Below are 72,089 nucleotides of genomic sequence, written 5' to 3' on the forward strand. Positions count from 1 at the left end.
TCTGATCTATATTAATAAGTAAATCTGATTATATTGAAATGAGTTTTATTTAGGGCATAAAACCCAACAGTATATATATATATATATTTTAATTGTGGTATATAATTTGGTTAGTATAGTAGACATACATATATATATTAGTAATCTATATTATTATTATTATTATTATTATTATTATTATTATTATTATTATTATTTGTATATATGTTTTGGTGAATGGTATATGTTTTTTTTGTTATACAGTATATAATTTTTTTAAATAATATGTAAGTTCTATTTTCTATTGTACTTTTGTTAACATGATATATAATTTTATTAGCATCATATATATTTTTATTTTTATTTGTTGTTATTATTATATATATTTCTATTGTAAGGTATATATTTTATGTGATATGGTATATAACTTTATTGTATAGTATATAATTTTATTTTAGATAATGCATGTTTAGTTTTTATTTTAGTATACATAAAGGTGATATATAATTTTGTTAATATGATATATATAATTTTTTTAATAATATTATATTATTTTGCTTTATTTTTTATTGTAGGTATATACGTTTTCTTGTATGGTTTATGGTTTTTGTTGTCTATAATATATCATTTATTTAATATGATATTTAGTTTCTATTTTATTATTTATAAATTTTTTGGTATGTATTCATATTTTAATGGTGGTATATATAATTTTGTTAGTATGATATATATATATATATATTTTGAGTATTAATTTAGTATTGTTATAATTTCTTTGTGGTATATAATTTTATTACTACGGTATATTAATTTTCAGTACTATGATATATCTAATATTGCTGTATATATTTAAATGATCTAATATATTTATTTATTTTTGTTACAATATAATAATATGCAATACTAAAAAAATGATGTAACTTAATTTAATTATTATATATATTTTTTAAAAAAATATATGTGATAAATGTATTTTTATAATTTTTATTAGCTAATTTATTAGATTTGGCCATTTTCTTAATTTTTTTAAAAAGTGGACATTTACTAACTTAGTTTTCAAATTTAAGGCCATTTTGCATCTCAACCCTATATATAATTCAAAACTTTAATTAACATAACATCAAAATTGATGAATGAACTTTATACTGTACGACTCAATTAAAATCTCAAAACTTATATTGTTAACTTGTACAGTACGATATGAAATGCGAAAAATAAACTGTAATCACATCGATAATATATGCAATGAAAGGATCGATATACCTCCAGCCATTGATCTTTGAGCTTCAATCCCTACGATAGCTTCGGTATTGGAGTTCGGGCCTCCTCGCTCTCTCAACTCTCTTTAGATGGAATTTGTTGAATGAATTCAGAATGAGTGAGAAGCTCGGGGACCGAGACCCTATATTTATAGGTGAGATACTCTATCAGTATCTGCGCCACATTAATTGTCAGAATATTTTGACAATTAATTCAGGAAATCAAATCAGGTAATGAATATAGAAATCTGACCATATATAGAATATTACATAATTGATTTTGTCCAGATTCAATGAATATAAAATATTCATTTATAAAATTTATTTCCTTAAATAGAAAATCATTTCCTTAAATAGAAATTTCCATAAATAGAAAATTCAATTCCATAATTAAAATATTCTTATATTCTCCCACTTGGTCAGCATTTAAACTAAAACATTCAAACCCAACGTTCCTCATTATATAATAAACATACGAATCATAGTGACATGTCCTCATTATGAGTCGAGTATTATCTTCCATGTATTACAATACATTTACTATATAACAATGTACTTTATGTGGCAATGTACTTAAGTGAATAAACCCTAAACTTTATGTTTATTCAGGTCCTCTGAAATTTTTCTCAAATGTAAAATTAAGATGCGCATAAATATGAGAAAAATCAAAATAAGAGTTTCATTAATAATAACTTTATTTGTACAAATTAAATAAGGGAACCAAGCCCCATGTTCTCTACATGATCCTTGAATTTATGAGGTGGCAAGCCTTTTGTCATAGGATCGGCAATCATCAATTCAGTGCTAATGTGTTGAATGATCACTTTATTTTCTTTAACACGTTCTCTAATAGCTAAGTACTTAATGTCGATGTGCTTGCTTCGACTTCCACTTTTGTTGTTCTTAGCCATGAAAACAGCAGCTGAATTGTCACAAAATATCTTTAGCGGCCTTGCAATGGAATCAACCACTCTAAGGCCTGAAATGAAACTCTTTAGCCATACATCATGTGATGTAGCCTCAAAACAAAAAACGAACTCAGCCTCTATAGTAGAAGTAGCAGTCAAAGTTTGTTTGTTACTCCTCCAGGACACAGCTCCACTAGCAAACATAAACACGTAACCAGATGTAGATTTACGTGAATCAGTACAACCAACAAAATCTGAGTCTGAGTAGCCAACTACTTCTAGATTGTCAGTTCGTTTGAACATCAGTTTGTGATCCTTAGTACCCTGAAGATACCTCATTACTTTCTTTGCAGCTTTCCAGTGGTCTATCCCCGGGTTACTCTGAAATCTTCCTAACATTCAGACAGAATAAGCAATGTCGGGTCTTGTGCACACCTGAGTATACATTAGGCTTCCGACAGCAGAATCATAAGGAATGTTCTTCAATTGTTCTCTTTCAAAATCATTCTTTGGACACTGGCTCAAATTTAATTTATCACCTTTCACAATTGGAGCAACGCTCGGTGAAAAATCTTTCATATGAAATCTTTCCAAAACTCTGTTGATGTAGGCTTCTTGAGATAAACCTAAGATACCTCGGTATCTATCTTTATGAATCTTAATGCCTATGACATAGGATGCTTCACCCATATCTTTTATCTCAAAGTTCTTTGAAAGAAATTGTTTCACTTCACGTAGCAATCCTTTATCGTTGGATGCAAGAAGAATATCGTCCACATATAAAATAAGAAAACAGTTCTTACTCCCACTTTCCTTCAGGTATATGCATTGATCCATGACATTCTCTTCAAATCCAAAGGAAGAGATGACATCATGAAACTTTAAATACCATTAACGAGATGCTTGTTTTAATCCATAGATGGACTTCTTAAGCTTGGATACCAAATCCTGATCTTTACTAGAGGAGAATCCTTCTGGTTGTTTCATGTATACCTCATCCTCTAGATCACCATTTAGAAAAGCAGTTTTTACATCCATCTGCTCCAGCTCTAAATCAAAATGAGCAACTAATTCCAAGATGAGTCTGAGGGAATCTTTCTTTGATACAGGAGAAAAAGTCTCCGTATAGTCAATTCCTTCCTCTTGAGTGAATCCTTTAGCTACAAGTCTCGCTTTGTACCTCTCATTGTTGCCTAATGAGTCTTTCTTAGTTTTATAGACCCATTTACTACCAATGGCTCTCGCCCCATTAGGCAACTTTACAAGTTCCCAGACTCTGTTGCACCTCATAGAATTCATTTCATCATCCATAGCATTGTACCACAATTTTGATTCTATACTGTTCATACCTTGTAAAAACGTTTCTGGATCATGTTCAATTCCAATATTAGATTCTAATAAATACACAACATAGTCTTTGTAAATCTTTGGTTTGACAGGTCTAGTAGATCTTCTTAAGACTTCACCAACAGGCTCTTGGGGAGCAGCAGTTGGTTCAGCAGGTTCAGCAGGTTGTTCAATAGTTGCAGGAAACTCTTGAACATCTTGATCTACTGGATTATCATTACCAACTTGTGGATCTTCAGTGATTGGTAATGGTTGTTCAACATTCGTTTGAACTATAGGAGTGTTAACCATTATCAATCTTGCTTTTGAAGTGGAAGGTTCTGAAGGATCTTTCTCCGGACCTAAGTCCTTTGATTGATCACAGCCACTGATCAAGGCATTCTCAAGAAATTTTGCATTCCTTGATTCCACCATTCTTGTGCTATGAGATGGACAATAAAACTTGTAACCTTTCGACTTTTCAGCGTACCCTATAAAGAATCCGCTTATGGTCCTTGGGTCCAATTTCTTCTCTTGTGGATTATATATTCTGACTTCAGATGGACATCCCCAAATGCATACATGATTCAAACTTGGTTTCCAACCTTTCCATAATTCAAAAGGAGTTTTTGAGACTGCCTTTGTTGGAACTCAGTTTAATATGTACACGGATGTCTTTAAAGCTTCAGTCCACAAGGATTTAGGAAGGTTAGAGTTGCTACTAAGCATACTCCGCACCATGTCCATTAATGTTTGGTTTCTTCTTTCTGCAACACCATTTTTCTCGGGTGTACTGGGCAAGGTGTAATGGGCAACAATCCCATTTTCTTCAAGAAACTTCGCAAATGGACCAGGTGCTTGTCCATCTTCTGTGTATCTACCATAATACTCACCTCCTCTATCTGATCTCACTATCTTAATTTGCTTGTTGCATTGTTTCTCTACTTCAGCTTTAAATATCTTAAAGACATCTAATGCTTCACTTTTACTATGAAGTAAGTTGATATACATGTAGCGTGAGTAATCATCTATGAATGAGATGAAGTATTTCTGACCATGTGAGTCCATGTCTGGACTACATATATCAGTATGTATGATTTCTAATATTTCAGAACTCCTATGGACACTAGTTTTAACAGACTTGGAGGTTTGCTTTCCCTTAATGCAATCCACACAAGTATCAAAGTCAGTAAAATCTAAGGTATTGAGTACCCCATCTTTTACCAACCTTTTAATTCTATCAATGGAGATATGTCCCAATCTCCGGTGCCACAATGTATAGGAATCCTCTTTCATAACACATCTTTTAGTGCCAGCGTGAACATGCATAACATTATTAGTGGTATTATTTTGTAAATTAAGGCAGTAAAGACCATCAGACAAAATACCATTTCCAACACATTTAGATTTATAATATAAATTAAAATATTTGTCTGAAAATGTAAAGGAAAAATCAAAGGGTATAAGTCTTGAAACTGAAATCAAGTTTCTAGAGAAACTTGGTACATAAAAAGTCTTTTCCAAATTTAAAATAAAACCACTACTTAAAACTAAATTGCATGTTCCAATAGCTTCCACATGTGAGCCCATCTTGTTTCCAGATAAGATGCTTTGCTCACTTGCCACTGGCTTCCTTAGATTTTGAATATCCTGCAAGGAATTTGTTATGTAAATTGTTGAACCGGAATCAATCCACCATGTGTTAAGATTAACATTAGCCATAATAGATTCATAACATACTAAGGAAATTAGATTACCTTTTTCATCCATCCATTTCTTGAATTGGCTGCACTCCTTTTTCGCATGTCCCTTTTGTTTACAAAAGAAACATTTGATGGAATCTTTCTTTATGGCAGCCTTGGGAGCCACGGGCTTTTTCCCTTTGTTCTTCTTGAATGGTTTGCGTTTCTTAGGTTGAGTGGTCAGGTGAACACTTTCTCCTTGCTCCTGTAGGAGCCTGGCTTCCTCTTGAACACACATGGTCATCAATTCATTGATAGTCCATTTTTCTTTATGTGTGTTATAGGATATTTTGAAAGGCCCATACTGTGGAGGAAGATTGTGAAGGATGTAATGAACCAGGAAGGTATCAGGAATCATAACGTCGAGTTTCTTCAAATGAGCAGTGATGTCCCTCATTTCAGAAATGTGTTCTCGAACTACTTTAACACCGGTGAGTTTTGTGGACGAGAACTCTTGGATGAGGTTGATGAACAAAGATTTATCTGAAGTGTCAAATTGCTCATCCATCACTTTGATAAAATCTTTCACCTTCTCAGGTGGCTCCACCAATCCACGCATGCCCATAGGAATTCTGGACATAATGACCATGATGCAAAGACGATTGGATTGCTCCCACTTTTCACGCAGTGCAATCTCAGCAGCAGTGCTAGTATCAGTGATAGTAGCTGGTTCATCTTTCCTTATTGCATAGTCCATGTCAGTGCAAGCTAGGTGGAGAAGAACTCGTTCCTTCCAGATTTTGAAGCTATCAATCCTAAGCTCAGGGATTTTCACTTGTGATTTCAGCGTATTTAGAGGTGGATGAAATAGCTCCAAGAATAAGATTACAAATTTAGATGTTAAAAGAAAATTGAGGCTGTAATGAATTCATATTTTACCAATGTAGAAACATGATGAAGATGAAAATTTTATTAAATCTAAAATTGACTGTGGGCTAAATTTTAAATCTAATAAAATTATATGAACTTTATGATAGATTTAATAAAGTATTTGATTTAGAAAAATGGAGGAATAAAATCTATCTTTAATTAAAATTTGTGATAACACTATTAAATCAAATCCTCATAACTCCCTGTGGGGTAAATTAAGAGAATTTAACTTAATATATTATCCTATTTATTATAAAAATATAATAAAATCCCTGTGGGGTAAAAATATTATATCCAAATAATTAATTACAAGTTTTGTCCATTAAGGTGAATTTCAATTAATATATAATTTTATATAATTAAAAATGCTGTGGCTACTCCCTAATTATTTAAAATTATATTTTCACTTAGAGATTAGGTATTGGGCTCTACCTAAAAGTAAATTTCGTTATTAACATAATAGACAATCACTGAGATTAGTGCTCCTAGTGTGGTCGTCCGAAGATCATTAAAAACCGTTCTAGATATGAGCATTTGTCCCAGGTTCATATTTTCTTATGTCAAACCACAAAATTACTTACGTTTTATTCATATTTTATTCATTTTATAAAGTTTTATGAATATTTTATGAATAATTTTATGAAGTTTTATGAAACTTAATGTGCTAAATAAAATACTCAATCTATCTTAATGTTTGAATATTTCTAAATATATCTAGCACTATAAAAGGAATTCATGTATAGCATTTAAATCATACAGATATAAATTAATTGCATTAAACATAAATTTGTCAAATAAATACAAAATAATACAATTAATGTATGATAATTAATTAAATGATAATTCCTTAATATGAAATTAATGGCAGATTTTTTAAAAATAATTTAGACAATAAATTGCATAAATTTGGTAATATATAATTAAATGCACAAATTAGCACAATTTTTACATGCCTAAATAAATCATGTAATAAATTACCAAATTAAACAAATTTCCATTTTCAATTTATACTAGATATATGTATTAAACAAAAATAGAAAATTAACTAAATGCAATTTATTGACTAAATTACCATAAAAATAGGAAAATAATTAATATTCCAAATAAATGAAAATTTATTAAATTCAGAATTTTTCTCTTTTTTTTTTTTTTTTGAAAAAACCACACTTCCAAACGGCATGTCGTTTTTTGCAAAACGCAAAACGACACGTCGTTTTTACAAACTGAAGGGCTGATCTCAAAAATGAAAAACGACATGTCGTTTGAGAAAACGACAGCAGCCACATCCTGAAAAACGACACGTCGTTTTTTCATAAAGGAAAAACGACATGTCGTTTGATCAAACGACAGCAGCAAAATAATTGAAAAACAACATGTCGTTTATGGAAAATGACACGTCGTTTGGGTCGTCTTCTTCAGCCAATCCGGGTCATTTTGACTCGTTTTTCTGCACGTGGGTCCTACAAACCTGACCCAAACCCGATCGGAAAAGACAATTTCGACGACCAAAACACTCCAAATCAGTTCCAAATGAATCTAAATGTAAACATTAAGACATTCATATAGATTTCATGCATCGAAAACACGTGAAACAAAGTCTTTAAAATCACCAAAAATCTTCGGGTCCGAAAATCTTTTTCCAGAAATTTTTTTAGATTTTTTTGTTTTTGAAAATGAGTTTTCATGCTTAGAACAATCTATATTAATATATGAATGTCTTGATTCAGAATGTTTAATGCATATATAAACATATATACATATATATATATACAGAAAAATAAAAAGTACCGTATGTATATATATAGATAAACATGAAATGTATGTATGTACATATTTATATATAGCATTTAAGGATATAAACAATATGTATAATGAATATATGAACATATATATACAACATATTTACGTAATGAAATGAAGAAAAATATATATATGTATAAACTTATATGAATATATATATATGAACTGAATGAAAAAAAAAACGAGTATATATGTATGAAAATATATATGTATATATATAATTGGGATTGAATGAATATGAATATATATATATACGAACAAATATATATATATGAACACTGAATTATATATGTGTATATAAACACTGTATATACGAGTATAGATATATAAATGAAACTCAAACTAAAATCAAGGCCGAGATTAAACCGCTCTGATACCAACTGTTAGACTATAATGTAGTATATGTAATGTAGCATATACAAACGATATGAAATGCGGAAAATAAACTGTAATCATATCGATAATATATGCAATGAAAGCATCGATATACCTCCAGCCATTGATCTTTGAGCTTCAATCCCTGCGATAGCTTCGGTATTGGAGTTCGGGCTTCCTCGCTCTCTCAACTCTCTTTAGATAGAATTTGCTGAATGAATGCAGAATGAGTGAGAAGCTCGGGGATCGAGCCCCTATATTTATAGGTGAGATACTCCATCAGTATCTGCGCCACATTAATTGTCAGAATATTTTGACAATTAATTCAGGAAATCAAATCAAGTAATGAATATAGAAATCTGACCATATATAGAATATTACATAATTGATTTTGTCCAGATTCAATGAATATAAAATATTCATTTATCAAAAAATCAATTATTTATTTATTTCCTTAAAAAGAAAATCATCTCCTTAAATAGAAAATTATTTCCATGAATAGAAAATTCAATTCCATAATTAAAATATTCTTATATTGAAGCCATGTCGCGCGAGGTGATAAAAAAAATTGGCATCTTTGAATCAATCGGCAATTATATATATAATTTAAGAAAATTCTACAATGCACCCCCTTAAAATGGATATATTGATGCACCCCTATCTGTTTTAGCATCCGAAATAATTTTTTGGTTAAATTTTTTCTCATAGTCATGTACGTTATAGTTATTTAAGACATCCTGTAAAATTTTAAGAAATTCGGAAAAGTTTAACACGCCGAAAACTACGTTCAAACAGTGTGTTGCACACGTGACTATTTTATTTTATACGCGTATAATAGACTGTTTAAACATTATTTTCTATATTGTAAATTATTCCGAATTTTTTAAAATTTTGTAGGATATCTTAAATAGATATAACGTACATGAATATGAAAAAAATTAGACTAAAAAATTCTTCTAGATGCCGAAACAAGTTAAGAGTGCATGAGTAGATCCATTTTAAGGGGGTGTATTGTAGAATCACCCTATAATTTATCTCCTTTGCTCGTACAGTAAAGAAAAACAAAACAAATGATTGTACTGAATTGTGATAATCTTATAGCAATATACAGAATATATATACATAATTGTATTCACAAAAAATTACGGCAGCAGAAAAAATCAGAACCCTAATTTTTAAAATTTTCAAATTTCATAAATAAAATCATCAAATCTTCAATTAATTCAACAAACTTGGCTCTGATACCACTTGTTAGAATTTATAAAAGTATAGAACCTTTGCTAAATTAAAGAAGAAGAAGATGATAAAAGATGAGCAGAAGCACTAACCTGAAGCCATTGTTGGAGATTGCAGAGAAGGTTTTGATCTTCCAAGAATACACTATTTTCTTAGGTATTTTCTCTGATGGGGAAGGAGAGAATCCAGAAACCCTAGTATTTCTTGGGAACCACTACCTATTTATAGACTTATCTTAGAATGAGTTTTGGGTATTTATAATTTGGCTCCTCAACAAATTATAAATTAACTTATGATATCTACACATTATTTTCATGACAATTTATTACCCTTTTGATACCCATAACATAATTGGTCACTTAATTTTGTATCACACTTTATAATAGCATATACATTATACATATGTGCCCACATAGGATTTTAATCCAACATTATCCTCATTATGAATTATATTCAGGAGGTTGGAAATTTACACAAATTAGTTAGAAGTTTTACAATCATCAATATCTATATATCTATATATATATAAAGGAGAAGTATGAGACAGTGATGTGGCACTCTAAATTTACTTTAAAGCTATTTTTCTCTTCTCTCTTTAATTCTCTTAACTTTTAATTTTTAATTCTATATATAAAGGAGAAATATGAGGCGGTGATGTGGCACTCTAAATTTACTTTAAAGCTATTTTTCTCTTCTCTCTTTAATTCTCTTATTTTTTTAATTTTTAATTCTATAAAAAATACAAAAATATCTCCATAAAACTCAAATTATATTAATAATAATATAATATTAACCCTAAACATATATATCTATCTATATATATATATAGACTAGAAACAAATATGATCTCAAAACACTACTTAGAAAGAAGCCAAAAATACAAACAATAGACAATGTTGTCTCAACCTTATGATATAATAATATCTATATATATAGACACACATTACCTACACACACATTTTTTCTCCTCTTTATTTCCGAAAAATTATGCATATACATAACACATACCTTCTCTCTTTTTATTTATCATGCAATTACTCTCTCTCTCTCTCTCTCTCTCTCTCTCTCTCTCTCTCTCTCTCTCTCTCTCTCTCACTCTCTCTCTCTCTCTCTCTCTCTCTCTCTCTCTCTATTTTTCACTATATCTCATTAAACATTATATCCCGAGTAGTGATAGATTTGTGGAAATTTCAAATTTTTAGAAGAACTTATTTATACAACTATAATATTATAGTATTTTGTTTCTTTTATTGAGAAAAGTAGTTGTTTTCTTCATTACCTAATCTAACTCTATGGATATATGCTTTGTGCTAATATTATAGTATTTATAAATTATGCCAATTCTATATTTTACGTTTTTTAGAATATATATTTTTTGTGCTAATTATGAAATGGCAATATATATATATAAGCTTATATATTTTTCATATTCTCTTTCAGTGGCATATGTAAGATAGATTTTATATTCACTTACACCGTTTTATTTCCTTATATTTTTTATCTTATTAAATTAACTATGATACGTTTAAGTTACATCAATAAGATAAAATAAGTCCACTTTAATCTTTGAAATTTATCATGAATTATGGTTGACCTCTAACGTTCATACTAAAATTATAGTGAAATATATATTTTACTTGTAAGACTGTGTAGAAACTCAAATGTATCTTGATTTTAAACAAATAATAGATAAAAATTTTGAGCACAAAGCTCAATACAATTTATGTACAATCTTACTTTTCAAGTTTAGCAATAAAATTCAAAAATGAAGAGAAAAAAAAAAGTTTGAGTATAAATTCAGTAAAGTTGTGAAAAATCAAAATTTATGTTGTTAAGATACTTTTAAAAACAGTATCAGTGTTCTTTTTCAAATTAAAACAATAATTTAAATAAATATAAACAATTTTGATAAATAAAAATCAAATTATATTTATATTTAAATTTAAACTATATAAGATATTTTTCAAATATATATAATATTATATATATTTTTTTCTCAAACTGTTGTAACAACTTTAAGATATATATATATATATTTTCACGTATAAATATATTTTCAATTAGTTATGCTTTTAATTTTTTTTTTTTAAATACGTATGCTATTTTCTTATACAAAAGAATAATAATATAGTTTATAAATATATTTCAAATAATGATGTATATGTCCTTTGAATAACAAATATAAATGCTTAAAAAATTAATTATATAAATTTTCAAGGTAAGTAATTAATTAATTTTATAGAGTAATTATAAAAACTCAATTAATTAGTTAGCTAGGTATATAAATCAAGAGATTTTTACACTTGGTGTCCTTTTTTGTCCTTTTTTTACTTTTTTGTCAATGCTGGGTTATTTAAACTTTTATACAAGTTTTATTTTTCAATTTTACATTTTCAAAAGTTTCATAATTACAAATATACCTATCCCTATGCTTATGTCATGGTTTTCTCTCTTCTTACACTCCACCACTTCCATAACTCCTCCTTTCTTTTCTTTTTTTTATTTTTTCTTTTTTATTTTCTGTTTCTCTTTCCTTGGTTCTTCATTACCACAACCCACGATCATCCCGTCCAAAGCCCTAACCCACGATTTTTCAACCTCTCATCTATGTCACTATCTCCATTATTTTCCATAAGCTCTGTAAGTTGTTCCTCCCACATATTGTCTTCTCTTCTTCTATAAATGGCCACCACTAAGTCGGGTTCAAAGTTACTTTCCCCAGCTAAATTTTTTTAAAAAATTTCTAAGAAACCTCCTACAAATTCATCTAAAGTTGATCCTAAGATGAGTTTGAAGCGCATTGCGAAGAAAGGAATGAGTGATGTTGCAGAGCCATCTGGTTCGAAGAAAAGACCTATTCTAAATAAAATTGAGTCTCGTAAGACAAAGAGAGCAAAATCTTCGAAATCTGCCAAGGATGTAAGTTGGGTTATGTTGTTTTTCAATTTTTGTTTAGTTTTTTTCTGGTTGTTGTGTTTTTTCATATGATGTTTTGTGTTTTAAATTTTTCCCCTTCTTGTTTTAGGTTATATCTTATTTTGATTTTGAGGATGAAGTGCATGATGGGGAAGTGAAGCCTAAAGTTAAATCCAAGGTATTGTTACCTTGAATTTTCTCATTATCTTAAGTTTAAAATTTTTAATCACCCTTTGTTTTCTTTTTGTCAATGTTTTACCTGTTTATAATGACGATTTTATGTTTTGTCTCATTTTTTTTTTGTATTTCTTTTATGTCTTTTTTGTTGATGTTGTTTTTGTATTGTTCTTTAGTGTTTTTTGGTTTTTTTTTTTTTTGTGCTATTAAACAGTTTATAGCATTATTAGTTTTCCAGTAACTTATGGCCTTGTTATGAACATTTGTTTAACTGTTTGTTTTCAGTTATTTTTAGGTTGTTTAATTTAATTTCTTAGTTGACAATTACTATTTTAATTTTATTTTCTGCATATTGTTGTTAATATATTGCTTTGAAGTTGCTCATTTTTTAGGATGAGCATATTGGAGTTGTTTTTTAAATGTTATTTTTTGGTTTTTTCCTGGTTGCTTATTTTTTGTTTTGCATTTTAGTTGTTACTTGCAATGTATTTATTTAGTTGTTCAAATTTGTTGCTTATGTTTTTTTTTTTTTTTTGTGTTCCCTCTTTCAGGTCCATGCTAAGAGCTCAGAAAAGTATGAAGACTTTGACTTACCCAAAAAAAAAAATCCTTCTAAGGTGTCTTTTTTTGTGTTTTTTTATAGTACATTTCTGTTTTTCCCTTTTCTATTGTTTCATGTCATTTGTCAGTGATGATAATCATTTTTGTGTTGTCGACTTCTTTTTCTTCTTCCTGGTTGTTTTCAAGCTGTTGTACCATTTCTGCAGCCACAAGCTTTGCGTAGTCAAAATATTCATTTACTCCTGTAGTTTTTTTTGTGTTGTTTTTTGGTTGTTGGATGGTTGTCTCTGATGTCACAGTCCCTGTCTCTAGAAAAAATGTATCATCTTGAATTGTGTGTGCAAATAGTTGTTGCTTGGAAGTTGTTCCTGGGTTGTTTCCAGGTTACTGCAAATCTTCATGTGCTGAGTTGTTGTCATATGCTGCCATCATCATATTTTTATCTGTGAAATCAACTATTAAACAACTATTTTGAAGCATACGTTAGTTAATAAGGATAAATTCAACATTTCTTGTTTGGAGATCCCAAACTACAATTATTTTACTGGAAAACAACTTATAAACAACTGTTTACAGATTCAAATCCTGTAGCATCTAATTATATGCATTAATATTATTTTTTTTGATGCAATTTGTTGTTGTTTTTTTGTTCAGGTTTATAAAATTTCCTGATTATTTCAATTTTTTCCTGTTTTCCTCAATTTATAACACATTCTCAATTATGTAGAATAAAAAAATAGGAAGAGGTTCATGAAGAAATTGTATTACCTTCAATTCTTTCTTTGATTCGATTATGGGTGAGTTTCAATGATTTCTCAATGTCCTTCTCTTCGATTCCTCTCCTTTGAACTCGTTGGGTTTTTGATTGTAGGTTGTTTTTGCATTTTTTGTACAGCAATGGAGGTTGAATACTTTTTTTTTTTCTTATATGGATTTTTCGGATTTTGATTGGTTTTTCGTTGAGATCTACATCTTGTTCAGATCTGATTTCCTTGGTTTTTGAAAAAAAAAATGGTGGAGATTTGGTTATTTGGGGTTTCTTGGCTGGGTCACGAAGAAGGAGGTCTCTCCTCCGTTTTTTGTGGCTGGCTGGTATTTTTGTAAATAGAAAGTTTTGTTTTCTATTTATGTTTATTTTTCCTTTTTAGGTTATAAATGTAAATTGCTTCCCTTTTTAATTTATTATAGAAAAAATCCCATAAATCAATAAGTTATACATTTTCAAAAGTTAAACTTAAATATTTAAAGGTTGCAAAATTTGAAATATTATTTCAACAATCACTATCAAATTAAAACATAATTCACAAAAGTATATTTTCAAAATATAAATATTAATTAGTAATATACATGATCTATATTATTTTCAAAAATGTACATGAAGATTTTTTAGTTAATTAATATTTATAAAAATTTAATATAATAAAAAATAAAGAAGTTTAATATTATAAATTTAAATTCAGTTTAAGATAAATGTTAAAATGCAATTTCAACAATCAATATCAAATTGAAACATAAAAAATGTATATTTTTAAAATATAAATATTAGTTAGTTATATACATGGTATAGATATTATTTTCAGAATTATACATCAAGATTTTTTTTAATTAATTAATATTTATGAAAATTTAATATAGTAAAAAAAAGTTTAATATTATAAATTTAAATTTAGTTTAAGATAAATGATACACATGTTTTTAAACTATAGATATTTTAACAAATAAAATATTATTTTTATGAAAATCCAAACCTATATAACTATGCTAAAAAACAATAGAAATATGTTTTTTATTTATATATGTAGTTTTTTATAATTAAATAATTATTATTTCATTTTTTTTTTAAGTTTTGAAATTAGTTAATAAAAATTTTATTGACAATGTAATCAATTAATACGTGTTAGTTTAGTCAAATATAATAAGATTGGAAACATCAACAACACTGTATCCAATGTTAAGATAGATTAATTAATGTAATCAGATTATCCCTTTTGCTAATACTGGTTTAGGCATAGAACTTTCCTAGTTTGTTATGCTATTTTGTCATCATCCATTCTGTTATTTGCTTTTCCTCTGTATTCCTACTTTTCGAATATTCTCTGCCACCTGTCCTAGGGCCATTGTAATCATTGACAGTATATATACAATCATTGCTCTCAGCCTCTGATTTTGAGCTGAGTTTATCTTTTTCATATCTTCTCTGCATTCTCACTTGGTATCAGAGCACCACGCTCTCACCATGTCGACAGGAGACAGTCAGACCCCTCGTGGTGGAGGTCGTCGAACTGGTACTGAACAGCAGGGCCAGAACTCCGGTCATCTCGGCTCCCCACAGATTACAAATGGAGCATCTCTGTCGAGCTCTTCCTTTGGATCTGGAGGCTATAGCAGTGCACCCTTTGGTAACACTCTCACTCACCCTTTTTCTATTAAATTAGATAGAAATAACTATACCTTGTGGAGAAATCTTGTTACCACCATTATCAGAGGTCATCGCCTTGAAGGTTTTGTCAATGGCACACGTGTGTGTCCCCCTGAGTTTATTCCAGCCATCGGGGAACCTGGAGAAAATACCCCAGGATTTGGAGTTCAACCTAACCCAGACTATTATCAGTGGATTATGTGTGACCAACTTCTCATGGGTTGGTTATATGGGTCCATGACAGAGATCATTGCTACTGAAGTAATGGGTTGTACCTCAGCTAGATCTCTCTGGGTAGCTCTTGAAAATTTGTATGGAGCACATTCACGTGCTAAAATGGATGATACGCGAACGAAAATTCAGACAACTCGAAAGAGCAGCACATCCATGGCTGATTATCTTCGCCAAAAACGTGCTTGGGCTGACAACTTGGCTCTCGCAGGTGATCCTTATCCAGAGGCACATTTGGTGTCAAATGTGTTGAGTGGTTTAGATGCTGAATACCTCACCATCGTGTGTCAATTGGAAGCTCAAGCCAAGGTCAGTCTCACTTGGCAAGAAATGCAAGAGACCCTGCTGAGCTTTGATAGTAAGCTCGAAAGACTTCACCTCTTAACTGGTACAGGAAAAAATGCAGCAGCTACAAGCGAGTGCTTGGTCCTTCAAATCGGCAAACAAACAACCACATCACAGTTCTAGTGGTCGTGGATACAGCAATTATAACCAGAACAATTCTGGCAGAGGCAATGGCCGTGGGTCCAGTGGTGGTAACAACTCAAATCGTGGTGGTAGAGGCCGTGGAGGAAGAAATTCTAAACCTACTTGTCAAGTATGTGGGCGCTATGGGCACTCGGCGGCTCATTGTTATAACCGATATGATGAATCCTACATGGGCTTTACACCAGGCAGCAACAACAACAATTCCTCTCAGAATAAGAAAGATCCAAGTGCTTTTGTGGCTACACCTGAAGTTGTTGATCATGATGGTTGGTACGCTGACTCCGGAGCGAGCAATCATCTTACATCTGACCAAGAGAACATGACTAACAAGTCAACATACAGTGGTAAGGACAAACTAACTGTAGGTGATGGGAATCAACTTCATATATCTCATGTTGGTTCAGGTTATCTAAGATCTCATAAGGGTCACAATTTAAAGCTAAATGATGTTTTGCTTGTGCCTAAAATTGCAAAAAATTTGATTAGCATTTCTAAACTTACTGCTGACAACAAAGTGTTTGTTGAATTCTTTTCTGATGTGTGTTTTGTGAAGGACATGGCAACAAAGACGGTGGTGCTGCGGGGGAAACTTAAAGATGGTCTATATCATTTGGAGGGATCTACAGTCAAGTCCATTGAGTCATCTACACCTCAGTTATCCAATTTCGAGTCTGCTGGTTTTTTATTTTCTGGTTTAGTCGAGTCTAACAAGCAGTCTGTTGCTTCAAGTAGTCAAAGTAGTGTGTCTAAAAAGGATGTGTGGCATAGGAAGTTAGGTCATCCCTCATCCAAAGTGTTAAATCAAGTTCTAAGCTTGTCCAATGTAAAAGTTCCTATTAATGAAAATCCTAGCTTTTGTGAGGCATGTCAATTTGGGAAATCTCATGCATTACCTTTTAAAAACTCAACAAGTAGAGCTGCTAGTGTTCTTGATTTGATTCACACGGACCTTTGGGGACCCGCTCCCATTATGTCTAACACCAATTTAAGATACTATATCCATTTTGTTGATGACTTTAGTCGTTATACTTGGCTCTACCCCCTCAAAGCCAAATCGGATGCCTTAGGTGCCTTCATTCACTTTAAAGCTATGGTTGAAAATCAATTTGACAAGAAAATAAAGGAACTACACACGGATTGGGGGGGGAGAATATCAGTCCTTTGGCAATCTTGTTGCTGAAAATGGTATTCTCTTCAACCACTCATGTCCTCACACATCCGAACAAAATGGTCGTGCTGAACGAAAGCATCGACACATTGTTGAAATGGGACTAACACTCCTTGCTCAAGCAAACATGCCATTAAAATTCTGGTGTGATGCATTCCAAACTTCAGTCTACTTAATTAATAGACTACCTACTCCTACTCTCAAGGGAAAATCACCCTATGAGACTCTCTTCAACAAAAAACCAGATTATGCATTCCTAAAGGTTTTTGGGTCAGCCTGTTATCCATGTTTGAGACCCTACCAAAGTCACAAGTTCCAATTCCATTCTACCAAATGTGTCAACCTTGGCTATAGTGAGTCTCATAAGGGATATAAGTGCCTAAGTTCAAATGGTAGACTTTATATCTCTAGGCATGTTGTCTTTAATGAAAATGAGTTTCCCTTTAAGAGTGGTTTTCTAAATAACTATCAAAGAGAGTCTGAGGTTACTGTCACAACTCCTGAGTCATGGTTTTATCTCCCTGTACAGCCACCTAGTTGTCCAAATTCTGATGTTTTTAAGCAAAATCTAGATCCTGACCTGTCTTGTGTTAATGTCCCTAACCTTGAGTCACAAACCAGTAGTCCTTCGACTGATATACACCATCAAGAGCTATCTTCTGCAACACCACAGTCCCAACTGCCGAGTTCATCACCACAACATCAGTTAGATTTGACCAACAATTTGTTTGTGGAGGCAGAACTTGGCACATCATCTGGAGAAAACCAGCCATGTACAAACCAGCAATCTGCTTCTGTCATAGCAGAACAAGTCCAACAATCGCTGAAAGCTTCACAGCCTACTCATCCTATGGTGACCCGCTCAAAGGTTGGCACCTTTAAACCCAAAGTTTATACAGCTCAATCTCCATGGTCAGGTAACAATGCTGAACCGAGAACTCTTCAAGAAGCTCTTGCTCACAAGGGCTGGAACAAGGCCATGTCCGATGAAAATTTGGCCTTAAAGAACAACAAGACTTGGGTCTTAGTACCAAGGAAGAAGGGAATGAATGTTGTTGGGAACAAGTGGGTTTACAAGGAAAAATACAACGCTGATGGGAGCTTTCAGCGCTTTAAAGCACGTCTTGTGGCAAAAGGATTTCACCAAAGACCGGGGCTAGACTTTGGTGAAACCTTTAGCCCGGTTGTAAAGGCTCCTACGATTAGAATTGTGCTTACCATTGCTGTCACTAAATGTTGGGAAGTTCGTCAACTTGACATCAACAATGCGTTTTTGAATGGCAAACTTGATGAAGAGGTCTACATGTGTCAACCACCCGGCTTTGAAGACCCAGACAAACCTGACTATGTGTGTAAGTTGGAGAAATCTCTCTATGGATTAAAGCAAGCCCCTCGGGCATGGTATGATCAGCTGAAGCAAACTTTAATCAAGTGGAATTTCATCAACTCTCGTGCCGACACTTCTCTCTTCTTGCTCAAGACTTCAAAGTTTGTAATCATGGTCCTCATTTACGTGGATGATATTGTTGTTACAGGTAACAATACTCAGGAACTCAATCAATTTATAAAAAGGCTGAATATGACTTTTGCTTTAAAGGACTTGGGAGCTCTAAATTTCTTTCTTGGTATTGAGGTTTTTCGAGATGCTACTGGTATATATCTTTCTCAAGGAAAATATGTCATGGAAATTCTCACACGACTTGATATGGCTAGTGTTAAGCCATGCTCAACGCCAATAACAGGTGGTAGACCTATGTCCTTGATGGATGGAGAAGAGTTAACCGATGCAACACAATACAGGAGTGTCATAGGGGCACTTCAGTATCTTACTCATACTCGGCCAGACATTGCCTTTGCTGTCAACAAGCTCAGCCAATTCTTGAAGTGTCCCACTACCATTCATTGGACTGCTGCAAAAAGAGTCCTTCGATACCTGAAGGGAACTGTCCATCATGGAATTCATCTAAAATACAGTGAGAAATTAGCTATTACAGGGTACTGCGATGCCGATTGGGCATGCTGCCCTGACGATAGAAAATCAATAGCAGGTCATTGTGTCTACTTTGGTGATTCTCTTGTTACCTGGTCATCTAAGAAGCAGACCGTAGTTGCTCGATCTAGCACGGAGTCCGAGTACCGATCTTTAGCTCAAGTTGCTGCAGAAATCTGTTGGATCGAGTCACTCCTTGAAGAAATACAGTTCAAACTGCCGTCTATTCCTGTTATTTGGTGTGACAACATGAGTGCCAAGGCCTTGGCGTCTAATCCTGTGTTCCATGCCCGTACGAAACACATCGAACTTGATGTCCATTTTGTTCGAGATCGAGTGCTGCAGAAGAGAGTTGAAGTGCGTTACATTCCCTCACAAGAGCAGATTGCAGATTGCTTCACAAAGGGATTAACTCACACTAAGTTCAAGATGTTCATCGACAAACTTGGGGTGACAAATTCACCCTTGCGTTTGAGGGGTGGTGTTAAGATAGATTAATTAATGTAATCAGATTATCCCTTTTGCTAATACTGGTTTAGGCATAGAACTTTCCTAGTTTGTTATGCTATTTTGTCATCATCCATTCTGTTATTTGCTTTTCCTCTGTATTCCTACTTTTCGAATATTCTCTGCCACCTGTCCTAGGGTCATTGTAATCATTGACAGTATATATACAATCATTGCTCTCAGCCTCTGATTTTGAGCTGAGTTTATCTTTTTCATATCTTCTCTGCATTCTCACTTCCAACATTCAAAGAATAGAAAAATGAAGTTCAAAAAACTTTCAATTGAATGGACAACATATTGTTCATTAACGATATTAATATAAAAATACCGAAGAATAACTATAATTCAAAAATCATCAACAATATTTTTTTTAGATAAATATCATTAATATAATATAATTAAAGAATAATCATAATATATAAATAATAATTTTTTTCCTTTCTTATATTTACTCTAATTTTAATATTAAATTATTGTTTTCAAATATATGAAATACCTTACTTAAAAAATATCATTAACGATATTCATAGAACATAATTCAAAAATAACTATAATAAAATAATAATATATTTTTTCATTTCTCAACTATTTTTAATAATATAATATTAAAAATTATTATTTTAATCTATTATTTTACCCAACATTCTACAATATTTACCGACATGATAAAATTCTAGAGATAAATTATTATTTTATTTTCTAAAAGATAGATATAATAAGTTACGGTAAATGAAGTATTTTTTAGATATTATTTTTTTATACAAATCTATCTTTCTTTTTTTTTTTTTTGATTGAAGTTGCCTCAAAGCAAACAAAGAGAACAAATAGAGAACAAAACACAAGCCAAAAGCGGTTGTCAAGAAAAAAACGAAACTAGGCAGAAAATCTAACAAACTAACAGAAAAAAAAAAACCAAATGAAGAACTAACAGAGTCAATAAAAAACTATCCTACGATAAGTCATTAGAACAGCCATCTGCAGTGGAAACATGCAGGAAACTGTGAAAATTGGACGGTTCAACCTCCCCGAAACGAGAAGACCGGTTCGCCCATCTGGCCACGTCATGGGCCACACAGTTCGCTATCCTTGGGATCCAGCAGGCCTCCCAAAGCTCGAACTTCTTAGCAGTAGCATGGAATCGAACCACTAAATTAGTAATGTTGAAATGCAAATCTGAATCTTTGGAGAAAACACCCTTAATGGCCTCCACTACGCCCTTAGAGTCACTTTGGAAGATAACATTTTTGAGGCCCAGTTTGGCTGCCTGTTCAGCCCCCCAAGTGAGAGTGTAGAGTTCTCCCGCTAAAGGATCACACTGCATGATGCGGGTTGTGTGGATGTCGGTGATGCTACCATCATCAATTCTAAACACGGCTGCACCAGCTGAACTATTGACACCCATAGCAACATCAGTGTTGCACATGTGCCACCCTATTGGTGGGGGAAGCCAGGTTGTGGGAGTGACCTCCGTTGTGTCTTGATTCTGTATCAATTCCAATAGTCTTCGATTGGTGTGAATGATGAGTTGATTCAAAGGAATGCACTTCCCATTGTGGACTAAGTCATTTCTTTCCCTCCATATAGTTTCGAAGATAGTGGCTGCTCCTTCCATGAAAGTACATTTTGTGATATTAGGCGGTCTATTAGCTCCCACTTTGAACTAGTGAATCCAATCTTCCCATCCCCCACAGCTGGGAATTGAAGTTCTTATATTCCAGATGCAACCGAACCATATGGCACGAGCAAAGTGACATTCCCAAAAAAGGTGGAAGGAGGTTTCTACTTCAAGGGAACACATTGGGCATCGGCTGTCTTGGATGGGGAAGAGAGATTGGAGCCTATAGAACAGATCTGGAAGGTTTGAGGTTAATTGGATTTTTTTTGGTTGAGTTATGATTTTTTGAAGTTCTGTCTGCAAGGAACCGGAATTCCGGTTGTGCATCCGGAATTCCGGATGGGTTTTGAAAATTCCCAGAACCGGAATTCCGGTTGGACAGCCGGTCTGCCGGTTGGGTGATTTTCAGAAACCCTAGTTTTCCTCGTTTTTATATTATTTGGGGTATTGCCATGTTTTTTATCGATAGGGAAACTTTTAGTTCCTAGTTTAAGTCCCCGGGAAGTGATTTAGCATATCACTTATAGTGTTGTGATTTTTATGGTTTAGGAGCCTGTAATCCGCCGCGCAGATAGTTCCAGTCAGGTTGGCCGGCACACCTGAATTCGGAATTGAGGTAAGATTAGTATAACAGTATGCATATGTAGATTACATGTTTAGCGTGCATGTTAGGAAGCCTGTTAGATTACATTAGATATGTATGTTGGCTTCGAACCATCCGACTGTGTCACATCGGTATAGGCTGGAGTATGACCAGCAGCTGGAGTATGACCAATATGACCGAGTATACGCTGACACTGTATCACATCGGTATAGGCTGGAGTATGACCAGCAGCTGGAGTATGACCAGTATGACCGAGTATAGGCTGATACTTAGGTTGGTTGTTCCGTACTATTTGACGTATCACATCGGTACAGGCTAGAGTATGACTAGCAGCTGGAGTATGACCAGTTCGACCGAGTATAGGCTGATACTGTAACACATCGGTACAAGCTGGAGTATGACCAGCAGCTGGAGTATGACCAGTTCGACCGAGTATAGGCTGTTACTTGTCAATAGTACCGTCCCTATGAACGTTCAGGACACAGTATCGTGTTGGACACGGCAGTTAGGGTTATGGTCAGGGGTATGGGCGTCTGATCATGACCGGGATTTATGTATGAGTATTATTATGCTTTTCTTACTGAGTCTGTCGACTCACAATGCTATGTTTATGTGTAGGTAAGGGCAAGGCTAGAGCTGATGGACCGTGAGCGAGTCGGTGAAGATTGTACATGTCGGGGCGGTTAGGCCTGGAGCGTACGATCATCGGGACAGCGAGGCTATTTTTGTAATTAGTCGCTAGGCGACAAGTATTTTGTATAGACAGTAAACTTTTGTAAATGGTTTTGTAATCGGGATCCCGAGTATTTTGTATAAATATTTTACAAGTTTAATTAAAAAAAAAGCAAAAATTTTAATTAATCACGTTTTCCATAAACCTCGTTGATTAGCAACGAGCTGCACAGTATGTTTAAAAATCACGTAATACGCCTATGCTAGTTAGGGTGTTACATTATGTCTAATGTAACATCCTAACATGGCTTCCTAAAACTATTAAAAAAACACAAATAAAGGGATTAAGAAATCTTTACAGTGGTTGTAGCGGAATATATTGTCTCCTTCCATTTAGTTCTCTAACTCTTGATCCTTTCTGTCGCAGAGTATTGCCAAGAAGTGAACCTGGATCTTCTCCTCCTTCAAATGTGTTCATCACAGTCTTCCACAAAGGCTTGAGTATCACCTTGAATAGTGTGGGTTGATACTCAAACCTTTGGAACAATTTTGATAGAGTTATTTCTTAGGAAATTTTGAAAAATAATGAGAAGAAGAAGAAGTGACATTATCTTTTTCAATTCTCTTCTCTTTTTTATATAGGCATTCATATAAGGCTCAGTTTAGATGAGATAGACTAAAATAAAGACTTGAGATGATATCTAACTCATAGGACCGAATATGTTATGGGCTTCAGAGTTGGACTTTTTCAACTTTATTTCAACTAATGAAACTAAAGTGTCTTTTTCAATTTTACCACTTATCTCATCTAATCATTTAAATACCAATTTTGTTAAATAATTGTCAAATAATATAAAATTTAAATATATTTATTAATTACACCCACAAATGGTACTAATTAATAAATAAATCCCTATTTCTTTTTTCTTCTAAAAACTACCTAAACTTGGTGAAAATTCTCAAATAAGATATTGTCTATTTTAGAATTCTAATTGACTTATTAAATTAATTAGTCAAGTCTACAAGATGATATTATCCCAAACAATATGAGAACTATGGGCCTATATAACTAAGCTTCTAATAAGTAGATCTAAAAATTATCAAGTAAATTTACTATCTTATTAATTCCTCCTCATTATACTATAAATTTGGAATTGCATACTTAATTACATAGAATGCTCTGTATACCAAATGTAGATGCGTTATAAATTTTCCATTATTTTAATCACAACAATCATTGATCCTCAATTGATGATTTACATTGAGTAGGGACAAAATTACTGTTTTATCCTACAATGTATTTTATCCTTAAAATACTTAGCTACTTGTAAATGATATTTTGGGAAATTGATATAATTACCAAAATAAATACTTTATCATTTATCGAGTTAAGCCAAGCTCTAAGGAATTTATCATTTTACTTCTAAATAGTTATGAAAGCTACAGATTCTATATCTATGATTAGCGCTCTCACTCAATTGAACTACCATGTTCCCAAGATGTAAGTATTGGGAAATCCTACTTGTAAGCTCCATGAACAAGTCAAAAAACACGTGAAATACAGTTGATCTAGAATCTAACCATCTCAGGATTGAGAACAATGATCTATGATCAACTAAGTGATATTGACTTAGAAAAGACATAACGGTAAGTATAAAAAAATTTCCACTGTTAATATTGGTCTAGTCTGATGTATAGCTAATATATCCGATCTTAGTTTACTTTACCAATGCCTTGGAAGAGACATTTCACTCGGTTAAAGGTAAGTAAACCTTATCGTTGATTATCATATGAGTGCAAATTTAGCACACTGATAAATTATGGGACTAAATAATTTAAAGCATATAATCACAATTACTTTTACTATGATGACATCACTATAATTGTGAATAACTATAAGTTTAAGATTTAATAGAACTTATATATAAAACATAGAATCATGTATAAACATATGAACAAAGTATATAACAAAGTCAAGATATGATTTCTGGTCTTTATTGAAAGTAGATAAATTACAATGAAATTGGATTTTATTTAGGACATAAAATCTCAACAAACTCTCACTTGCATTAATATGAAACTAAAAGTGCATTTCAATTTAATCTTATATACTTGATGTCCTAATCAAATGTATTACTGGGCATTGTACTAGGATCTGATAGATTGTATTCAGTATCAACCTACTCTATTATCACATTTTCCTTAGTCATAAAATCTATGATTTCTAGATGTTTTAATCCTCTTAGGTTACAAGATTTTTTACTGTTTGGCAATTGCATATGTGTTATCATGAAGTCGCATTAGGAAATTATTCAATGTTTGGAATTATGCCAAAGTTTGTATCAAACTTTCTTAAGTCTGAATAATTCCTAATTGCCTTTAGGGAATCCTTATTATTCAGCCTAATTGGTAGAGTTAGAGAATCTAGATAGGCTTTTACACTTCTTCAAAAATCACGGCTCCACCCCCAGAGTAATCACCAATTCTTAAGTAGACTTTCTAGCATTAACGCAACTCTAAAAGTCTAATTTGGTGTAGCCTAAGGGTTTTAAAATACCACCCTTATAACTAACTTATAGTTTCTCTTCTTGCATTTGAGGATATGTTTGAGTATCTTCCAATATTCCTTTATGGATTGAACTAATACTCACAACTCGATTAATGATCGCTTAGCTTTATTTTAAGAATTAGGAGATGATTAGGGCTTATTGCCAGGAATAGGCTTTAAATTATTATTTTTGTAATTGTGGAGATATATTTAAATTTTAGGTGTATTAATTATGTTATATATGAAATTTTGTGTTTTTTACATTTTATGCCCAGTAATAGTAGAATATCACGATTTGGCCATTAGAGTCAATTTGAAACGGTGTAGTATCTTAGATTTAGTGAGACAATTTAGTTAGACATTTAGAATGTATGGAGTATTTGGGGTTGTGATTTCATACCATTTTACCCTAGATTATTTAGTTTACTTCATACTGAAGTAAGGGTAAAATTGTCATTTTACCCTAGATGTTTATTATTTATTTTGTGACTTGACTTGTGGACTAAGGAAATTTAGTTCTTGTTTTGTTTAGTAAGTATCGATATTTACTCTAATTGATTATGATGAGTTTCCTTTTAAAGTTTGATATCTTATTCATTGTATTTTGATTATTTGTTAATCTTGAACGATTTTTTTTTTATCTTAATTGGCCTATTTTTGGAAAGTTTCATGGTTTATTCTTATTTCATTTTATTTATTTTTTTAAAAAAAATAAGGGAAAAAGAGTTGGGTGGTTTCCTCTTTGTTAGTGGGCAAGGCAGTTAATTTTTGTTTAAATTGGTTTCCTTTTTGCTCCTCTTTCATATCTTTATTTTAACCAATTCATTTGTCATTTAAATCTCACCATCTTCTCTTTTACCCGATCCCTCTTCGTTGGTTTCTTGTCTCTTTGTTCTTCATTTTCTTTTTTAGAATTTTATGGCTAAGACAAAGAACTTAGGGCATCCAAGCAAAATGGTGGATTCAAAAATTGCTCCCTCAAATGCTTCCCCCGTGCCTTCAAAATCGCCTCCTACTGCTGCAACTGCTTCAACTCCAGGGGATTCATCGCCTCCTCAGCATGAATCAAAGAATGTGGCTATCAAGAAAGCTTCTTCTTCCATTCCCACTTCCAGAAAAAGGGCACCCAAAATTGTGGTTGGAAAATTAGTGAGACCCGTCCGATTGCCCAGATCTTCTAGGTTCGATTCGAAGTCTTCATCTTCGACTGCTAAGGTATCTCCTTCTCATGGCTCTTATCTTGGACTAAATTGTTTCATTCTGAAGAGGTAAAAAACGTACTCAGAAGCTTATTTTTCCTTACTTAACCTATAAAGTTCTTTCCTCTCAGAAGGATGTGGTTTATTCCCATGAGATACTCGAGCCTCCCCTCACTGGCACCATATTTCAACCCTCGGAGTACTTTGATGGAGCCTTTCCCAAGCGTCCTAAGGTTTCTGTTGGTGCAAATCATGTTGCTGCTGCTACAAATTCCAGTTCTGTTTCTGCATATGTGCAGGAAGTCATTCTGGTGAACAATCGTTTAGTTGCCATAGAGGAGGTTCACCAAGAGATGTCTAAGCAACTGTCCACTCTGATCAAGCTTTACGGGGCATAAGTTTTCCTTTTATTTTTGACTTTTTGTTGGACTTATTTTAATTTCTACTTGTCTTTGGCCCTTAGATAAACAAAAAGGGGGAGTAATAGTTTTTAATTTCTTGCTTTATTTTCTCAACTCTGTTAGTACCTGTGCTAAACTTTGAATTAAAGTTAGTATTATATTTCTGTGTTTCTCAGGGGGAGTTTTGTTTGGTATGGCCAACTTTGTTTTGCAGGTACTTTTCTATTAAAAAATATTTTGATTATCTAAAGTTCCAAATGAGAGATTGTAGGTGCCAAAATATTTTTTATTTATGGTGTGATTTCTTTGTATTAATAAACCAATTTTCTCACCTTAATAATTTATTTTTAATGACGACTTGAAGCTAGCTCAAGTGGCCATAGGTGGGTGTGTGTGTTGGAGGTCATGGGTTCGAGTCCTAGGTAAAACATGGTTGTAATATATAAACGCTTAAAATAAAAAAAAAATTATTTTTAATGCTCTTTTCTTTCATACCAAAGAAGCTTTATTCAGTTGTTTATTTTTTAAGTTTGGAAACTTCTTGTAAGAGAAGAAATTCTCTTCTGGAAAGTTCGCTTTATATGGAAACTTTGATCATGGTTAATTCTCTTTAATGTGTTCGATTGTGTCTTGATAAAATCAGATCAAGTACACTGTTTTTGGCAGGTATCAAGTCCATATACATGATCGGTCACCATTTTGGCAAGTTTCCTTTTCTGGTCTGGTTTGTTGCTGCAGAACCTGTCTCTGTTGCTGCAAAATAAGATTTTCTTTAGGAAAGTTTGTAGAGCTGTAGAATCTACTTTGTGGCTGTCTCAAGGGTTCCTATGTTCTATAAATAGAACTTAGAGAGCAGCCAATTGAGTCAACTCTTCTAGCTTTCATTTTTTTTTTTTTTTTTTTTTTTTGCATATTTTCATTTGTGAAAACCTAGTTGTTCATCTAGGTTTTAGTATTTGTACTTTTGTTCTCTTATTGGTCTCATGGTCAGTTAGAACAACTTGATTGAACAAGAGAGAGGTCTTCGGGAGAAGACTTATTCAAGTCTTACTTCGGGAGGAAGTAAGCACTCACACCTCAAAGACGAAGGGAGTTCACTATTTGATGGTGGTTTAGAAATCAGATTCGTGAAGTGTATTACAAATGATTGCGACAAAGATTTAGAGGGAGTCTAAACTTGTATAAGTCAATTGCTTTGTAATTTTTGAGACTTTACTAATTGGTTTCTTTCTCTGGGGGTGGCCCCGTGGACTAGGAGTGTTCGAAAGAACACTGATACCACGTACAAATCTCTTGTGTCAAGTGATTTTATTTTTTGTTGTTATTTTTTATTTTTGCTAATTTTTTTGTTCTGGTTCTAGTTTGTTTCTGCAATAATGTGTTTTGCGGTAACAGAATTACATTCTGCTGCTGCAGACTGTTACAATTAAATTTTTACTATTTTTCTTGAATAATTATTGACATTAGCAAAAACTCAATTTTTCAAGTAAATTACATGATTCAAATCAAATTTGGTATTTGGGTATTTAGAGGGTCGATACTTAAAAGATTAATTAACCAAAGCTATGTTTACTTTTTTATTATCATTTAAGTTATTTTAAATTTATTTGGCTTATAATCAAATAATGTTTAAAATAGGGGTAATTTGAGAAATCTAAAAAATTAAAATACATTTAAGGTACTAAATGTGTAGTTTTTGAAAATATAGGGTACCAATGATTATCTAAAATAGAGAGTACTAACTGTGTTTTTCAACAAAATATAGGGTACCAAATGAGTAATTACCCAAAAAAATTAAAAAAAAAATTATGTATAAAATTAAATTTTAGATTTTTTTTTTTTTTACTTTTCTGCAAATATATATATATATATATATATATGTATATTACCTCAGAATATTTTAAGAACTTAAGAAGAAATATAATTTATCTTTAAAACAAAATAAGTATTGATACATTAAAATATTTTATTTTAAATTATGATAACTCTAAATTTTATATTTACTTTCCTACAGTTTTTACTCTTTTTTTTTTTATATATTTTCTCAAATTTAATAAAATTATTTTAGTACTTTGAGTTTTTTTGGTTTACCATATATGGAGTTATGTATTTTGTTTTTATTTTTATCTATTATTAATATTTGTCATTTTCTATTCTTTTTTTAATCTCTTAACTTTTTTTTTTTCCTTTTTGTTAAAAAATCTCTCATTTTTTACTCAATTTGCTTTATTAAAATACTGTTTTTTTTTTGTACATTTTTTACCATTTTTTTCTCATGTATTTTTTTAATGAATTTTACTTGCTTATTTTTCCTTAAGTTTTTCTTCTTATTTGTTTATTATTAAATATATAATAGTGTAAAAAATATATGAGGATACATATGATATTAATCTTTTTTGTGTTGTTATTCTTTTTTAAAAAATAAAAAGTTATTATTTATTATTTTGTTTTTCTTCTCAAATTTGTTTATTAGTAGATAATAGTAGAGAAAATCAGATGAACTTATATTTAGATAGGACGATCAGTGACCTTACCTGCAACAAGTAAACCTATACCACACTTATATCCTTCTTTAAAACACAATTGTTTAATAATTATTTAATATAATTGATGAAAGTAAGAGATATAATTATAACCCACAAATTTTAACGGTATTACGTGCCCTGACACGTACTCCCTCACTCGTACGTATTGATCCCTTACCTCCATTTCCATTAGTTGCAGTGTTCCCACAACTTTATTTCACATTTCTTTCCCATTACAACTAATTAGTGTTATCATTTATATCAGTAAATATAATGTAGTATAAATAATCCAGCATTATTATCTTGATAAACTTTGATCCATAATTTCAAATTCGGAACTACTTTACAAAACACGAGGCACAATATAATCATATTAAAGAAAAAATGTATCATAAAAAGGGGAAAAAAAAAAAACAAATGAGAAGCTTTATAATATTATAGGTAAAAAGAATTAAGCACCGATATGGGTCTTTTTGGAGTGTTATGGGTTTCCTGCTTATTCTTTGTTGAGTGGGTTCACCGGGTGGAATAGCAGTAATTGCAAACAATATCTTACATAGTGGGGTTAGGATATATAATATATTTATTTGGAGAGTCAAGGATGGTGATATGATTAATATTTCTGTTAAATAGAAAATTTTGTAATTAATCATAAAATATACATTTAAGTAAATGTGATAGCTTGTTTAAAAAGAAAAAAAAAACTAAATGTGACAGGAAATTTATAAAACAACGTCATTTAATATTATTGAGAATTAATAAACACGTAATGTTTGCCTGATCATCATCAGGTTTGAACAAAGAAAAAGCTGAAAGTTGCAGTACTAGTACAATTAACTACGATAAAAGATTCACCAAATATGTAGCATTAATTAATTGATATTGAATAGTAATTAACCCCAATGCGCACCATTAATGCCAACATTGGTATATGCAGTTTGGTTTTTGGCAAAAAGCAGATGAGCCACCACAATACCCATGTCTACTACAACACCTTCCTGGGTCACATGGACTATTCCCACCACTCGGCCCACATTTGTGATCTGGTCTTTCTACACTTGCAGGTGGTGGAGGTGGTGGGCTTGGAGGTGGGGGGCTTGGTGGTGGTGGGCTAGGTGGAGGTGGGCTTGGAGGTGGTGGGCTTGGTGGAGGTGGACTTGGAGGTGGTGGGCTAGGTGGAGGTGGGCTTGGCGGAGGTGGGCTAGGTGGAGGTGGTGGGCTCGGAGGGTGATGACGGGGGCTACATTGGCTTTGGCAACCAATTGAACAATACACAAAAGAGCTACCACAATAACCCAAAAAGCTACAACAGAGATTATTTGGACATAGTCTACCACCAGCAATCTTTCCACATCGGGGATAATGTGCTGAGACGATCCCTATACGAGAAGAGATAGAAAATAGTAGAAAGAAAATGAGAATGCTGAACTTCATTATTTATTTGTAATATATTACTAGTTTTGGATGAAAGATATGAGAGTTTTATGGCTACTTATATAGAGTGCTGTCTCTAGTCGTGGGTACTTTTTGTTATTTTTAAGACAATTATATAGGAGGGGTATTATTAAATTGATTGCTATTCATATTATTGTGCTTCACTAGCTGTTTCTTGTTTCATAGCACTAATAATAAAGAGTTTTTGTTTTTTAAATCATTAACTTTGAGAGATGCACAAGCATACACACAGAAAAATACATTTTTCATATGGGAGGGGGGGCATTAATTTGTTTGTGTCAAAACTCTATATCAAATACATTTCATATAATTATATAATAATTTTAATACAAAAATTTGTTAGATTTAATTGCTAGAAATTTAATATCATTAAATCAATAATCATAAATCATATATATAACAATTCTTGTAAAAAAAATCTTAACACTTTTATTTTGTATTTATAAGGACGCTTGGTACATAGAAAAATACAATATTATGTTCCAAAATAAATAAAGAAATATAAATGGCGTTTGGTAATACTTTTATTTTTAATTTTTTTAATTACAATTATAAAAGTAAGATATTTGTTTTTAAAATTTTGTTTTTGATATGAGATTTTAACCGTTCTTATAATAAATATGGCACATTTAAGTTTGATCAATTTATATGGTATTTTTTTTTTTAGGTCTTTTTATGGTTTTTGATATGTCATGTCATATATATGTAAATTAGGTTTTCAAATCCCATATTTAATGTTTTTATTTGTTTAGGTAGTTTTATTTGTCAGTGATGTTGGAAAAGTCACCGGAGTTTGCTGTCGGTGCCGGAAAAACATTGGAGTAGCGATCGGTGCCGAAAAAGTCGTCGGAGTTGCTGCTGGCGCCAGAAAATTCGTCGAAATTGGCATTGTCGCCAGAAAAATCACTGAAAAAATACCAAGAAACTAGTTTCTTAATGAAGAAACCACTTTCTTGGTGATTTTTCTGGTGACAATGTCAATTCTGACGAGTTTTCTGACATTGGAAGCTACTCCGATGACTTTTCCGGCACCGACAGCAAACTTTGGAAAAGTCATCGGAATTGGCATAGGTGCCGAAAAAATTACCAAGAAACTGGTGTCTTGATGAAAAAACCAGTTACTTGATAAAGGAACCAATTTCTTGATGAAGAAACTACGGTAATTTTTCTGACGACAATGCCAATTCTGACAACTTTTTCGGCGTTGGCAGCAACTCCGAGGACTTTTCCGACACCGGCAGCTACTCCGGTAACTTTTTCAGTACCGACAGGAAACTCCAAGAAATTCATCGGAATTGGCATTGTCACTGGAAAAATTACTAAAAAATCACCAAGAAATTGGTTTGGTCATCAAGAAACCAGTTTCTTGGTGATTTTTTTGTGATTTTTCCAACGATAATGCCAATTCTAATGACTTTTTTGGCACCGACAGCAACTCCGGTGACTTTTCCAGTGCCGGTTGCAACTCCAGCAACTATGCCAATTTCGATGACTTGTTTCAGTTAACTTTATTGGCTAGCATTTATATTTCGTTATGATTTTTCATAGTGTCGAATCTGGTTTCACAGGGTTCATAAGTTCGAAACTGGTTTTACAGGTTTTAAGAGTTCTATTTTATGATGTTATTGTATATTTTTTTTATTTTAATTTTCTTTTTAAAATTTTGTTTCTAGGTTTGAAACCGATTTTCACACTTATATTTTATTTTAGATTATTGTTGTGCATTGTGTGTTGTTTTGTTTATATTTATGAGTATTTTTTTATGTTTTTCTCCATTTGGTTAATTGATAAAACTGGTTTTAATTATTTTCATTGTATATCATTTTTGTTTTGTTTTCATAATCTTTATTATTGTTGTGTGACGAAACTAGTTCCTTGATGAAGAAACTACTTTCTTGGCGAAAAAACCGGTTTCTTGATGAATAAACCACTTTCTTGGTGATTTTTTCGGTATTTTTGCTGGCGCAATGCCAATTCTAACGACTTTTTCGACACCGTCAGTAACTCCGACGAAATTTCTGACACTGGCAGCTACTCCGGCGACTTTTTCGACACCGAAAACAAACTCCAGAATAGTCGTCAAAATTGGCATTGTCGCCGGTAAAACAGAAAAATCAACAAGAAGCTGATTTCTTCATTAAGAAACCGCTTTCTTCATCAATAAACCTCTTTCTTCATCAAGAAACCGATTTCTTGGTAATTTTTCCTGTTATTTTTCCAGTAATAATGCTAATTTTGATGACTTTGTCAGGGCCGGTGACAACTCCGGTGACTTTTCTGGCACCGGTAACTACTCCGACGACTTTTCTGGTGCCGGCAGCAAACTCCGGTGACTTTCGGTACGAGTGACAACTCCAGCGATCACTGTAGTTTCATTTGTTTTATTTTTTTTAAAAAAATAAATATGAAGGGAATTTTAATATTTTTTATGGTAATTCAATTAGCTTTTATTTTTTTATAAATCTTAAATTCAGATTCTCTTTTTATTGTTTTATATATTTTTTTTTTAAAAAAAAAACCATATTTTTAGTTTGATTGGTTATATAATGCCATATTTAGTGGCATTTACTTTTTATGCCATATTTATCATAACCTTAATAAGTTTTTTCATATTTTTGAAAATAGCCCAAATAAAAATGTTTTATATAATTACTTTTATTTTTAAATTTTTAAAAAAAAAAATAAAAGTGTGTTCTGTAAATTTCATTTTATCTTCATTTGTTGATTTTATTTAAGTCGTGTCCGGGGCCGGGTCCGAGATCGGGACTGGGGCCGGGTTCGATTTTCAAGGTCTAAGTTGGGGTCGGATCAGTCCAAAATATTAATAGAAAAAACTGTTTAAATTTTTTTGAAAGTGGTTTTTTTTTTTTTGTTTTTAAAATTTAGATTCTTAATTAAAAATTTGAAAAGTAAAAACAGTTTTATAGAACATGATTTTGAAAAATATTACTAATTAAAAAAGTATTACCAAAGCACCTATATCGAAATTTTTTTTATTAAAAACAAAAAATTTATCACAAGTTAAAGCTTATAAAAGTTTAAATGGTTATTAATGCTCTTATTGCTTTAATAATATATAATATCAATTGTATAAAGTTTGTTTGGAAACTTTTTTTAATTAAATTTTTTGTTTTTAAAATTAGTAAAATAAAAATATTTCCCAAAATAATATTCTATACAAATATTTTTACTTTTTAATTTTTTAATTGAGAATTAAAGTTTTGAAAAAAAAAATAACTTTCAAAATTTTTTAAAACAATTTTTTTATCAATTATTTGGATTCCCACCCCAACCTAAATCTTAGAACCTACACCCGTACCCGGACCTAGACCCGACCCGGATCTCGGCCCTGGTCCTGGACTCGACTTAAAAGAAATCAACAAATAAAAACAAAAATAAAATTTACAAAATGCACTTTTGTTTTTTCTTTTTAAATTAAAAAATAAAAATAGTTATAGAAAACATTTCTATCTTTTAAAATCAAATTTTTACTTTTATTTTTATGATTAAAAAATTTAAAAATAAAAATATTACTAGATGCCACCATATATTTTTCTTCTTTAATTATATTTTATTACTCGTTTACTACATTGCATTGCATTTTGACTTGTGTACATTTGTAGTAAAAATATTGAAATCAATTTTGGGTCAACTATTCTTAATAACTAATTTACATTCAAATAATAATTTATTTTACATTTAAAAAATGTGAATCTCACTACAAAATAAATTATAAATAATTAGAAATTAGAAAATATATATATATACATGATTATCAATAAAATTAGATTTTGAAAAGTCAAAATATAATAAAATATTAATATAGATGGAACATCTTAAATGAAAAGAAGTATTATATATATATTATGTAGTGAAAGTAGGGCCAGGCCACCCAATTAAGGGGACGAGGTTCACCCAATTATATAATGTAGCTTCGTTTCTGCATACACATCATTATTAAATATAAACATAATCATATATATTGAGATTTTTTTTACAAAGAAATATAGAGAATTGATAGAGTGAAAAACTATTAAAGAAAATACTATTGAATATGAAAAGATTTTATATTCACTTTCTGCTCAATGTATAAGAGCAATATAGAATATTATATTTCATAGATTTTGTTATCAAATAATTTTTTCTACAATCTTGTATTTAATTGACAGATGGACTTGTTCTCCTAAAAAAAAAAAGATAACGTGTCAAGGTTATAAATTTCGATAAATAGTTCTCGCATAATAGAAACACACACGAAGATAGTTATCGAAATAAAGGTTCATATTGTACTTCTGGAGGATCTTGAAGCATTCCTTTAGATCTTTCACATGCCCCAGCCTTTTTGGACTTGACTAGCATGTCGTCCACATACACTTCCATATTTGAATATTTTGTTCACAAGCCCTTAGTAGGTGGTCCCTCTGTTTTTCATTTCGAAGGGTATAACTTTGTAGCAGTATAGGCCTATGTCCATCATGAAGCTTGTATGCTCCTGATCTGGCGAGTGCATCATAATCTGGTTGTAACCTAAGTGCGCGTCCATGAAACTTAGGATTTCATGGACAGTTGTGGCATCCATCAGCTGGTTAATTCTTGGAAGGAAAAAGTAGTCCTTTGGACATGCTTTATTCGGGTTGGTGAAGTCAATGCACACTCTCTACTTTTTGTTTGGTTCGGGCTCTAGCACAGGATTGGATACCCAAAGTGGATAGAATACTTCAGTTATGAAGTCATGGGCCCGTAGCCTCTCGACTTCATCTCTGAGCGCTTAGGCACAATCTTTGTCCAATAACTTCCTTTTCTATTGTACAGGTCGAAAGTTTGGATCGATGTTGAGAGCATGGGTCATCACGGAAGGGTCTATTCCGACCATGTCTCCATGTGACCATGCGAAGAGTTCCAGGCCTGCCCTTGGAATTTTCATCAGTACTAATTTTATTTCTGACCCTAAACCCTTCCCAATCTTCAATCTTCTAGTTGGAGAAGTGGGATCGACATCCACTTCCTTTAGCTCTTCTACCGGTCCAAAGTTGTTTGTAGGATCCCCAAAGCGAGGATCAATGTCTGCGCCCCCACTTTATGCTAGACTTCATTGCCATTTATTGGGCTCTTCTTCAGAGCTCTTGGCGGACATCTTCTCTTTCTTGGTTTTAGACAAAGCCAAGTTGTAACAATGACGGGCAGATTTTCGGTCTCCCCTTAAACATCCTACCACATGCCTTTTTAGGAATTTTAGGCAAAGGTGGTAGATGGATGTCACTACCTTTAGGTCATACAAGGCTGGTCAGCCTATCATGGCATTAAGAGCCAAGGGAACATCGATTATGATAAATCGCGCCATCAGAGCTCTAGTGGTTGGATTTTCTCCAATAGTGAAGGGCAATCTGATGTACCCCATAGGTGCAATGCCTTGGCCAAAGAAGCCATACATTATTTGAGTACAGGGTGCCAAATCAGTTAGTTGGAGCCCCATCTTTTTGTATGTTAATTTGAAAAGAATGTTGGAGGAGGCTCTATTGTCCACCATACATCTTTCCACAGTCATATTCCTGATTTATGCAGTAATGATTAGGGTGGTAATTGTGTGGGAAACTGACTTGAGCAGCATCTCCTTCTATGAAAAAGATAGTGGGCTATCCAAGCTTTGGTTGCTTAGATCCCCTTTCTTCGACGAATAAGATGTCACTTTTAGCCTTGTGACGGAGTGTCTGAGCATTCGCTCCCTAGATTTGTTGGTCTCGCCTGTAATGTGGGGTCTGCCAATGATGACCCCTAAGTGACCCGCCACTAGAGGTGGCATACGATCTCCATTTTAAGCACCTTGTGCCTAAATTTAGTCATTCTGCATATAACGACACAAGTGGGAATTGTTCTTCCTTATTAGGAATTCGATCTCCCTCTTCAAAATTTGACACTTGTTGGTGTCATGGCCGAAGCCATTGTGAAACTGACAGAATTTTGACATATCCCTCTTACTCAACTCCCTTTTGATGGGAGGGGGATTCTTGTATGGGACCGTTCCCTCAGTGGTCATGAAGATGGCCTCCGTCAGAAGGGGTGAAGTAGGTGTATTTCTCCTCCTTGTCTTTCTAGTTTCGTGGTCTTGAAGAAGTGTTGTAGTTCCCTTTTTTGCCACTATTTCTTCCAGAGCTATTGTTGTTGCGCTTTCCCCCAGTGTTTTTACCACTAGAGGTTTGAGCAGAAGTGTTGGCCCCTACATGAACCTCTGGCAAGTCGTGGTACCGCAAAGTGCCATGCGACTGCCTATTGCCAACTTGCCCTGTCTGGGCTTGTCGGACAACTTCTTCTAGCTTGATAAAACTGTCAGCTCACTCGAGAAACTCCTTCATGTTGTTGGTCAAAATCCTTCGGATATGTTTCCAGAAGTCACTCAGTGGAAGGATGCCCCCTAGTATGGTCGTATATCGACCTTCTTTTGTAAGACCTTTGACCTTGGTAGCCTTGGTCGTGAACCTTAGGATGTAATCCTTTAAAGGTTCTCCTTGTTGTTGTTTGACTTTGCCAAGGTCTTCTTGTTGCGACGGTATAAGCCTTGAGGACGAGAATTGTGTGTAGAATTCTTGGGAAAGCTCATTCTAGGAATTGAATCTTCCTAAAGCCAGCTTAAAGTATTATTGTTGAGCTGTTTCTGACAAAGTTGCCATAAATATCTGACACTGGACATCACTAGTAATTTTTTGGAGATCAAGTTGCATCTCAATGTCTTGATGTGTGCCAATGGGTCTTCTCGCCCGGTATATATCTTCATGTTAGCATCTTGAACTTTGGCAAGGGTAAGGCATTAATATATGCTGAGAATGGTGATCCCCTTCACCTATCTAGTTCAAGGTCTGAAGGTCTTGGACCAGCTAGGCCTTTGATCATGTCCCTTATTTGGTCCAACTGTGCTTGCATAGAAGGATCCGTTGGTGGAGGGACTTGGCTGACTAGCCCTTCTTAAATGGGTTGCAGCCTTGAATGTGCCAGGGTGTGGTCAGCCGTACCATAGGAGAGAGTATGGTGGAGGCCGGCCAACCGTGTCCCCTATAGCTGGCTTTAGCCAGCTACCCCTAGATAGGGTGACTGGCCTTGGCCAACCAGCCCTATGCTAGGTTGGGCCTGGCCGCCCATTATTCCCTGATTGGCTGGTATAACCAGTGTGCTGACAGGGAGTAGATCGCACCAGTTGCTAGATTTAGGTGGATCTAGATATATGAGGTAATTAGACTCACTTCTCAAGTTTTTGTTTTGGGTGTTTCCACCTGTTCCCAGACCTAGCCAGTTGAAGATTGGCCTCTAGGTTACTTGCTCCCGAAGGCCCCGAGATGGGATTTCACCCTACTAGTCAGCCAAGGGTGTACCACCAAGAGGTTGGCCAGCGAGAGGCTATCCAAGTTGGGGTGTTATAGAGGTTCAGATCCCTAGCCTGCCCCCCAAACTGCTAGTTGCCAATATCTGGCTGTTCTTGCCATCAAGCCTTCATGGCAAGGCTTGTCCTCCTTTGGGTAGAGGAAGGTCTGTCCTGGTTCTTGAAGAACCTAGTTGGATATTCTGTCGATAGACCCTCCCCGATCTATCAACTAGTCTACCTTGGAGAAGATCGCTGATGAGATCCTAGCCTCTCCCAGCAGTTCTTTCATTGAATCACCTTATCAGGTCGCTAGCTTCTCTGTTGCAGTGGTCCAGCTCCGCCTGGTGAGATCAGAGGATGTACTCTTGGTCATCCATCCATCTCAAAATTTTCATCTCTATTGTGCAAATACATCACAATCAACAACGTGTGGTTCTTCAGTTTGGCTGACTTGGCAAATGGTTTCTCTAAGTCTAACTAACTCAAGATCTTCTCCTAAGTCTACATGGGGCTTGCCAATGTCTGGCTCGCCGATTCTTGGCCCCGTCTCTCCAACATAATACTGGGGATGAGGGACGTTTGTGGTGCCTGGAGGCTACTCCATGTGGGTCCTTCCTTCAGTGGGAGGCACCAGTGTAAGGTCCTCCCTAGGAGGCATGGGCCGATTTTTCAAATCCATCAAAATGGTTGTGTCAACCTAGCCAACTATGGTGGCCAAATTTGTGGTGTCTACCATGATGGCAGGAGTGGCCACATCTGTGGGGTTCGTGAAGATTCTAGTTGTAATTGGAATACGAACATTAGGATCTACAGTCATAAGGTCTTAAGGAAGACCCGATGAGGTAGATATCGTAGTCGGAGTTCTCCTTGTGTTAACCATGACATTTTATTAGATAAATTAACAACCCACTTTCAATGAAAGTACCAAACTATTGGCCTCAAATTTGGCCAAGCGACAGCAAAGTCAAATTTAATACTGATGTTTGCTACGTGTTACACAATTAGAACAATAAAGTAAATAAACACAAGATTTTATAGAGGTTTGGCCCCTCTAGTTAGAGGGTAAGGACCTACTCCCCTTTTAGTTGTATTGATATCAAGAGATTATACTATTTAGATCACTATATTGATAGGATCTGAAGTAGCTCTCTCAGGATTACAATGTAGGAATGAGAGTTGGAAAATCTCAAGTATGAGTGTAGCAGTGGGCGTGACAGAGAGAAAGGTGAGTTCTTAGACTTAGAGCTCAGGATTTGAGACTTAATGACTTAGGGTTTTAGGGTTCGACTAAAGCTCTTTATATAGGAGAGCTTACACCCTTCAAATCCCTTAGAAGGTAAAATAAACTATTATTTATATATTAAATTAATAAAATACAAATGACTAAAATGCCCCTCAAAAATAAATATATTCTCTCTATTTTCATGGGTTGTTAAGGCCCAATTTGTGGTTTGACTTGTTATCCATGTATGAAAGTTGTGCACAAAAATCTTGTCAGACCAAAGGCTGGCCGGCCATGCACCTGCAGGGTGCATGCTGGCCGGCCATGCACCTGCAGAATGCATGCTGGCCGGCCATAGGATGTTCAGAAGCTGGCCGGCCTATGCTAGCCATAGTGCCGGCCAGGGGTGGCCGGCTAGCCCCCTTGAGGTGGATGGTTCATCACTTCGTCATCCTACTTGAGTACTCAGACCCCTCGTTGGTTGAAGTGCTGAGTAGATGACTTGACCTTCTTATTGGCGAGTTGTACTGCCATGTGGCACTGATGTTGGCCCCGCAGACATGCCACGTTAGGTCAACAAAAATTAGGATAACATATTTATTTTTGGAAAAATCTTGGTTTATTGTTGTTTCATTTTCTATTTTTTGCTTGTGTGTTTTTATATATATATATAAATAATAATAAAATAAAAAAGGGGGAAGGGGTAGTTTTCCTTTGTAAAAGGGTAAGGTAGTTTTTGATTCTTTTTTTTTTTTAAAAAATCGATTTCCTTTTTGTTTTCCTTCATATACTTATTTATACCAATTTGTATTTCATTTAATCTCACAAATTCTTTCTATCTACCCGATTTCTCTCCTCTCTATTATTTTCTCTCTTTGTTTTCATTCTTACTTTCAAAAATCCATGGCTAAAAAAAATTTAGGGCACCCAAGGAAGATGGTTGAATTAGAGGCTGCTCCATCAAATTCCTCGTTAGCGCCAGCATAATAACCTCCCAATGTTGCAACTTCCTTGATTTCAGTTGATTTATCGCCTCCTTGGTGTGAATCGAAGAAAGCTTCAGTTAAGAAAGCTTCATCTTTAACTCTTTCTTCCAGCAAGAGCACTCAAAACCCTTGCTCAAATATCTATGAGGCACACCCAATTTCCCAAGATTACTAGGTCTAGTTTGAAGTCTTCTTCTCCCTCTATTGAGGGTTCTCTTTGTTGTGGTTCTCATTCACCACCTATTGCTACTCATGTGGCTTCTACAACATCAACCCTACAAGGTCCTTCATCTCTAACCCGTGCCCAGCAAGCCTCTCTTGAAAAGGAAGCACGAATCAAAAGATGTCATGACAGACCTATTTGTGCTTCTAAAAAGCTCAAGCTCAATAATTCCTTACCCTCCTCGAGTGATCATGAAGATCCCATGGATGTGTCTTATGAGGAATCTGATTCCAAAGCTGAGACATTTTCATCTGAAAAAGCAACTTTTGTAGAGGATGATGTGGTCTCTTCTGAAAGTGAGCAAGTCCCAACTAAAGTTGAGGAAGAACTTGTTGATCTGGATCCTACAACATCATTACCAAAATCTGGAGCAGTAACCCCTCAATTTGCTTCTGCAGCAACAAAGGAAAAATAACCTACGAAGGGCTCTTTCTCTGGTAACCTCTCTTCCTCTCAATATGTCAATTCAATATTTTTTTATAATGACAATCAGCGTGATTGAAAATTCTACGCTACCCGTAAGTTTGAAAATAAGAGGAATTTTGATTTAAGTGCTCATCGAGTTTATGGCATTGTGAAGTGTGTTCAATATAGAAATTTGGAGGGCATATTGACTAGTTTTGAAGGTTATGTTGATGGCATAGTTAAGGAATTTTATGCTAATTTGACTAATGAATTGCTTGATAAAAAATCTAAGTTCTTTGCTAGAGTCTATGTCCATGGGCATTGGTTCTCTTCCATTGAAGATGATATTGCCGAAGTCTTGAAATTGCCTAAAGGTGTAAAGAGTGATGATGTGTCTATGGATCGTGATTGCATTCTCACTAAAATCACTGGTGAACAAGTTGAATGGCTTGCTGGTCAAAGTGTCCGTATTACTTATCTTACTTATGGCACTGCCTCACTAAAGTGGTTTGCTCTTAGCAATTGGTTCCTGAACTCCAACAAAACGATAGTGTCTCAAGATTTGGCTTTTCTTCTTTTTCGAATCACTATAGGGGCAACCATTAACTTTTCTTCTCTCATCATGGAGAAAATTGTTTCCTTTCGTTGAGGTAAAAAACGAAACCATAAGCTCATTTTTCCTAACCTAATCTATGAGGTTCTTTCCTCTCAAAAGAATATGATCTTTTTGAATGAGACACTTGAGCCTCCCCTTACTTGAACAATTTTTCAACCCTCAGAGTATTTTGATGGAGCCTTTCCCAAGCGCCCCAAGGCATCCGTTGGTGCAACTCCATTTGTTGTTGATGCAGGTTCCAATTCTACTTCTGCAGATGTACAAGAAGTCAAGCAGGATGTGACCTTGATGAAAAATCGCTTGGTTGCCATGGAGAGGTTCAGTAAGAAATGTCCAAACAATTGTCCACCTTGATCAAGCTTTATGGGCTTAAGTTTTGTGTTCTCTTTCCTTTACTTTTTCTTTTGGTGTTTTTTGAAGGACTTGTTTTAATTTCTTTTTTTGTCTTTGTCACTTATAGATAAACAAAAAGGAGGAGTAATGGTTTTAATTTCTTACTTTGTATACTTAACTCTGGACCCTTTTTCCTAGGAGAGTTAAGGTTTGTGTTTGAGTTAAACTTTGGTTAAAGTTAGCTCTTGCTCTTTATTATGGTTTAATGTTGTACTTCTTAGGGGGAGATTTCTTGCTTTGTATACTCAACTCTTGACCCTTTTTTCAAGGGGAGTTGAGGTTTGTATTTGTGTTAAACTTTGGTTAAAGTTAGCTCTTGCTCTTTATTATCGTTTAATGTTGTACTTCTCAGGGGGAGTTGTTATGTTTGTTTTGCTAACTTGGTATTGCGAGTTCTTGTTAATTAAAAATATTTTGATTATCTAAAGTACCAAAGAGAGAGATTGTAAAGTCTTTTTTGGCAAATTAGTTGTCAAAATATTTTCTAATTAATTTGTGTTTTTATTAAGCAATTAAATTATTTTTATTGTGATAATTTTATGACCTAATTGCTCCATTTCTTTTATGGCCGGAAAGATCTATTGCTAGCTGATTGTAATTGTTTAGGAAGCTTTTCTTCCAATAGAAAAAGTTCTCTATATGGAAAAGTTGTCTATGTTTGGGAACTTTGACTTTTCTTTTATCCTTAATGATTTAGATTTTTTTTTGTTAAGATTAGATCAAACAAACTGTATTTAGCAAGTTTGAAGTCTAAATTCGTGTTCGTGGTCCAATTTGGATAGTTTTCTTTCTGGTTGATTTGTTGCTGCAGAGTTCAATTTTGATGCTACAAATTAGGAATTTTTTTGAGAAAATTTGTACAGCTGGGAAATTATTTTTGTGGCTGTCTCTATGGTTGTTATGTTTTATAAATAGAACCTAGAGAGCAGCCAAAGGACTCACCTCTTCTAGTTTTCATTTTTACATATTTGCTTATTGTAAGGGGAGAGTTCTTTTTGTGAGAACCTTGTTGCTCAGCTAAGTTTTAATGTTTATGTTATTGTTCTTATACTGCTCTTAGGATCGGCTAAGCAACTTGATTGAACAAGAGAAAGGTCTTCAGTAGAAGACTAGTTCAAGCCTTACTTCAGGAGGAAGTAAGCACTCACTCATCAAAGACAAGAGGAGTTCATTATTGGTGGTGTTTCAAAATCAGATTCGTGACGTGAAATACAAAAGATTGCAGCAAAGATTTAGAGGGAGTTTAAACTTGTTTAAGTCAATTGTATTTGTAATTATTTGAGACTTTACTAATTGATTTTATTCTCTGGGCGTGGCCCCGTGGACTAGGAGTGTTTGAAAGAACACAGATACCACATATAACTCTTTTGTGTAAAGTAATTTTAAATTCTCCAATTTATTTCTAGTTTTGGTTTGCTTTTGCAAATTTGTGTTCTGCAATGACAGAGTTACAATATGTTGCTATAGACTATTACAGATGTATTTTTACTATAATTCAGTAAAACTATTCGCATTTACAAAAACACAATTTTTTAAAATATATAATTATATATGCTCAATTTTTCAAATCATATAATTAAACATAACACATCAATTTTGTAAACATGTCTTTTCCTCTTACATGTACGAGTTTTTCTTTAGAGCTACAAGAACAACATTCAACAATATTAAACACTGCATAAGTACCAAAAACCATAACTGTAACAACACTCTTTTAATATATATATATAGAAAGAAATATAGTTTATTGACCCTAATTTGATTACTAATATTAGTGAGGAAAAAGTTGAACCAAATATATAATTTGAATTTGTGTAGTAGCTATCCATTGAAATTACACTATTGAGTAAAAAATTACTAATGGACTCAGATCAAGCACACCAAATTGAGATTTTTAGAACTGAAAAAAGAAATATGATACATGTTTGCGATCCCTTTCACTTTGCCTTACATTTTCAACCTCAACCAAAAGATTCTCGACAGCCTTGGAACGATGCTTCAAAAAATCGATTGTTTTATTGAAGCAATAATCGATTTTCTTAAATCCTCCAATAGCATTTGATTATTTGATTCAAGATTGTAACAAAGTGAAGAAGATCGATTTTCCTTAAAATCTTACAATAATTATTTTGATGATTTTATTTGGGATCGTAAAGTGTGAGAATCGTTGATTACGGTGAATCAGTAGAATAAAGTCTTCTAGAAGGATCATCCACTCAGGCTTTTCACTGAAATTTCCTCTTGCGCTTTTTTATTTATTTTTTAGAAGTTAGCCGGAGTTAACAATCTCGTTAACGAGAGTTAACTTTCACGTTACCTTTTGTCTAGAGAAAAACAAAATATTTAAACAAAATGTTAAACTAAAAATTATGTTAAATAAACATATTTTTTATATAAACATATGTGAGTGATTATTCAATAGTTACATTTTTATTATAACCATATGACTACATTTTCTTTAATCTGTAATAACAGGTTAATAATAGTTAGACTTTCCTTTTTTAGATTTAATGAATTATAATTAACTATTTTCTTAAAATAATTAATTAAATAGACATTCCTTTTTTAGAATTATTTAATTATAATTAACTATTTTCTTAAAATAATTAATTAAATATTTAACAAGACCTCTATTAGCAATTAATATTTATATTTAAATCCTTACTTGAATGATTTTAATAATGAAGCCATTTAATTATAATATTTACAATAAAATTTATTTTTTTACAAAAATTAAACTTCTTTTGACACAAATTAAAATTCTCTTCATATAATAAATTTTCAAATAATTAATTATTTTTAAATGATATTTAATTATTTTGTTACAATTATATGAACTAAGTATCAGGCCTCAAGCTAATCAATCAATAAAAAGTGCAGCCATTTTTTTTTCTAAAAAATCCTTCAACTTATTTCATTTTTTACTTTTTAAATATTTAAATAAAAAAAATAAATAATTAAGTGTTATAATTTAAAATTAAGATTAAAAGAATAATAAAATTTAAATTATGAAATTATATGTGTATAATTTTAAATTATAAAAAGTTTTGCTATAAAATTTTAAATAATTTAAGTATAAAATAAAAATAAATTGCTAAAAGATCCTTATATTGTAATAAATTGCAAAAAATTAATTAATAATTAAAATTAATTTAATTTTAAAATATAATTAATCTGAATTAAAGTTTTATAAGGAAATAAATGATTAGGATACTTTCAGGTTACAAGTTATTTATTATTTATTTTTATTTAATTTCCAAATTAATCACAACCATTTAATAGTAATCCAATGGCTTAAAAAAAATGTAACTATGGTTACAATAAAAATGTAGCCATTGAAACCTCTTCTAAACATATTCAAAATTTATCCAACCGCAATTTTGTAAATATTTTGAATTTGACATATATAATTGTAAAAAACCATTAATGATAATAATTCAGAATAAATATACATAAGTATATAAAAGTTGGACACTACAAGAAACTAGGTCTGTAACGAGGACATCTATACCGAGGACATGTCATCGTTATTAGTGTTTTCGCACCAGCGGGAAAAATTCGCAGTTTTTTGTGGGTAAAGTTTCAGTACCGTGGATAGGTCCTCGTTATTAGTTCTAACGAGGACACCTTTAATTCCTTTTTTTTTTCCAGCTTCGTCTTCCTCGCCAGAAATCCCCTTTTGATACTTGAAAACCCTCACCAGAAAAGGGCTTGGTCTTCCTCATCGTCCACCTCGCTCCGACGGCTTGGTCCTCCTCGGTCATCGTCCAACTGAAAGGGGCTGAAAAACACTCAAGCTACTCCTCTCCTCTTCGCCATTGGTGAGTTCTGTACCTGCAACTTATTTGATACAAGTTGAACAAAAATATGTATATACAGACATAATAGTGTAGAGTTTGTTAAATATACTGATGAGAAGAGAAATATTCATCATCGTTGGGTTGTTCTTCTCATTTTCGAAGTAAAACTCAGTTTCTTTCTTAGACTTTTTTGTGGTATTAGCCATCAAAACCAGTAAAAAAGCTTTAATACCCAAATATAAGGCACAACACAAAGCTGAACACTTCTTGTAGCTTCTTAAACATAGTGGTTTCACAAATTTTTTGGGAGATTTTTGTTTGTTTTTACTGTTTATATATTAATAATAATTAACAATATCTCATTTCCCATATATTAACTTTTGCTTTGAAACAGACACACTCTCTTCTTCGATTGGTGAAGCCCCTCCACTCTTCCTCTTCTTCCTTCTTTTGCTTCATCAACCAGGTATCTCTCTCTCCTTAGTTAGTTTGTTCTCTTAGTTTTGCTTGGATGTTTCCCCTGTTGGGATTGGCCGGTTTGTTTCTCAGTTTGTTTTCCTTGTTGCTCTCTTGTTTGGTGCTCTTGTGAAGCCCAGTAATCAAAAAAATAAAAAAAAAAACAAAATAAAAAAAAAACCAGGTATCTCTCTCTATATATATATATATATGTGCGTGTTGGAAATCTGTGATCGGTTGAATGTTGTGTTTCTCAATTTTGAATCATTGCTCTGTTTCCCTAAATTGATTAGTGATGAGTGAGTCATTCATTCATCCAAATGCTGAGTTGAATTAAGCATTAGTTTTACTAATTCAATATATGAGTGATTGAAGTGGAACTCAAATTCATTCTTAACCTTCATTATATATATATATAGTTTTACCATTGGGCAGAAACCATTGCTCGAAAGTACAAGCTATGTCTCTTCAGAAATCTTAGTGTGAAGTTTTTAACACAACTTAGTTGTTTTCTTCAGTAATTTCCTAATGAAAAGTTATACATTTGTACCCATTGTTTGAAACGCCTAATTTCTTAATGAAAAGTTATGGTTGTACTTATTGTTCAAAATGTAATTTGTTAATGAAAAGTTATAGCTATAATTAATAGTTATAACTTTAATGAAAAGTTATATTTGTGTTCACGGTTAAAAAGAACAATTATATTTGTGTTCACTTGTTGTCATTTTGGCAATTTTTTTTTCTAATATTTACTTAAAATGCATGAGCTAATGTGACTTGGAGCAGGTGTTTGCATTGATTCAAATTTCTTGTGTAGTCCTGAGTTTATTACTTTTAACTCTTTGGGTTCTGTTTTCTTGATGTCTAGATTGTTGGCAGCATAACAGCAGTGTTGTCTTCTCTTCTTGTTGGGAAGGCAGGGCCAATGGAAGGTTGGCTTTGATTTTTATTTCTCTTTTCAGTATGAATTGTACAAATTTAATTTGTTTTATTTGTGTTTTGGTTACATGATGTGAATACTTGTTCTTATTATACTGTATGAGCCCTTCTAAAGATAATTTCTACTTTAACTGAGAAAAAACTAAAAAATTCCCACCAAGGAAATAAATAGACCAGAAAGCAAAAAACAACTATTAAAAGCCTTTCTCTTTCTAAATTGTCAAACTGAATGCAGAGAAAGATAGCTACTTACACTGTCTTTGATGCCCCTTTACCAAGAATCTTATTGTAGTTAGAGGAAAAAGAGAAAAAAAAAAAACAGTAAAGATTGAACTTTTAAAACTAAGTTTGATCAACATGTCCAAAATTAGATATAAAAGAGTCCTAAAATTTAATAAAATTTAATTTTACTTTTATGTAAATCAAATAATTTTTTTTAAATAAACAGATTGAACTTTTAAAACTAAGTTTGTTCTCTTTCCCTTTTCTTTCTTATTCATGTTTAAGACTTCCCAGTTTTATTTTGAGTGGGGCAAAAAGAGATTAAATAGATTGCAGAGGTGGGTCAAGAGAGCCCATTCTCTGACTCCACTGAAAAACATTTACTATCCCATGTCCAATTGAGCAAGACACTTGTAATGTTAGGTCACTGTCATTTTTTGTAGACATTCAGACTAAAGCCCACAACAATCAGTCATTCATAAAAGCATAATTTGTTTTAGACATAGAATTTTTTTACTTTGGACTAATATGGTGCTAAAGTTATATATATATTTAGACTGATAGCTGCTAAATGTGTCAAATATATATAAAACAGATGGCTATTTTTTTTGAATTTCTGTATTAATATTTTTATGTTCATAATTATTAATTTTTTTTTTTTTTTGAATTGTTGAGCAAGGTTTGGAAGCTTAGAGACATAGCAAGTTAAGGTTATCTTTATTAAAGTTGGTAAGCTACTAAACTCTTATTCTTAATAATTTAAAAATGTTATATGAGTAATATTTTAGATATTATCTGTAGTGAAGTAGGTTCTGCGAATAAATATACTGCGGTCGGATGGGTGGAATATATATGCATGTTAGAGGAGTTTTAATATCTTAAATATTCATCCATAGTGATAGTGTTTTAGCTATATAATTGGTAATTAAAATTATTTTGTGCAGTAAAATACACACATAATGTCGATAGACAAGAGTTGGATTAACAATTCAAATCGATTGTCTAATGATTATGAAAGTGGGGCTTTGGCTTTTGTTGAGAGAGCTAGGCAATTCGTAGACTCGAGGGGATTGGTGAAATATCCTTGTAATAAGTGTGTGAACGTCGAATTTCAAACGATTGATGTCTTAGAAAGTCATCTCTTTGTAAATGGCTTCTTACGGAGTTATACCAATTGGAATTGGCACGGTGAAGAGGAAATAATACCAACAAGAACCGCAGATGTAATAGAGGAAGATGAGATGATAGATATTGTTAGTGACATTATGCAACATGCCAATGATGTAGATGAAGAGAACGAGCATGAGGAGATTCCTAAGCAAGGATTTAATAGTAGAGTAGATTATAGTGATTTATTTGAGGAGATAGGAGCTCCATTATTCCCTGGATGTCAAAAATACACATCATTAAATTTCATGGTGAAGATGATGCATTTCAAAGTCTTAGGAAAGATTCCTGAGAAAATATTTGATGGAATATTGGAGTTATTACATGATGCGTTTCCAGCCCCGAACAAACTTCCCAAAACGCATTATGCGGCAAGAAAGTTGATGCGTAAATTAGGGCTAGGGTACGAAAATATCCAAGTTTGTCCGAATAATTGCACATTATTTTGGAAAGAACATGCTGGAAAATCAAAATGTCCTATTTGTGGGGAGGATCGATGGGTGGACAATAACACCAAGGGTAAGAAAGTGTCGCGTAAAGTGATGCGTTATTTTCCTTTAACCCCTCGGTTAATGCGAAAATATGCATCGAGGCATATTGCTCAACACATGAGATGGCATCATGAGGAACGTATCAAAGAAGAAGGTGTGTTGCGCCATCCTGCAGATGGGGAGGCTTGGAAGGATTTTGATCGAAATAATCCAACGTTTGCAATGGAACCAAGGAATGTGCGTTTAGGTTTGGCTGCTGATGGATTCAATCCTTTCGGTAACATGAGTCAATCTTACAGTATGTGGCCAGTTGTGTTGACGACGTATAATTTGCCGCCGTGGTTGTGTATGAAAGAGACTAATTTCATGTTGAGCCTATTGATTCCCGGTCCTAATTCGCCTGGAAAGGACTTTGATGTTTTCTTAAGGCCATTGATTGATGAATTGAAAGAATTATGGGTGTCTGGTGTACGTACTCGAGATGCTGTTGATGGTAGTTCCTTCAATCTTCGGGCGGCCTTGTTGTGGACTATAAATGATTATCCAGCAAGGAGTAGTCTCTCTGGATGGAGTGGTCAAGGCTACTATGCTTGTCCTACATGCAATGTGGCAACACCTTCTATTCGTTTGCATAAAAAGATTGCTTATTATGGCCATAGGCATTTTTTACCAATTAAACATCGTTTTAGAAGAAACAAGAAAGCATATGGCACTGTTGAAAAGAGACCACCACCGGAGGAACTAAGTATGGAAGATATGTTCACACAAATGAGTTTTATACCAGAATCTCTTCCTGGTAAACATGAAAGTTATGGCGGGCAAAAAAGAAAGCGTACAGAAGAACAAGTTGGTTGGAGAAAAAAGAGTATATTCTTCGAGCTCCCATATTGGGACAACATGAAGCTACGTCACAATCTAGATGTTATGCATGTTGAAAAAAATGTGTGTGATAGTTTAGTAGGCACAATAGTTGGGTTGGAGAATAAGACCAAAGATACAATTAATGCTAGATTAGACCTCGAAAAAATGAATATAAGACCAGAGTTGCAGCTGAAAAGAGTAAATGGCCGATTCCAAAAACCTGCTGCAAAGTACACCTTCACACCAAGGGATCGAAATTTTTTTTGTCAATTTCTTAAATCAGTCAAGTTTCCAGATGGTTTTGGATCTAACCTAACAAAAAATGTGATTGATAATGACAATAAGATCACTGGTTTAAAATCACATGATTGTCATATCATCATGCAACGCCTTTTACCAGTTGGTGTGAATGCATTTTTAGATAAATCATTCAGCACACCAATTATTGAGTTATGCACTTTCTTCAAACTTATATCTGCTAGAACTCTACTAGTCTCAGATTTAGAAAAAGCAAAAACATCAATACTTGAGATTGTTTGCAAGTTAGAAAACATTTTTCCTCCAGCTTTTTTCGATATTATGGTTCATCTAGTCATTCATTTACCACAAGAAGCAATACTTGGAGGCCCAGTTCACATGAGATGGATGTATCCATTTGAGAGATACATGAAAAAGTTAAAGAATTATGTTCGTAATAAAGCACGCCCGGAAGGGTCAATAGCAGAAGGATATGTGATGGATGAGGCATTAACATTTTGTTCAATGTACTTGAAAGGAGTGGAGACACGATTTAATCGTCCAGATCGAAATGTAGATGTTGTTCCATCACTTTCAAAATTATCAGTTTTTCGGTCTCAAGGTCGTCTAATCGGTAAGAAACAATTGAGACCCCTAGGTGAAGAAGAGAAGAAAACAGCTGAGTGGTATGTTCTAAATAATTGTGCTGAGATCGCACCATATATTCAGTAAGTATTTTAAATATTAATATCCAATTCAATTTGAACCATTCAAATAGTCAAATTTTTTTAAATAATTAATAATTTATTATCTTTGATGTAGAGAACATATGAATATTCTTCTTTCTAGAGGGGTTGAACACTTAGAACAAGTACAACGGAATGAATTTTCTTCTTGGTTTTATAACAAGCTTTATGATCTTCGAAGATTAGGATCTCCAGAGGCATCTGATGAGTTATTCTCTTTAGCATCGGGGTCCTCCAATCTTGTTGCCTCGTACCCTGGGTGTGTTGTAAATGGAGTTAGATTTTTGTGTCTTAAGAGGGACGAGAACAAGAAAACTCAAAACAGTGGTGTTTCTGTAGTGGGAGTTGAAAATAAAACTTATTATGGCCAATTGGAAGAAGTTATTGTGATGTCATATCTCAGTGGATTTTCTGTTGTATTATTTAAGTGTAAATGGTTTGACACTAGTCGACCCTCAGGAAGATTAAAGTCTGAACAAAACATCATTAGTATCAACACTAGTTTTGAGGGATTCAAAGATGATAAATTCATTTTAGCAAATCAGGCTAACCAAGTTTTCTACATTGAGGATCTCAAAAACAAATTTGACTGGAAAGTCATCCAAGAAGTTCATCATCGAAATGTGTGGGATATTCCGCAAATTGATGAACATTTGGAGGATATTGAAGTGGATGTTATGCATGATACAACTTCATCTGATTTCCAATTGTTTGTTGATCTTGGTCCATTACCAGAGATCAACTTTCAACGTATAGGGGCTCCAACAGAGTTTGTGGATATCGATAATAATCCACTCGATGAGGATGACACGGATGAAGTGGAGGAGGAAGACATAGATGAAGTAGATGGTGAAGAGATGGAAGAAGTAGTGGAGGAAGACAAAGAAGAAGCATATGAGGAAGATGAAGATGACAATGAGAGCAACACTAAAATTGATAATTCAGAAGAAATTTATAATGATGATGATTATTATAGTGATGAATAAGTGGTAATCTATTACATATATATTGTTAATTAGTACTTTATTATATTATGATATTAAAATTATTATAATGTTTCTAATATTTATATTTCTCAGATATGACAGATATTGCTCGTTCTCACGGGGGTGATGGAGGAAGTGATCCTCCTCTTGGTCCGACAAATATTGGAGCTGACTGTGTGCGAGGTTATATAATTTAAAACATTTAAGTTATGTTATTAATATTTATGGGAATATACTAACTTATGAATATTTAAACATGACAACAGCTCCTCCAAAGAAACGTGGACACCATAAGGGATTAAGCACACGAGAAAAGCGAGAAAACCTCAAACGTCCACTGCCTATTGAATGGGACATCAAAGGAAAGACATACAAGGAGATGGGTCCGTATTGTTCAGACTTTTCAAGGGAGTTAGGATTGCTCGTACGACAGTACACGGATCCAAACTACCTAAGTTGAAGCGAAGTACCTGACTCTGTGAAGAAGAGGATATTGTCTAGAGTAGAGGTGAATTACTTTTAGAGTTAAATTGCTTCTTATTAATTATATATAATATTAACTAATGAAGTTTTTTTTACAGGATAATCTTTTCGATATCGGTCGAGAAAGATATGGATCAGATCATCTCTTTGGTATCTTAACAGGCATTGATAAATCTTGTGCCAAAAAATATAGCGAATTCAAACATCAACTCAAACAACACTTGGAAAATAATGGTCCTACAACTCCATATGCTGGATGCACTTTAGACCAATGGAAAAAGGCCATTGAATTTTTTGAACTACCTAATGTGAAGGTGTTTTATTTTTATTCAACCTCAATTGAATTTTTACTAAACTATTTTCATTTCACATATTAATATCTCCATATTTATTTTTGATAGAAACGTTCGGAGATCAATGCATTAAATAGGAAAAAATTAAAGGAGTTGAGCCATGGAGGATCTCAATCTATACCTGCTTTGCGTTATAAAAGGGTACGATTAATTTATAACATAATTACCTCCTTACATTCAATATTTAAAGTAATGAAGCTTAAGACGAATGGTACTCTTTCTGCTTATTGAAACATTACTAGCTATAATGTAATTGCAAACATTACTTGCTGTATTGTTCTTGGTGATTATTTAATACTTCATTGTGCTATCAAAATGAATTTACTTGATACGTATAGGCCTATGTATTTTAATATAGATATAACTAGGATTTTGGTGGACTGGTATTTATGTTGCTCTACATCTAGTTGTTGCCTTTTTCCTTGTTGAAACTTAATTTGAGGCTTTTAGCTATGTGTTTATGTTTGTGACTAAGCTGATTGTAGCTACACGTAAATATAGCATAAGATGGTAGATTGTTGTTTACATTTTCTGTAAGGATAATCAGAATGAAGATTAGGAGAAATCTTAACTATATGCCTTTGAAAATGAATGGACTTAACTTTGCACCATTGCATAAGGGTATGTTATCTCTGTTTCTTGTAGCTTGGTTTAGAAAATATGTGATGAGAAATGTTAAGTACTATCGGTTTTAAATGTGTGTATATGTAAAAATGGTATTAGGTATTTTGGTAGATTTTTGAATTATTTGTGTTTTGTTGTTATTACTTTGAATAATAATAATAAAAATTACATCTATATCACAAATAAGCCGTGATCCGAGTCCGGGCGATTGGCACCGATCCGGATGCTTGGCAGGCCACTCACCATAAGCAGGGCAAAGGATGGGTGACCGACACTGCTAGAGAAACATGGATATATTTTAAACAAATATTATCTTTATATTTTTTGTCTAAATAAATTTTATAATTAATTTAAATATTATTGTTTAATAGGAAAAAATGATTGCCATACGTGATACACAACAAACACAGTCCATTCCAAATACTGAAGTGTCAGGCAATGTCATTAATCCAGAAGACGAAGATTTATCACTTGTGCAATCTGTTTTTGGAAGACATCGTGGGCACCAAAAGGGTTATGGGCGTCTAATTAGCACAAGAGAGATAACAGGACCACCTACATTTACCCAACCTCCTCCACCTCAGACTGGTGCATATGTTGGAGCTGATGTCATAGCTGATATGCAAGAGCGGATTAGACAGCTGGAGGAATTGGTTAGGACAAATGGTGTCACTCCGAGAACGCAGAATCCACCTCAACAATCTGATCACTCTGATGATGGAGGAGCGAGTTAGTAGTTGTGTTTATATATAATGTTTATTTTTTTCACGAACCATTTTATTAGCATGTTAGGTAATTAAACTTATAACTTTAAAATTTAAAAAAGTAAATTTACGGTATTTTTATTAATGAATTTTATTTTTATTATTATTTGAGCAATATTAATGTGAAAATAAAAAAAAATATGATATATTTATTATGAAAATTAAAAATGAATAAAAAATGTGCTTCATTAAAAAAAAAAAAACCTTGTTCTCGATAAAAGACTCTATAACGAGGACAATGTCCTCAGTATAGATGGGTTCGTTAGGCCAAAATGAAAGTTTTTACCGACAACATGTCGAAGCTTGTACCGACAACAATGTCCTCAGTAGACCCTTTAACGAGAACACCACTATTGTCCTCGTTGGAAACCAGTTTCTAACGACGAGGCTCTAACGAGGACATTTTAGCGAGGACAAGTCCTCGCTATAACCTTTTAACGAGGACATCTAAAGTTCTACCGAGGACATTTGTCCTCGTTATAAACCCTGTTTTTTGTAGTGGGATACGAATTCGAATTATGTAGCTATGTAAGTACGTACTAAATATATTAAAGAGAGAATCACTTATTTATTCAATCAAAATGCATAAAAGCTCAATGAACATTATACCAAATAATTGGCTCCTTATTATTTGATGCAATAGTAAAATATTGTAACACGTATGAGGCCAATATATAAAACTTTCTTATTCCATAATAAAGCTAGTGTTGTTTTTACCGGCCTCTAAATGATTTTATCAGATCTGGACAGGCATAAAAATGCCAGAAGCATTTGGAAAGTCAGACAGATAATAGTCTAAGTAATCTCCATAGCTGACTTCTAACATGTCACAATATCTTTTATAGTACCCAACAGTGTTTTTGCTGGCATTATTGGTATTAACATAAGTCGGGAGTACTTGATTATGAGTTCCTGAATTAGCATTGATAACCATGTCATGGAGTGAAGGGTTGTTGTCATGTTGATTCATCCAATACCATATGGCTGTTTTAAAGGACACAACTGAGTCTGTTGCTACCAAATCAGGGTCGTTTATCAAGTCTACTCCCACTGCTCCACCAGCAAGCCCATAGTTGTAGTTGCTGCATCGTCAACAAATAACATTTGAATTCAAACTCATATATAAATGGAAATTTATATATATATATATTATTATGTACTTACTGAGTAAGTTGAAAAGGTCCTCGACTATTATATGTTTTGTTGGAAGCACATGACCAATGAGAAGATGTACAATAATCATCATCACCGGCAGTTCTATTGATAAAACAAAGTCCCCATGCATATGAATCGATTGTACTAGTCCATTCTCCTACATATTTATACAAATTGGACTTCATTAAAATTATATAATATAATATATATTATTACACTATGTATATGTACTAATTAATTACCTGTAGTTGCTTGAGATGTATGAGCAAAGAAAGCTGCAAGTTCTCTCTTACGAGTTGCCACATCACCAGTAGTACAAAAATCAGAAAAAGAAGCAGCAGCAATGACAAAAGACTGGTAATCATAGAAACCTCGACTTGGACAATCTTTCCTATGCTTAAACATTTCGTTGAAAATTGGTTCACTAATAATGTTGCTAATAACATTATTATTACTAGTGGTAGTATTGTCATGTTGGAGCAAAGCACGAGGGAGATCAATCCAACGTTCTCCACCCCAACATTGGTATCGACAAACTGCTCCGCTGCAATATTTGTATGTGCTACCACACCAACCATAGCTGCTGCAACACCTTCCTGGATTACATGGATTGTTGGCAGTTGAAGGCCCACATCTGTGATCTGGTCTTTCTGGATTTGCAGGTGGTGGTGGGCTTGGAGGTGGTGGACTGGGTGGAGGTGGGCTCGGGAGGTGGTGGGCTGGGTGGAGGTGGGCTGGGCGGTGGTGGACTGGGTGGAGGTGGGCTGGGCGGAGGTGGGCTAGGCGGTGGTGGGCTTGGAGGTGGTGGGCTGGGTGGAGGTGGGCTCGGAGGTGGTGGGCTCGGAGGTGGTGGGCTGGGTGGAGGTGGGCTCGGAGGTGGTGGACTTGGTGGTGGTGGGCTTGGACTCTTCCAACACTGATAGTCACAACTAGATCCTTCGCAATAAGCAGCTGTGCTGCCACAATACCCGTGTATGCTGCAACACCTATCGGGATTACATGGGGTGTTGCCAACATTAGGTCCACATCTGTGATCTGGTCTTTCTGGGTTTCTAGGCAGTGGGGGTGAAGGTGAACACTGACTTTGGCAACCATTTTTGCAATAGGGAGGTGTGCTACCACAAAAACCCCAATAGCTACAACAAAGATTATTTGGACAAACAGCACCACCTACAGCCCTTCCACATTCTGGTTTATCTCCAGAAACAGTCCCTACAAAAACAAAAAGAGAAAAAACTATAAAAATGCTAAACTTCATTTTATGAGTTTTGCATGGAGATATGTTTTGGGATGGAATATGCTATAATGGAAAAGAATTAATATCTATTTATAGTCTAGTGTAGGTTGTTGCTATGTTTTTTTATTATTATTTTGCAATCTATATTTTATGGCACACGGTATTATTAAATAATATATATTTTTTTTTTTTGCAACCATAAATTGTATCTCATTTAATTTGTGGTTGGGTTTCATAGAATAAAAAGGAAAATATTTATGTATTTATTTTGACGGAAAATATTAGAATTTTACTAGGCAAGACCATGTCGGCTGAAGGAACAATAAATGAAATAAAATAATTTAAAAGAAGAAATCATTATGCGCTGAAGGGATATCTATGGAACTGCTTAATGAAATCAACGAATTCTGGCAGAAAATTGGTTATAAGAATAGTTGTGGATTTTTTTGAAAAAAAAAAACGAAGGAATACTTGTGGTTCTTTTACGTAGTATATTTTTGTTTTGATGAAGTTCTTTTAATCGGGGTCATGACAATTTAGTGATAAAATATCCACACCACGTAGAAATTATTTACATGCTCACCAAAAGAAAATTAATTACGTACTATAATAATTTTAAAAAACAGATTACTAACAGGAATTTTGTGTAATTATAAATATAGTTTAGTAGTTTTACACTTTTTTACAATTTTTTTTTATATGATTGACTTTAATATATGTTGTCAAATATCATTAATCATTCGCAATCCGTGATCTCATAAAATACTTCCACATAAGGGATTTGTGAAGAAGCTGTTATGTAGATACGGTACTCTCCTTTTTCCTTTTCTTTTTTTGAAATGAAAATCTTTTGATTGGGTAAAAACTGATATTGGATCCACTTAAACAATACTAAAGATTGCTTTTATTGTTGATACTCTAATATCAATACTCTATTAAACACATGGTGATTAATATTATATGACACTTTCAAAAGCGGTATAGCTAGGCACTACTACTAGTTGTGCCTTTTAGTATTTTTTATTCAGAAATGCTAAAGGGTATTAGTGGTGTCTAGCATCTTCCTATATGTTAATATTGCTATTAGTCTAATTAAGTATCGAGTCCCATATAATTTAATATAATAGCTTTTAGAAAGTATCGCTAATCAATCGCAACGTGACATGTCGAGAATGTGCTAAACACGACTGGTGGCTAATAGGAATGTTTTTTTTTCCCGATAAAGCAATATAACATGTGTTTCATTACGTACCAACCAAGGTTGTCCATATTGTTACTAATGCTATAATTTGGTAGTTGGTGCCCACATACATACCAATATCATATCTACCAATTTTGTCCAATATATAATAATGAAGGCATATCCAATTATTTCCTCCCGGGACTGAAGGGGCGGATACTATTCATTTGGGGTGTATCTTAGTCAGTTTGGTCGCTACATTCTATTCAACTAAATATAAAAATTAAGTTATAAAAATTTAAGTGTAACTCGCCTAATTAGAAAAAAAAATAGTAATTCGTCCAATAAAATTAGTCAGTTTGGTTGGGTTAATCCGTCTAAACTGACCATTAATATACATATTTTTTTTATTTTTACATTTAATTTTTATATTTTAATTAATTATAATAATGAGACAAATATATATAAATTGAATTTAAACCCCAAATTAACCACCATAAAAAAATATATATTAGTTTTAACTTTATATTTTCTAAATAATCATATAAATTATATGATATATATATATAACCCTCTTAATCGAGTTGGTCCGTTTATTTCGGGTTGATTGGACAAGTTGGTATTATTTTCAACTCGTGCAACATAAAAATTGGGCAGGTTATATTTTCGTTGGGTTTTTCAATTTATATTTTTCATTGAGTTATCTCGATTTAGTTTGGACAAATCATTCAAATTGAGCAGTTTACAAAAGTTTATATACAACCTTACTCATTTATTTTTATTTTTTGAAGGCAACAATTATCACTCAATGCATGCAAGGAATAATGATATGTACACACAGTTTATATATTAATGTGTGCTAAGTAATTTCAAGTATTTATTTGAAACGTGTCTCACACTTACCATAAATAAGTTGTGACATAAATATGTATCATATTTATGTTTAAATTACATATTACTCCTCAATGCAATGGGACAAAACTAGAGATGACAACGGTAAAATATATAGAGTATAATATTAATGTATAAATTATATTTATATAGGGTAAATAGCGGCAAAACTCCTAATATTTTTATTTTGGTTTCACTAAACCCCCAAAACCCAAATTTGTGCGGGTAAACCCCCAATACTCGAGTTCTATTAGCAATTTAACACTTCCATCTAAATTTAGCTGTTAACTGCCAGATTGGATTCTCCACGTAGACACAATATACACGTGGTACAATTTTATTGGTCCACCTAAAAAATTATTTAAAAAAATTAAAAAAATAAAATAAAATTAATTTAAAATTAAAAAAAAAAATTATAAATAAAAAATTAAATATTTTTTTTTTCTTTCTTTTTTTCCTTTCTTTCTTTTTCTTTCTTTTTTCTTTCTTTTTCTTTCGTCTGAAACGATTCCCTCTCTCTATATATCACTCTCGCTCTATCACTCTCTCTCGATTTCCTCTCTCTTTCTCGTTTTCAATCTAGGGTTTTCAAAACCCCCTTGGGCGGCCACCGCAGTTCTCCACCCTCATGAGCCCCGCCTGACACCAAGGAGGAGATCGACAGATCTCTAATCTCACGAGCCCCACATCGACAGAACCTCACACCTCACGAGCCTCGTGTTCAGTAAGCTCTCTCTCTCACCCTTGCAATTTTCTTTCTCCGTTAGTTACGATTTTATTTCTCTTTAATCTGAAGTCTCTTTGATGTGTTTAGATCTGGATGTGGGGTTTTGTTTGGATTTGAAAAAGAGGTTTCAGTGATGGTTGTGGTGTGTAGATGTGGTTTTGGTGGTGTGGGCAGTTCGATTGTGGTGGGCAGATGTGGTAGTCTGGGCGGTGGTTTGGGCGGAGGAAGGGTGGTTGTGGTGTGGGCGGTGGTCTGGACAGAGTGATAGAGCGAGAGTGATGGCTGAGAGAGAGAGAGGGGGGGATCGAGTGAGATGGCTGAGAGAGAGGGGGATCGAGAAAGACGGTAAGTTGCCTGCTGCCTAGGGTATTTGCAAGAAAGAAAAGAAAAAAAAAAAAAAAGGAAAGAAAGAAAGGAAAAAAAAAAGAAAAAAATTATTTTTTATATATAATTTTTTTTTAATTTTAAATTAATTTTATTTTAATTTTTAATTTTTTTTAAATAATTTTTTACGTGGACCAATAAAATTGTGCCACGTGTATATTGTGTCCACGTGGATAAGCCAACCTGGCAGTTAACAGCTAAATTTAAACGGAAGTGTTAAATTGCTAACAGAATCCGAGTATTGGGGGTTTACTTGCACAAATTTAGATTTTGAGGGTTTAGTGAAACCAAAACGAAAGTATTGAAGGTTTTGCTGCCATTTACCCATTTATATATATTACTGCTCAATGCAATGTGACAAAACTAGAGATGACAACAGGTAAAATATGTAGAGTATACTTATTTTACGATGTTATTAAAAAAGTTCTATCCAATATATATATATATAGGGTAATACTCTCGTAGGACCTAGTAAAAGTTCCCTACCGGTAGGGAACTTTTTTTTCTAACCGTTGATTTTAGATCTTGTGGTTATTATGAAGTAAGGTATATACTCTTACTATAGAACTGCTTATATACAATTAAAACTTTATACATATTATAATAATATTTTAATAATATATTTATTTTAAAAAATAAAATAATATTAATAATTAAAAAATTATTAATTTTTATTATTATTATTATTTTTTAAAATTAATTTAAATTATTTTTACATAGATATTTATTTTCAAAAATTCTTCTGATATCGGATCGCTTGAATAATTTTATATGCTCTTTAATTGGAACCGTACCAACTTGTTTCTCTTAAACTTAATTTTTTTGGCAGAAAAAATAATATCAAACCGAATTAATTAATTTTTTTTATAAGTGGCGTCTCAAACGAGCAGCCAAATAACAAAATAAAAACCAATGAAAAAACAGTCAATAACACCAGAATCACACACAGCCTAAAAGAAAAACAAAGAAAAGACTAGGTGTAAAAAAAAAAAAAAAAAAAAAAAAAAAACCATCAGTAAATTATGAAAAGCCAAAAAAATGAGTTTAGAAAAAATAATTCTTTTTTGAAAATAAATACCAATATAAAAATAATTCAAAATAACTTTTAAAAAAAATAATTCAAAATAACTTTTAAAAAAATAATTCAAAATAAAAATTAATAAAATTTTTAATTATTAATATTATTTTTTTAAAAAAATAAATATAATTAAATATTATTATAATATGTATAAAGTTTTAATCGTATACAAGCAGTCTTATCGTAAGAGTATACACCTTACATCATAATAACCACATGATCTAAAATCAATGGTCAAAAAAAGTTCCCTACCGGTAGGGAACTTTTGCTAGGTCCTACCATAGTCTTGCCCTATATATATATATTATTATTATTATTTTAGGTAGAACTAGAGTGTTCTCGGTGTAGGCACTGCAGTTTTTAATTATTTTTTTTAAACAAATTTGCACATGTGGTTTTTTCAATTTTTCAAACCGCACTCATACCGCAAAATTAAAAAACTTCAAAAATTGCACCACGCGCAAAAAATAATGTGGTGCAGTACGGTTTATGCGGTTTCTGCGGTTAGGACTATCACCAAATAATTAAACTATCACAAATATAACAAAATTTGAGCAACACTTGTCAAAAATACCATAAGGCTTGAAAATAAATATGAAAAAGAAGTTTCAAGTTTCACAATACAATAGTTAGTGAGCTTGGGCTGGGCCTTCACATATTGGATCTAAATAAATATAAAAATTAGTATTTTTATAATATGCGGTGCGATGCGGTTTGAACCACATATTAATAATTCAAAACCGCAAACCGCACCACGCGGTTTAGGAAAAATTCAATCCGCGATCGCACTGCAAAAAATTTCAAACCGTATTTTTTTGCAATGCAGGCAGTTTGAGCGGTTTGATAAACACCCTAGATACAACAATATATTTTTTTTAAAAAAATAAATCAATGATCTTCATTTGAAAACATTTACACCATCAACGATCTCACTCTCTAATACGTAGCTTCCCCATTCAATCTCTATCTTTTCATAAAACTATGTATTCTATTAACAATTACAATTTTTGAAAACGAAATAGTGTGCTCTATTCCTTTTCACCCAAATTTAATATACACAAGGGTTGAAAACCAAAATGTGAATTTCCCTCCTCAAGGAGCTCACTTTACTCCTTCGAATATGATTCAAAAAATTACCTTAAAATCAACCTAAAACAGTTTAAACCTAAACATCTTAACTAAGCTTTAACCAATTGCTTGCTAAACTCACATTGGAGAAAAAGATACTGGTGAGATTCAGGAGCCATCCCACAAATCAAACAAGAATCATCTACAATATTCCCTTGGCATATCAAGTGGTCTCTAGTTTTCAACATCATCCAAGCCGCCAATCAAGAGATAAATTTATGTTTGGAAACATCAAATCTCTTCCAAATAATCAGCCCATACCATGTTTCATTATGAGAAGGAGAAATTAAATCACAAACCTACTTTATGGAATAAGAGGCAGAGAGTAATTGACCTTCTGAGTAAAGCAACTTCAACTTATCTCACTTGAATAATCATGCATCAGTACCAGCAACTATTTTGAGTAGTCTGGTACTCCCACAAATCCTCATTCTTTAAGAACATTGTATGAAACTAATTTCATCCAAATATTATCTTTCTTTTGAACAATCGCCAAAACCTGTTTTTCAATTGCACCAATGTTCAAATGACAATATTTCAGAGGACTAGGCCCCTATTCTTCTTTGACGTACACAAATCTTTCTAAGCCATATAACCCGACCCTTGGAAATTGGCAAAACCATCCCAAAGTAAAGACCTACATATCAATCTTCTTCAAAACACTACTTTTAGGTGGAATCATGACTTGGGCCTAGTAGGAATGAATTGCAATCTGAGCTCACTAAAATAGCCCGACCAACAGATAAGAAAGTTTCTTTAAATTCCAAACTCTAATTTGATGCACCATTTTCTCAACCAAAACATGACATTCAGCAGTAGAAATTCGTTTAGAGCTTATTGGCACGACAAGATATCTAAAAGGTAAGAAACTGCGAACGAAGCTAGAAGTCATCTCTAATATTTGAGCGATATATTAGTCTTGCATACGAGAGCAATAAATTGTTGTTTTGGAGGCATTGGCTTGGAGACCTGAATTTTCAAAAAACCTGTTGAAACTACAAAGAAATAACATGATTGGCTTGACCTGGATCCCCTCTACTAAAGAGAAAAAGATCATCAGCAAAATAAAGATGAGTTAACTTTAGATCTTTGCATCAATGATAGAACTTAAAATCATCTCTTAGAGCCACTTCTACAAACACTTGAGACAAATACCCCATTCCAATCCCAAAAAGCAAAGGAGAAATTGGGTCCCCTTGTCCTAAACCCCTTGAAGTCATGAAGAGATTCATTAAACATGAGAGAGAACTTCATAGTCTGAACATAGTTCATCACGACAACAGTAAATGAGCAGGAACATTGAAGGCATTCAATATCTCTTTAATAAAATCTCACTCAATCGTATCATAAGCCTTCTTCATATCCATCTTGATCATACAATAGGGTTGATATATTTTCCTTCCATAATGCCTCAAAAGATCTTGGCACACCATTATATTGTGAACTAAACATCTTGATTTGACTATTGCTACTTGGAAGAACAACTCTCAACCGATTACAAATTATTTTTGTAGCCACATTATAAACCACATTGCAACTAACAATAAGAATCAACTACTATATTAGGACAACTACACTTGGGAATCAAAGTGAGAGTAACTAACCTTTGATGGTATAATTCTTGGTGATTGACGTCCGTTCAACTTTTAATGTGATGTTGGGTCGATCAGCCCTATATGACTTAAGAGTTATCACCTCACTCTTTCACCTATGCGTTAAGTTCCTAACTAAAAGTGGTGTAGGCTGTCTTAAGGGAAATCAGAGGACTGCACGAGAATGCTACAACCTCGCTTTATCTAAGGCCAAGAAGGAAGACACCTCCAGTTAGAGTTCAGAGAAAGAAAAAGGCATTGCCCAATGGGAATTTGCCCAAGGCAGGGACAAAGACATGGATCCCCGACTTGAGGAAACAAATGTAAATTTTGGACTAGTAGAAAAGCTAGAAAAAGTGGAGATTGATCCAGCCATCCCGACAACGAAACTCAAAATTAGCAAAGCTCTGTTGCTTGAAATAAAATTAGCTTTAATGAAATTTCTAAGAGCGAACCTAGACATTTTTCTCCTAGTCACATGAGGACATGGTCAGAATTGATCCCACTGTCATGTCTCATGCCCTAAATATTAATCTAGACTTTTGTCCCGTCCAGCAAAAATGGAGATTGCTAGACAACGATTATGCACATGCACCAAAAGAAGAGGTAGAAAGGCTTTGCACAAACATATTTATCATTGAAGTTTTCTACCTAGCTTGGGTGTCTAACCTCGTTCTAGTGCCCATGACAAACAACAAATGGCGAGTATGTATCGACTTCACCGACCTCAATAAGGCATGTCCAAAGGACTATTTTTCACTCCCAAGAATCGATCAACTCGTGGATACAACAATCGAACATGAAATTTTAAGCTTTATGGACACTTATTCAGGGTACAACTAGATTAGAATGCATCCACCTAACCAAAAACGCACAAGCTTCCGAATATACATTGGTCTGTACTACTATCAAGTCATGTCGTTTGGTCTTAAGAATGCTGGAGTTACCTACTATATTAAAATGTTCAGATGTATAAATATTTTTTGACTGTTTAAGTATATTGGTTTAATAGCTTCACGCATGTGAAAATAGATGTTTGCATGAAATATCAAAATAGGTTGCTGAAGTGTGTTGGTGTGTTTGTTATTAGTTAGTGAGATGTATAGTTAGTTTGTTAGTTTATTACAACTAATTCTTGTAACTAATTTGTTGAACCGAGTATATATATACTCATCGTAAAAGCATGACTCTCTAATCAGAAATACAATCTCTTTCTTTCCTCTTTCACTATGTTAATCTCTGTTTACTAAAATGGTATCAGAGCCAAGAAGATCTTGAGCTCTTCGTCTTCCTTTTTCATATTTTTTATCTTCTTTCTCTATTCTTCTCTTTCTTCTTGCTATGGCGAAGGGAGGAGCAGCTTAGACTCGAAGCAATTCGAATTTAGATGACAATTCTAAAAATGCAAATCATTTGCTACTGATCCAAATCCAAGATTTGATGATCTCTCTCATGGAGATCATCCAAGTGTAATGCTTGTAGCTAAAATTCTCACTAGATCTGAAAAATTACAGGTCGTGGAAGATATCAATGCTTGTTGCTTTAATTGCGAGAAACAAATAAAGTTTGTGGATGGAAGATTGCCACAACCTGAAGAAGATGATGAAGACTGTGATTCTTGGTGCAAATGCAATAGTCTGATCATTTCTTTGATTCTGCGTGCTGTCTCAGCTAAGATCGGAGATAGTATAATGTATCTCAAAAATGCTTCATCGATCTGGGCAGAGTTGCAGGAGAGCTTTAGTCAGAAAAATGCTCCATGAATTTTTGAAGCTAAATGTGCTATGCAACTCTTTCAGTAAGGATCGAACAATGTTACACCAGACTCAAGTCTCTTTAGGATATGATCCAGGAATATAGGCCCACACCTATTTGCAATTGTGGAGCCATGAAAATAATTCAACGGTATCAAGAAGAGGATCGTGTTCTTGAGTTCCTTGTTGGATTAAATGAGTCCTATAGTCAAGCTTGATCTCAAGTTTTGATGCAAGATCCTCTCCCAAGCATCAACAAAGCTTTTGCTTCCATTATTCAGGAGGAAAGACAAAGAGGAATCACTGCTGTTCATGTTGATGTTGAGAAACATGTTTCCCCTCCAACTGGTGAGTTTGTTGGAGATGTTCAGTCTCAGAGACCAAAGCTTGTTTGTATTCATTGTGGACTCAATGGTCACACTATGGCAAAGTGTTATTGCCTCAATGGCTATCCACCTCGTCACAGACTCCATAGCAGATTCCCAAACAAAGAAAACAACACAACTCAAAATATAAGGCTCCACAAGGAAAAGTTGCTGCCAATTTTACTGGAGGAAATGATGATGTTGCTAAGGATAAATCTAGAGGAAGTTAAGACCCATTTTCCACTCTCACACCTAATCAGTGCCAACAGATTATGGCTTTCCTTGCTCATAAATTCTACAGTGACACCTCTCCCACTCCACCATCTTAGCCTATGATTTCTAATTTTTCTGGTAAAACAATTTTATTTTCAAAACTCAACCGATAATTGACATTAGGGCTACATATCATATGTTTCCCCATCTTGATTTATTTCATAATATTAAATCCAATTCTTCATTATATTATGTTATCTTACTAGATGGATCCACTAGAAAAATTATCTGTGTTGGTTCTATTTTTATTTCACCACTTATTTTATTAACCAATGTGCTTTATGTTCCAAATTTTTAATATAGTTTGTTGTCTATTACAACTTTCATGACATCTGCTCATTGCTCATTTATATTCTTTGATGATCATTGTGTCATTCATTTTTATTTTTTCATGAATAAACAAAAATATTTTTTGTTGTCAAATAAACATAAATCAATTTTTAAATATTTCATTTTTTTTTTCCAATATACTAGTTAATTTTTTTTATCAATGTTATCTCCCTAATCAAATGAACAAGACTCTCTTATCTCTTATTCCAAAAGTGGACAACCCCTCATGTGTCATTGGTTACAAGCCAATTACATGATGCAACACCCTCTATAAATGCATGCATCTATGCATCTGTAAGGTGATTTGTACAAGATTGACTAAAATTTTACCAATGTTGGTGAGTGATAATCAAGGAGACTTAATCAAAGATAAATCACTTACTCACAATATTATAATCTTGCAGGTCTGTTAAAAGGTTATCAGAGGAACTATATCTTTCCTAGATGCTTGTTAAAAATCGATTTGAGTGTACCACTTCTCTACTCGATTTGTTCAATGGATTATGGTATGTTTGCAGGATACTTCTTATGCCTTAGGATACTTCTTATGCCGTAGCACTGAATAGTAAAATACAAGGACAATTCAAGGTGTTGAAGGCCTCACACAAATATCCCATCTCTCCTCTTCTGTTTGTTCTATTTATGGAGTTTCTAACTCGTCTGCTTAAGCGACACTCTAAAAACACAAAATTCAGATACCATTCAATGTTTAAGAGTATTTAGTTAGTGAGTCTTTGTCAGATGACTTAATTGTCTTTTGCAAAGGAAATGTGCCTTTCAAGAATTTAGTAACTATTCAGGTCTTGTAGCAAACAAGAGCAAGTCAACATTCTACTTCGTTGGGGTGCAAAATGAAGTGAAACAAGCCATGTTAGAGTTGCTGCCTTTTCAAGAGAGGTCGTTCCCTATGAAATACTTGGGAATGAACCTTAACCCAACGAAATAGAGATTCTCAGATTGTAAGGTGATCTTTAAAAAAAGCTTCAGTTGAAGCTTTTCATACGTGGGCAAGTCAATATTTATCATTTTCCGGGCATTCTCTTTTTATTTATTTAGTCCTAATGGTTATAAGTAAGGAAAATTTACATTTAGAGCCTTACAATATATTTTATTTACATAAATAATGTGATTTTTAAAATTATCAAAATTACCGTTCTTTTCATACCGTTTTTTAGTTTTATTTTTCTTGCTCACATGTTACGTTTTTGAAATCCACATGCCCAGTACTTTATTTTTTTTAATGTACATTATCTCAATATATATATATCAATTACTATGTCTCACACACTCACTTTTTTATTTTTCAAATAAATATTTAATTTTATAAGATTTTATCTTATTAAAATAAAAAATTTATTTATTTTTATTTATTTTAAGTTTGTTTTTTAAGAATTAACATTTACTTGCTAGATATCTTTCCCTCTCTTAAATCATTTTCTCTTTCCTATTTCTCTCTCACATCTTTAACTTTAAAAAGAAGTTTTAGCTACATAAGCTTAAAAAAAATAGTATTGTGATTTACTCTTCAATGTGAACATTTAAAGATATGGGAAGCATATATTTTTATGCTATTTTGAGAATCAAAGAAACCATTAGGTTACTCATAATACTAATCAAATACTAATTAGTTACCTTTCTTTATTTTTTTTTACTCTTAATTAACATTTATTTTAAAATTTAGTTAATTAAATTATGTTATACTATGATAATTAATTAATTTTTACAATAAATTAAGATTATCAAAAATGTATCTTTAATAATATTAAGATATTATAATATAACTTTAAAATAACGGTGCTTACTTTAGATATCTAAAACATTTACTAGTAAACTATGTAATTTATTTTATTTATTGTAATAAAGTAACGTAAAAGTATATATATTTATACTATGATAATAATGTGAAAGTATTTTAAACAACATAATATAATTTAAAAATAAACATATAGTTTTAAAAGTAACTAATTAGTATCTTATCGATATCATAACCAACTATATGACAAGTCATTAATTTTAAAAATAATCTTGAAAGTTAATCGAATGTATTTTAAATAACAAGATACTATAATATAACCTAAAACAACTAATTCATTATTAAGATGTATACAAATAAGTTTTGGAGGAAACTAAAAATGTATCTCAAATATATACTGATTAATTAGTACCATTTTAAAACTTTTATTAACTTTATTGTACCTTATTAGTTTATTAAATATAAGGTGCGTTTGGTAAACTTTTTTAATCAATTTTTTATTTTTAAAATTAGAAAAGTAAAAATATTTTCTAAAATCATGCTCAATAAAAATATTTTCACTTTTCAATTTTTTAGTTGAGAATCAAAATTTTAAAAAATTTGAAAAAAAAAATAGCTTTCTAAATTTTTTTAAACAACTTTTTTTCTTAATCAATATTTTCGACTCTAACTCTAACCTAGACCTTGGAACCCGGACCTGGACCCTGGCCTCGACTGTCGACCCGACCCGGTCCCCGATCACGGTTTCAGACCCGAACCCAAAACAAATGAAAATAAAAATAAAATTTACACAGAACACACTTTTATTTTTTATTTTTAAAATTAAAAACTAAAAGTTGTTATAGAACGCATTTTGTTTTTTGAAATCAAAATTTTAAAAACAAAAATTTTACTTTTATTTTTGTGATTAAAAAATTTAAAAACAAAAGTGTTACTAAACGTTACCATAACTTGTTGTAACTTATAAGTTTATTAATTTATTTACAAATTCTATTCGTTTATTTGTTATGTGAGTTTTTTTTTTAGTTTATTGTATTTTATTGTAACATAAATATTTTTTTTGAACAATATTGTAACATAAATATTGTTACAAAAGAGAAATAAAAAAAGTAACGTAAAAGTATTTAAAGCAACAAAATAATGTAATATAATCTAAAAATAAACACGTAGGTTCAAAGTAAGAAAAATTTATATAGAATAATTGGTATATAAAAATGGTAGCTTATTATATTATATGACAATTCATTAGTTTTAAAAATAAACTATAAGGTTGCCCAAGTATATTTTAAATGATATATCATAATATAACTTCAAAATAACTATTTGATTATTAAGATGTTTACAAATAAGTTTTGGAGGTAACCAAATTGTATCTCAAAGTATATGATATAAAATTATTTTTTTTATGTAAAAGTAACTAATTAGTTTTTTATCGACATTATAAGTAACCAAAATATTCTTTTTGAAGATGCAGAAAAATTAAATAAAAAATAGAATTCAGGATGAAAAAGTTCATTATATTATAGATGCACGTTAGTTGATTGATGTTATTTATAGTATATTAAAAAAGATATCATGAAAAGATGAAACAATAATAACAACAATTTTTTTTACTCAAAAGTAACTAATTGGTTTCTTATCAGCATTATAAGTAACTAAAAAGTTACTTTTGAAATGCATGAATTATTTTTAGAAAAACCAGAACAAAAGAGAGCAAGTTTTGGATCAATTTTTTTAAAAGTATCGATTGAGTTGTTCCTATGTCTAACAATGATTCCGTCTCTAATTTTTAGGTATTTTTGGTAGTTTGAGGAACAGTTTCGGTATTGAACTCATGATCGATCTTGTGGCGACCATAATCGAAGCTTTTTTTGTTCGTTAATAGAGTTTTTGTTGGTGAGAATGGTTTCAAATTGTGACTTTGATCTTATATATGATCGCAGTAAGACGATTTTGTAGATCTTGTCGGTAGTCTGAAAAATGATTTTGGTTATAAAGGATTGATCGATGTTGTGTTATTTGTGAACGAAGCTTTTTTTGTTCGTTAATGGAGTTTTTTTTTTTTTTTTGTGAGAATGATTCAAGTTGAGATTTTGATATTCTTTTTTTGTTATAAATTTAAAGATTTTGTTCTCAGTATTATGGTTAATGTGTTTTCAAAGGACCCATTAATTAGTCCCTTAATTAGAGGAAGAATGTGGTGCATGTTTTGTGTTTAGGATACTGATATAGGCTTATTTTGATTTACAGTAAGGATACTGATGTGTCACGTTAATAAAAGGATATTAAATTAATGGACGTCAATTATGTTATTAAAATATCTATTACGTGTACTAATGAAATTTTCCCTATAAGTAATTGGTATAAGAAAAAAAAAATGAGGAAATTAGACATTTATGAATAAAATTGAACATGTTTTTTCTTTTAATATATTTATAATTAACAAATTTATAATTCTAACAAAAAAAATAAATACTTATTTCAACAATTAGAAGATTCCCAAAATAAGTTCATAAATTTTAGCTAGAATATATTAAATAAAATAAAAAAAAAATCAAATTAAAATATCAAAACATATAAATATATCATAAAACGTAGCATTGACATTGAATGAAATTAATATTTTGTGTTTAGTTTAGTGTAAATCTTATCAAAAAATTGTTCTATTTTATTAGAAAAAATTTAAAGTTGGATTAAAAGAAATTCAAGTCCTCATCCTATATAAAACGATGTAAACAAATACTAAACAGATTATATTTAACTCTATGGACCAACACTCACTCCCTATACACCTGTATACAAACATAATATTTTGAATCTAAGAAACAATACTTACCCTTGCAAAAAAAAAAGAAAAAAAATACACAATGCTTACATTTGCTTACAAAGAAAATGCTAATTAGTGATAAACAGAATACTAATGAAGTAGAGTAGTTTTGCAAGAAATAATGCTTGCCCATCTCAAGTTTTAAACATTTGCATTAGAAAGCTCCTAACCTGATGTTTCTGCAACCATTTTAGTCGACCTTCAGCTTCTATATCAAAAGAAATTCCAGATTAAGCACTTTCAGATTCTGATGTCTGGCCTTCTGCATTCAATTTTTAAAAAAACAATTACAAAATCATCATCATCCTTCTTTCACAATTTTCCTTTTTCAATCATGTTAATATTCCAACAAATCCAATAAACTTTTGGATAATAAAGTATTTCTAAAACCACAAGCTACTTGAAAATTCCTCTCCTTGAAACCTTAGCTCATTGTTAGGATCGACTAAATATGGGGATTGGTTAGTTAGTGGTATATAAGTACTTAGGCACCCTTCTCTAGGCTTATCTTTTGGGAGTGATTTCAACTAAGTTGTTTTAGACAAATGGTATCTGCCAATTGATTTATTTCTTTCTTCCTTTCTTGTCATGATACTTGCCTACTTGAATGGAGAACCAAAGAACCAACAGTTGTTTTTTGAAGAAACATTAATTTATTCTTGTCATCTATCAACACTTCGGCCAATAAATATTGTAATGGATTATGATACAATGCATCAAAACCTTCTATATATTCTAAACTATAAAAGCTAAACGCTTAAATGAACACATGATTAAAGACCATAACTTTCATCTTCTTCAAGATTTTGAGTTCCTAGAAGAAGAAATGAAAACTGAGGAAGAGAGTACATAACACAGGTGCTACTGCATATATCCAAACGCAACCTTTTAGGACATGAGATGAAATTCCTCATTTCTCACACTGAAAAAAAAAAATATAATACACCAACACCACAAGTTAAGTGGTTACACACACTAGCATCGATGTTTCGAGAAGAACAGAACAATGGGTCATCAAGGAGGAAGAGTTATAAGGTGAAAATTAGGTTAATATAATAACAGTATGATGGCCATTGATGGAAAGTGGTGAGTTGCTTGTATCATGGCAAATATTCTAC

The 72,089-nt window shown here is 32.7% G+C and overlaps 4 protein-coding genes across 7 annotated transcripts in view; 2 read left to right on the forward strand and 2 right to left on the reverse strand.

Annotated features, from left to right (window-relative positions):
- Nucleotides 1-11,784: 11,784 nt before the first annotated feature.
- On the forward strand, nt 11,785-14,754 carry LOC115715070 (uncharacterized). Its single transcript, XM_061113316.1, has 3 exons — nt 11,785-12,414; nt 12,521-12,589; nt 13,140-14,754. Exons 1-3 carry the CDS (start codon nt 12,280-12,282, stop codon nt 13,278-13,280), a joined length of 345 nt encoding a protein of 114 aa, XP_060969299.1. The 5' UTR covers nt 11,785-12,279; the 3' UTR covers nt 13,281-14,754.
- A 33,790-nt stretch (nt 14,755-48,544) lies between these two features.
- Nucleotides 48,545-52,073, forward strand: LOC133036806 (uncharacterized). The gene is made up of 2 exons (XM_061113552.1): nt 48,545-51,069; nt 51,164-52,073. The coding sequence occupies exons 1-2, from the start codon at nt 48,545-48,547 to the stop codon at nt 52,071-52,073; spliced, it is 3,435 nt and encodes a 1,144-aa protein (XP_060969535.1).
- Nucleotides 52,074-54,845: 2,772 nt separating this feature from the next.
- On the reverse strand, nt 54,846-56,920 carry LOC115711958 (mulatexin). The gene is made up of 3 exons (XM_030640158.2): nt 55,695-56,920; nt 55,462-55,609; nt 54,846-55,379 (listed from the first exon to the last, which is right to left on the reverse strand). Exons 1-3 carry the CDS (start codon nt 56,545-56,547, stop codon nt 55,034-55,036), a joined length of 1,347 nt encoding a protein of 448 aa, XP_030496018.2. The 5' UTR covers nt 56,548-56,920; the 3' UTR covers nt 54,846-55,033.
- Nucleotides 56,921-70,791: 13,871 nt separating this feature from the next.
- The window catches only part of LOC115714703 (pumilio homolog 5), a 13,181-nt gene continuing 11,883 nt past the window's right edge, over nt 70,792-72,089 (reverse strand). For 3 of the 4 annotated variants that reach the window (XM_061113321.1, XM_061113317.1, XM_061113320.1), the window contains one exon: nt 70,792-71,233. In XM_061113321.1, coding sequence (XP_060969304.1) covers nt 71,202-71,233 — 32 coding nt within the window. In that variant the 3' untranslated portion in view covers nt 70,792-71,201. The remainder of the gene's footprint in view (nt 71,234-72,089) is intronic. The other variant, XM_061113319.1, reaches the window with a different exon arrangement.

This window comes from Cannabis sativa, chromosome 4, assembly GCF_029168945.1.
Source record: "Cannabis sativa cultivar Pink pepper isolate KNU-18-1 chromosome 4, ASM2916894v1, whole genome shotgun sequence".
Lineage (NCBI taxonomy): Eukaryota > Viridiplantae > Streptophyta > Magnoliopsida > Rosales > Cannabaceae > Cannabis > Cannabis sativa.

Bases quoted from the DNA above. Each gene is read 5' to 3' on its own strand.
- LOC133036806 (XM_061113552.1), top strand. From the start codon at position 48,545: ATGTCGATAGACAAGAGTTGGATTAACAATTCAAATCGATTGTCTAAT. The intron at 51,070-51,163 runs GTAAGTATTTTA...TCTTTGATGTAG, and splicing joins GAGATCGCACCATATATTCA to AGAACATATGAATATTCTTC.
- LOC115711958 (XM_030640158.2), bottom strand. From the start codon at position 56,547: ATGGTTGCCAAAGTCAGTGTTCACCTTCACCCCCACTGCCTAGAAACC. The intron at 55,610-55,694 runs GTAATTAATTAG...ATAAATATGTAG, and splicing joins TACATCTCAAGCAACTACAG to GAGAATGGACTAGTACAATC. The intron at 55,380-55,461 runs GTAAGTACATAA...TTGACGATGCAG, and splicing joins GGACCTTTTCAACTTACTCA to CAACTACAACTATGGGCTTG.
- LOC115715070 (XM_061113316.1), top strand. From the start codon at position 12,280: ATGAGTTTGAAGCGCATTGCGAAGAAAGGAATGAGTGATGTTGCAGAG. The intron at 12,415-12,520 runs GTAAGTTGGGTT...TTCTTGTTTTAG, and splicing joins CTTCGAAATCTGCCAAGGAT to GTTATATCTTATTTTGATTT. The intron at 12,590-13,139 runs GTATTGTTACCT...TCCCTCTTTCAG, and splicing joins AGCCTAAAGTTAAATCCAAG to GTCCATGCTAAGAGCTCAGA.